Below are 70,204 nucleotides of genomic sequence, written 5' to 3' on the forward strand. Positions count from 1 at the left end.
ATTACCACATGTCTACAACCTGAAAAGGTAAGAATTTTTTTGACCCACTGCCCAAGGTTTAAAAATGAAACGCAATATGATGATTCTTTCAAGAATGTATTTGGCTTGGGAAACAAAATGATACAAATCAAAGCAAACAATTTAAAAAGGATGCATTTTACAGACAGAGCAGGTATTTGCTGGAAACTTTCATTAGCTTCAAAGTCTGCTTTCTCAATGACAGTGTCAAAGAAAATTTTCTGCCAATACCTAAGCAGTGAGGAAATTACTTTTTTTCCAAAAGAACTGTTCATTTTGTGTGAGGTTTTAGCCATTTCTCCATTATTAATTCAACATTAGTTGTAAATACTTATAAATAAACATCAGTTATAAATACTTCAAAGGGGGAAAATAATTTTCACTAAAGAAAAACAATGTTGTTTCTTTTTAAAAAGAAAAAAAAGCTTTATTTGCTTTCTTTGCTACCTGAAGTTAAAAACTATTTCCACCAATATAGCTTTCTTGCAAAAATACATTTGTTTTTAGTCAAACCCAGTTTCAGGTGGAAAAAGCCCTCAACAAAGCAGCCGTGCTCAATACTAACAGTAGTAATTTATGTGTCTAGAATATCTGTTGCCTGGGCTCCTGGAAGCTTTCTACAAATAACAGAATGAATGGCAGAGAGGTAAAAGAATGACTTCTTCCTTATAATGGGGGAAATGCTAATGAAGCAGGGCTTGTTTTTCAGAAGCAAATACAAATATTGCTACTACAGTACAGGATCAGCTGAATAGTCTCTCTAGACCAGTGGCTTTTTGTTTGCCTGCTGAAGGAGACACTATAGTCATGGAAGGTGAGTTTTCTAGGGTGACACCAATCCTTCGCACTCCCATTTCCCAGAAACCTCCCTTGCATAATGTTTTGTAGGAGGAGACCATCTGCACCTTTCCCAGGCTACAGGATCTGCCAAGAGAAGATGCCAGGAGTACTTGTCCAGAGAAAATCTGTGAACAGGTCAAGCATGTATGGTATCATATATCCAAAATATTCTTCCACCATTTGACAAAATGCTGTGAGGCTTGCTATAGGAACTGGTTCCTACTGTAGGAAATGGTATCTAATTGCTTTCCATTTCTAGCCTTTCCACCTAAGGCGATGAGTTCCACAACTCAATTATATATTACGCAACTTCAGTAGTACTTTCTTTGGTTCACTCAGGTCCATTATCTACCAATTCCACTTGAAGCTGTTGTACGATGTGGAAATTATTCCATGTGTATCGGGTTCAACTCCCTTCTCTAGAATTCTTGCTTTACTGAGTCAGTCACCATGTCGTAATTTTTGAAAGTGGTGTTGCTGTTTTCTTTGACTATAACAAAGATGTAATACCAGTACCAGTCTGGTGCCCCTGGAGGAGCAATGAGTAGGTCCATATTGCCCATAGTAGAGGTGATTAAATTCTGTATTGCCTAACATGACATACGAGGAAGCAAGAGCACATTTCACTGGGAGTGTCTTGTTCAGTGTCCTCATTTATTTTTTTCCATCATTAATATGCTGCTTAAAATAACAGAATGGTAAGAGTTAGAAGGAACTTCCAGAGATCACTGAGTCCAAATCTCCTGCCAAAGCAGGATCACTGTTGTGAAGGGGTTTTGTCTGCATTTTGGGGTAAGATATGAGGCCGATTTTGAAAGTTTTTAAATAATTTAATAATATATACAAAGAGAAATTCTCCCAAACTTATATACAGCTAACCCACACAAATTCTTTGTATGTGGTTAGTTCTTCACAGAGAGAGTGATTTCCCATTGGAAAGGGCTGCCCAGGGAGGTGGTGGAGGCACCGTCCCTGGAGGTCTTCAAGAAAAGCCTGGATGAGGCACTTAGTGCCATGGTCTAGTTGACTGGATAGGGCTGGGTGCTAGGTTGGACTGGATGATCTTGGAGGTCTCTTCCAACCTGGTTGGTTCTATGATTCTATGAAATTATTTTACAGAATGTCTATTTACAGCAGGATTAAGGAATTTTGTAGAGGTTTGGAAAGGTTTTGGGTAGAGAGTCTTGTGGCATAAAGTGCCACCGGTAAAGTCACTGAGATTTCTTAGCTGCTCAAATCGACAATGTTCAGTTACTCACTAATTGGAGTCACAGTCTCTGTGGTCCCAAATATGCGTAGTGAAAGCCTCGCTGCTGATCCTCGTGGATCTAAGTAATTCAGTTCGGATATTGGGGCGCGCTGTCTGAGAAGACTCCACGGGCACGATCGGGCGATGTGGTGAGCTGGAGCGGCGACAGGCTGGGAGCGGCAGCCGGCCGGGAGCGCCTTGGTCAATCGCCCACTGGACCGGTGCCAAGTACCGTGGGATCATAGAATCATAGTATCATAGAATCAACCAGGTTGGAAGAGACCTCCAAGATCATCCAGTCCAACCTAGCACCCAGCCCTAGCCAGTCAACTAGACCATGGCACTAAGTGCCTCATCCAGGCTTTTCTTGAAGACCCCCAGGGACGGTGCCTCCGCCACCTCCCTGGGCAGCCCATTCCAATGGGAAATCACTCTCTCTGTGAAGAACTTCTTCCTAATATCCAGCCTATACCTACCCTGGCACAACTTGAGGGATCATATACAGCGGCAGTGGCCCCAGGCGACGAAGAGGCTGCGAGCGGTGGGCAGAGGAGGGTGGCAGGAGCACTGAATTGTCCTGTTTATGAGATGTGGGCCGAGATTGATGGTCCTTTGGCCACAATACTGTCCAATAAGCATCTGGCAGCAGGCCAAAACGTGCCAAATAAGGAAGAGTCCATAGGTCTGGTACCCCCAAATATGGGAAGAGCACAGGTGGGCCACACGCTAAGCGCATGGGCTTGTGCAACCTGTTTACATCCACCTTATATAACCAGGGCAGGCCAGGCTGTAAGGCACCAGGCTTGCTCTGCTCCTTTTGTCCGCTTAATGTGCTTTCTTCTGGTTTAGACAGAAAAACACGTTTCGGCAGGAAAACATGTCCAGGCAAGCATAGGCCTGTGAATAAGCCTATTTGGGCCTATGTGGCCCTCCACCACAATCACATAGGGTAGGTCACACAGGAACATGTCAGACAGGTGTGGAAAGTCTAAAGAATGAAGACTCTGCAACCTATCTGGGCAGCCTGTTCCCAAGCTGTCACCCTTACAGTAAAGTTTTCCCTCATGTTGGGGTGGAACTTGCTGTGTTCCATTTTTTATCCATTGTGCCCCATCACAGGGCACACACAATCACCATCTTCCTGACATCCACCCTTCAGATATTTGTAAACATTAGTAATGTCTTCTCTCAGACATCCTTTCTCCAGAATAAAGAGCCTGAACTCTCTCAGCCTTTCCTCATAGTAGACATCACAAAAACAGAGAATCACAGAGTGTCAGGGCCTCAAGGGACCCTGAAAGATCATCTAGTCCAACCCCTCTGACAGAGTGGGATCACCTATACCAGATCACACAGGAACACATCTAGGCAGATCTTGAATATCTGCAGAGAAGGAGAATCCACAACACCCCTGGACAGCCTGTTCTAGTGTTCTGACACCCTCTCAGTGAAAAAAATTCTTCCTCATGTTTCCATGGAACTTCCTATGCCTCAACTTCCACCCATTGCCCCTTGTCCTGTCATTGGGCATCACCAAGAAGAGCCTGACTCTCCTTTCTTGGAACTCATCCTTTACATATTTGAATGAGGTCACCCCTCAGGCTCATCATCTCCAGGCTCAAGAGCCCCAAATCCCTCAGTCTCTCCTAAGGAAGATGTTCAACTCCATCATCTTTATGGCTCTGTGCTGGACTCTTTCAAGCAGTTCCCTGATGTCCTTCTTGAACTGAGGGGCCCAGAACTAGACACAATATTCCAGCTGTGGCCTCACCAGGGCAGAGTTGAGGGGCAAGAGAACCATTGTTGACTTATTCACCACACTCCTTCTAAAACACCCCAGAGTGGCATTGGCCTTCTTGGCCACCAGAGCACATTGCTAACTCATGGTCAACCTTCCATCCACTAGGACCCTCAGGTCCCTCTTCCCTGCTCTCCAGCAGGTTAGACCTCAACCTGTACTGATCCATGGGGTTGTTCTTTCGCAGATGCAAGACTCTACACTTGCCCTTGTTGAACTTGATTCAGTTTCTTCCTGCCCACCTCTCCAGCCTCTCTGTCACTGCGTCCCACTGGAACAAGTACCAAGGGAAGGCACTCCCTGCAGCTCAACACCTGCACTGCTGTGTTTTTGCACAGGAGCTCAGTCTGAGTTGCCACTCTCCTCCTGGCAGAGTCTTTTGGCCATGTTATACCCATGTCAGGTGCTCTTCTAGGAGTTCTTTCCTCAGCCTTCACTGGTTCTGAGAAAGTACAAGCTGCAGACCACCAGGGCAGACACAAGCCCTGTTTGCTCACTCTGAGGCTTCTTATATCCAGAAGCCATAATCAACCGTGAGTAGTGCTGGTTCTGCCCACACTATCTCAGCAGCCCAGCCCACAAGCTGGCAGGGTTGGCATAGGGATAGTGCTTTTCCTGTCTTCACAAAAGCCCCCCAGAGAGCTTTTTCTTGGCTGTGTTTGCTTCGGATCCCTTCCCCATGCCGTCTTACCTGCCCTGAAGCTGGTCTCCACATCAGTGAGATGTTCAACTCTCCCAGTCATGCCTGCAGCCCTCCTTTTCTCTTTCTTCCAGGGTCTGGGATTCCTGAGCGCTGGTCTTGACGGTAAAGACTGAAGCAAAGAAGGCATTCAGTAACTCTGTCTTCTCTTCATCCTCTGTCACCAGGGCTCCCAGCTCATTCAGCAATGAGCCCACATTTTCCATTTCTTCCTTTTGCCACTGATGTATTTGAAAAAGCTTCTCTTGTTCTTTTTTACTTCCTCTGCCAGATTTAGTTCAAGAGGGATTGGTCTTGTTGTACTTCTGCGTACCTTGACTGTGTTCCTACAATTCTCTAACCTGACCAATCCCTTTTTCCATATATTGTGAACTTCTTTCTTCCATATGACTTTTTTTCAGCAGCTCCTTGCTCATCCATACAGACCTCCTTCATCTTCTACTCAATTTTTCACTCAAAGGAATGTACACATCTTGAGATTGGAGGAAGTGAAGCTTGAATATATAACTAGCTATCTTGGTCCCCCCTCCCTTCTAGCGTTTTGGCCCACAGGATTCCTCCAAGCAGGTAGTCCCATTCTTCTCCACATCATTTCAGCCTCGGTTAAAAAGCCAACCAATCAAACAAAGAAAATAAAATCAGCACTGTTTAAAGATACCAAATGTGCACCTCATTAATAACTTGACATGCCTGACTGTGCTCTTGTAGTTCATGTTACAAACACATCTCAGGGGTTTTACACAACTTCTTAATCAATGCTTTTAATTGAAGCATTGATGCTCTGATTTCATCAACATCCATATAGACCAGCTACAGACTCCTAAGTCAACAACACTAAGGTTGTAACTAGTATTGGGACCATAGTTATAGCTCATTTTTGACAGTCAGCTGTTTTTCCTCCACTTGGCTATGGTAATAGCACACTGTAAAGCATTTTCAGGAGTTACTTAAATTTGTCCTGACTCATTGTGTGCTTACTTCAGCTTGGTCTGAAGATCATTATCCTCGTGCTCCATCCAGTTTGCATCTGAACACATTCATAGAATCATAAAATCAACCAGGTTGGAAGAGACCTCAATGATCATCCAGTCCAACCTATCCCCCAGCCCTATCCAATCAACGAGACCATGGCACCAAGTGCCTCATCCAGTCTTTTCTTGAACACCATCAGGAACAGTGACTCCACCACCTCCCTGGGTAGCCCATTCCAATGACAAATCACTCTCTCTGGGAAGAACTTCCTCCTAACATCCAGCCTATACTTTCCCCTGGCACAACTTGAGACTGTGTCCCCTTGTTCCCTTGCTGGTTGCCTGGGAGAAGAGACCAACCCCCACCTGGCTACAGCCTCCCTTCAGGTAGTTGTAGACAGCAATGAGGTTAGCCCTGAGCCTCCTCTTCTCCAGGCTAAACAACCCCAGCTCCCTCAGCCTCTCCTCATAGGCTTTGTGTTCCAGGCCTCTCACCAGCCTTGTTGCCCTTCTCTGTACATGTTCCAGCACCTCAACATCTCTCTTGAATTGAGCAGCCCAGAACTGGACACAGGACTCAAGGTGTGGCCTGACCAGTGCTGAGTACAGGGGAAGAATAACCTCCCTTGTCCTACTGGCCACACTGTTCCTGATGCAGGCCAGGATGCCATTGGCTGTATTGGCCACCTGGGCACACTGCTGGCTCATCTTCAGCCTACTACCCGCCAGTATCCCTAGGTCCCTTTCTTCCAGGCTGCTCTCCAGCCACTCTATCCCCTGCCCATCCCTTTTCTATTACAAAGTTCAGGATCAGGTTGGATTGTTTTAAATCCATCTATCCATCCCAAGTGCAATCCAGATCTCTTATAGTTGTCTTTGGTTTGGAACCATTTGTGAAAAGAACAGTTCCTTAGAAAACAAATGTGTTGATGATGTTTAAGTGCTTCTCTCTTTACCCATAATCTCCTGCTTCTTTCAGACTGAAGCTGAGTAAGTTTGCCAGGAACTGGATCATAACACTGAGTTTAGAAGAAGCTGAAACACAAAGGCTGTATTGAAATAAGGGAGAAAAAATCCCAAACAACTTTCAGTGCTAATGGCTATTAAGTGAGAAGATACAGAGGCCAAATACTAAGGAGTCTACCAAAACCCATTAAAAATTAGTGCTAAAAAGGCTGTACTTAAGCAGAGATGTTTCAGAAAACAAACCCATGCATTGCTACTGAGAGAAGCTGCTCTAGGCAGATACAGAAAGCAAGTGTCCAAATGGCGCATTGCTGTGTATGTTGTATGTGATGATCTGGATGAGGAGATTGAGTCCTGCATCAGTAAGTTTGCAGATGACACCAAGCTAGGAGCAGGTGTTGATCTGTTGGAAGGTAGGAGAGCCCTGCAGAGGGACCTACACAGGCTGGATGGGTGGGCAGAGGCCAATGGGATGAGATTTAACAAGGCCAAGTGCAGGGTTCTGCACTTTGGCCACAACAACCTCAAGCAATGCTACAGGCTGGGGACAGAGTGGCTGGAGAGCAGCCAGGAGGAAAGGGACCTCGGGATACTGGCGGGTAGTAGGCTGAAGATGAGCCAGCAGTGTGCCCAGGTGGCCAATACAGCCAATGGTATCCTGGCCTGCATCAGGAACAGTGTGGCCAGTAGGACAAGGGAGGTTATTCTGCCCCTGTATTCAGCACTGGTCAGGCCACACCTTGAGTCCTGTGTCCAGTTCTGGGCTGCTCAATTCAAGAGAGATGTTGAGGTGCTGGAACATGTACAGAGAAGGGCAACAAGGCTGGTGAAGGGCCTGGAACACAAACCCTATGAGGAGAGGCTGAGGGAGCTGGGGTTGTTTAGCCTGGAGAAGAGGAGGCTCAGGGCTGACCTCATTGCTGTCTACAGCTACCTGCTATTGGAATGGGCTGCCCAGGGAGGTGGTGGAGTCACTGTTCCTGAAGGTGTTCAAGAAAAGCCTGGATGAGGCACGTAGTGCCATGGTCTAGTTGACTGGACAGGGCTGGGGGATAGGTTGGACTGGATGATCTTGGAAGTCTCTTCCAACCTGGTTGATTCTATTAAGAAAAAAGCATATGTGTACTAGTTACAGGAGAGGATACATGAATTATTGCAATATGAATATTCAGAATCATGGAACTTTTCTTCTAAACTCAGATTCAAGTTTAGTGATAAGGTCACCAGAAATCCTTTGCATATTATCAGATTCTGAATTCTAAATTGACTTTTAAATAATCACAAATCCTACAGAAGAGACTATTGTTAAAAGGGTAATTCACTGGTGAGCCCTCCTTCTGACACGCTGGTTCTCAGCATCGCTAGTAGGGTATCTTATAAGCTAAGTACTTCACATGAGCTACCTCTTCTTGTTTTCAGCTGCTATACTGAATTGAAGTGGCCTAAAAATATATTGGATAATTGGATTAAGGCCAAAGAACATGCCTCAAATACCACAGCTGCTCAGAAAGATGGGTCTCTTGCACTTGCTCCATTCTCTCCCTTGGCTCAGTTTGAAAGTATGAAGTAAAGCACTAAGCTTCTCTCCTGCTGTTTTAAGCCTTCATGAGCTAGAAAGCAAACATCAAAGGAAAATCACCCCATTTGCAGGACAACAGCTCACTTTGGGGGAATTAGAACCAAGCTTTGGTGCATAAAGGGGGACTGGTAAGTAAAGACAGAAGTTTTTTTGAAAACAACATTTGAACCACAGAAGTCACTCCTGTGAGAGAAGAATTCTCATGAAACTGTACTCTTTTCAGTACAAAACTCATTTCTTCACCTTGGATTTTTTAGGCATTTTGCTGTGACAATAAAGGAACCATGTAATCCACATCTTCAACTTGCTCAGCATAGTCATCTTGGTAAGTGCCTTAAAGGCATACTCAAATCCCACTAACAGACACACCAAAGTATTTCCATATAATTCCATAAACATCCCAGGATCATAAATGGATGTAACTTTTAGAAAACAAAGTGTTCCAAAGAGCTTTGGATCAAAAACTCTCTCAGTGATTTTGTTCCAGATTTGGCCTAAAAAAGCTCAAATAGGAAGTAAAAATTCCAAAATTATGTAATTCACCCTTGATACTCAGTTGTTTGAGTATCAGTCTTCTTTAAGGGAATGGAAAAATCTGGTCAGACTAATGGTGGTTCTGATTGATATGACTACCATGAGGAACAGTTAATATATCATTTATCATGGAAAAATATGCCAGAAAGCTTGATAGACTTTCACCAAAAGACAACGAATCATAGAATAATAGAATCAACCAGGTTGGAAAGGACCTCCAAGATCATCCTGTCCAACCTATCACCTAGCCCTGTCCAATCAGCTAGTCTATGGCACTAAGTGCCTCATCCAGTCTTTTCTTCAACACCTCCAGGGCAGCCTATTCCAATGGCACATCACTCTGTCTCTGAAGAACTTCCTCTTAACATCAAGCGTAAACCTTCCCTGACACAACTTGAGACTGTCCCCCCTTGTTCTGTTGGTGGTTGCCTGGGAGAATCAGATGCATGTTTCTTGTTTTGCCCTCTTTTCCTAAGAATTAGATTGCTACCACCACCATCGGCTTCCAGGGTTGGTAAAGCTGTTTGTCATTTTCACAGAATCACAGAAACATTCCGGTTGGGAAAGAATCCCAAGATCATCAAGTCCAACCGTTATCCTTACTCTACAAAGTTAGCCCTTAAACTACATCCTCAAGCACCACATCTAAACACATCCAGGGCTGGTGACTCAGCCACCTCCCTGGGCAGCCCATTCCCATGTCTGACCACTTTTTCTGTGACAAAAGTTTTTTTTCCAAATGTCCAGTCTAAACCCACCCAGTTGCAGCTTGCAGCCATTCCCTCTTTTTCTATCACTATTTACCTGTGAGAAGAGACGAACAGCAACTTCTCCACAAGGTCCACTCAGGTAGCTGTAGACAGCGATAAGTTCTCCCCTCAGCCTTCTCTTTTCCAAACTAAACAGCCCCAGCTTCCTCAGCCACTCTTCATAAGATTTATTTTCCAGGTCCTTCCCCAGCTTCTTTGCTCTCCTCTGCACTCACTGCAGCACCTCCACATCCTTCTTATATTGAGGTGCCCAAAAATGAGCACTATACTCAAAGTGTGGCCTCACCAGAGCTGAGTACAAGGAAACAATCACTTCCCTGCTCCTGCTGGACACAGCGTTTTCTAATAGAAGCCAGGATGCCATTGGCTTTCTATGCTACATGGGCATGCTGCTTGTTCATATTGAGGTGTTTATCTATTACAACCCCCATATGCCTTTCTGCCAGACAGCTTTCCAGTCACACTTCCCCAAGCCTGTAGCGTTGCTTGGGGCTACTGTGGCCCAAGTGCAGGACCTGGCACTTGGCCTTACTGAAGCTCATGCCATTGATGTTGGCCCATCTATCCATCTATTTTGGAAGCATGCTTCAAGGACTTTGAAGAAAGTTTTTTTCATAGACTCTAGGAGGCAAGGAATGTTTTAGGTTGGAAAAGACCTCAAAGATTATGAGGTCCAGCCCCTCTGCAATGAGCAGGGACATCTTCAACTAGATAAAACTGCTCAGAGCCCTGCCCAACCTGACCTTGAATACTTCCATAGATGAGGCAAATTCTGCCTCTCTGGGGCAAACTGTTCCTATGTTTCACCACCATCATTGTAAAAAAATTTTCTTCTTGTATCAAGTAAAAATGTACTCTCTTTTAGGTTAAAACCATTACTCTTTGTCATGTCACAACAGGCCTTGCTAAAATGACTTGTCCCCATCTTTTCTGTAGGCACCCTTTAAGTACTGAAAAGCTGCAATAAAGTCTTCTTGAAGCCTTCTTTTCTCCAGGTTGAACAACCCCAGCTCCCTTAGCCTTTCTTCCCAGGAGAGATATTACATCTTTTTGATCACTTTTGTGGCCCTCCTCTGGACCTGCTCCAACAGGTTTATGTCTTTACTGTGGTGAGGACCCCAGAGCTGAACACTGTACTTCAGGTGGTGCAGAGTACAGCAACAGTCACCTCCCCTGGCCTGCCAGCCATGATTCTTTTGATGCAGCCCAGGATACAGTTTCCTTGCTGGGCTGCTAGTGCACGTTGTCAGCTCATGTCCAACTTTTCATCCACCAATACCTCAAGTCCTTCTCCACAGGGCTGCTCTCAATCCCTCTATAATACTAGTGATTGCCCCAACTCAGTTGGTAAACCTTGCACTTGTTGAGCCTCACGAGATTCACAGAGGCCAAACTTGTTTAGCCTGTCCAGGTCCCTCTGGATGGAATCTGATCCCTCAGGCATGTCAACCACACCACTCAGCTTCATATTGTCCGCAAATGTAGGATCTTCATCAGCAAACTGTGTTGTTGATGAAGATTCTAAACAGCACTGGTCTCAATATCCAGTATGGATCTTTGATGGACACCATTTGTCACTGACCTCCATCTGGACAACCTATTCTGCTCCTCTTCTATTAGCAAACTATTACTTTAAAACAGCCTTTCATAAAAGTTGTTTGGACATATGGATACAGTGGTTGATCAGACCTGGTCACAGCAGGGAGTATTTTTGTATGGTACTGTGATCATATCTTCCTTCTAGACTGTTGTGCTAGTTTGAAGCAAGCTAGAATGTTTTGGTACAAGAACTAGATAACAGGCAGTGAAATGAAAACAATTGATGTCAACTTCTCTCACAGTCTTGCTGAGAGCTCTGGGAAGAAGAAGTAAACATTCTCCATATTGGTTCTTCACTCTTGCTTTTGCCTTAGACCGAGACACATCTCATTAACCCTGCTCCTACTAACCTTGCTCCCTAACCTCTTGGCTGCACCTCTCTTCTTCCTGAGAACTGGGGTAAGGTTGAGAGGGGCCGGGGGAGGTGGTGGGGTGGTTTGAAAGCCCCTCCTGGGGACTCAGGTTTCTGGGAGGGGAGTTGTGCTTCTGTATTGTTTATCCTTTGTATATTTCTGTATATAATTGTATATAACTGTATATATTGTAAATAGCTGCTTGTAAATTCTGCTAGCTGTAAATAAATTGCTTCACCTATATTCCCAGGGCCCGTCTGAGTTAGCTGAGGCAAATTCAAAAGTGTGGGGGGGCGGGTAAGAGCCCAAACCATCACAACTGTAGATAAAACATACTTGCAGATCAGTGTGCAACAGGCTGTTCTTGCCTAGGAATACTGATGTACTATTCCATCAGTGTTCATACTGCTATCTGTTCCTCAGTGGACAGACAGTTTCACACAATTTCACAAAGGACATTTGACTGCTAAGCAGGGAAGTTTTATCAAAACAAATATGAATTGCTATTTACAACATAATTTTTATTGGTATCTTAGTGTCAAATGCTACTTCTATGTTGCTACTTTTTGTAAGACTTCATTTAGACCTTAGAAATGAAGATTCACCTTAACAAATTGAGAGTATCCATTCTGTGTAAAGTTTACATTCAGTGTCTAGCTTGGTGAGCAGATTTCAGATTCCTACAGAAGACAGTTGTTTGGAGTTATGTCTTGCATAACAATACACTGAAGAATCAAGCTGGAAATTAAGGTGCTGTCTGTATATCCTTCCATCTTCACTTCTTTCCAATACAATGAAAGGGAGAAAATACAGAAGAGGAAAGCAAAACTGATTTATCATTTACAGTGGCTGGTTCTCTTGATGAATCACATCTTAAAGTACTTCTGCTTACAGAAACTGGGCATAATTAATAGAAATTAAGACCCAGAACAGCAACTAAAGAGGTCCTTCTTACCCTAGAACTGAGCTGATAAAACAATTCCTTCAAGCCTTAGTTTGTATTAGCACAAGAGCTACTTCTAATTTTATCAGGGTAGTGACCAAATTAGGTAGAGTGCCCCAGTTTATGGATGCGGTTCTGAAGAGTCTGACATGCTTTACCACAATAGCACAGTTGTAAGGAACTTTTACCAACCTCAGACAGCCAAGTTAAACAGAAATACAGAACTACCAGCATGAAAGCTAGGAAATAATTGTTTATTTAAGGCATCACAGACTTTTTTTATTAAAAAAAATAGTTCTCAGAAAACTTTCAGGTAACTACTCAGTATGGCTTTCTTCTGAATACCCATCCTTCAGAAGCCTGTGAAATCTTGAAGCGTGGTTTGTTTTCATGGGGGTTAGAGCAGGATTTTTCAGCATAACTTACGTTCTGTTTCAAAACAACATCCATTAGTGTGACATGTGTTTCTCTTGAGGTATTCAGTCAAAATCTACTTTTTTCTATTACTGTCATCTTTAAGTACAAAATTAATACACACCTAAGTTTGTAACTTTCCTTCAAATTGTAAACCTTTTAAAGAACCAGTATATGTGTACCTTCACGTTTATTCGGGCTACGAGTAGTTAGTTATCAGCCAGTATTTCACAGTTGTGCAATGAAGTTCTTACCACAATCCAGTTCTGTATGGTCCTTGTGACCTGCTATACATAATTACACCTCTTTAAAAAGCATTCAGAATTAGAAACTGTGGACATACAACTTTTGATGGTGTTGCTGGATAACTAGTTCATCGTTGTCCTGGGTTTGGCTGGGAAACCAGTCAGGGCAGCCTGTTGAATCAGCTGACAAATATTTGATACCATGCTGATATCATGCCTGATGATGAATATCATGATCATCATTAGGGGACTGGAGGGCATGTCTTATGAGGAGAGGCTGAGAGGCTTGGGACTTTTTTGTATGGAAAAGAGAAGACTTAAAGAGAATTTGATAAATGTTTACAAATATCTGAGGGCTGGTCAGGAGTGGGGAGACAGGATCTTCTAACTTGCTCCCTGTGACAGGACAAGGAGCAATAGGTGTACGTTGCAGCAAAAGAGGTTCTGCCTCAACACAAGGGGGAACTTTTTTACTGTAGGGGTCACAGAGCACTGGAACAGGCTCCCCAGAGCAGTTATAGGATCTCCTTTTATGGAGACTTTCAAGGCTTGTCTGAATGTTTTCCTCTGTGATCTGTGTCAGATAGTATTGTCCTGCTTTGGCAGGGGGGTTGAACTCGATGATCTCCTTGGGTCTCTTCCAGTCCCTAACATCCTGTGATCCTGTGATCATACCTGATGATGCCATGCCAGCCAAAGTCAAAGGATGATGGGGCTTGCCGTTTGAATTGTAACACAGGATGCTTCCTGTCCTTGGGGTCTTCTTCCAGCTTCTGGCTTAGAGCATTGGTCTCTCCCACTTTGCTGGTTTATGGCTTGGATGCTGCCCATTTCCACTTGCTGGTTTGTTTGCTGATTGCTTTTGCTGCATTGGCTTGGTTGCTCATTCACACTTAATTGGACATTGTATTAGTCCATTCAACTCTCCTTATATCAACCCACAGGCCTTTTTTCGTTACTTTTACTCCCAGTCTGTGTATGGGAGGCTTGCTTGTGTGGGCAGAATTCTTTTGGAACTCAGCCAGTAGCTGAGGCTTTAACCACTATCATTAAAGTAGTTAGTTGACAGCTTCAAGTTTATTCATACATCCATAACACCAAGCTACAAAACACAGGCACTCTGCAAGTGAATATTCACATCATTTAACACTGCATGCCAAATTTCAGTGTAAAATTTCAGTCATATGTTTGCTATTTTGTCCCAAGAGTTGGAGGTAGGTTTGTTCTTTTTTTTTTCTCTTTTCATTTTCTTTCTTTTTTTCCTTTCTTTTCTTTCTTTCTTTCTTTCTTTCTTTCTCTCTTTCTCTCTCTTTAATATTATTCTCTACTGAAGAAAGTAGTCATTTCAGTTTTCAAGGGACAGCACGTTTATTATAAAATTGGATTCCAAACTGAGAAGTTCAGTGGCTTTGGTCACTAACATAGGAATATGACTAGACAGGCACAAGGAATTTATTAGGTTCTTTTTTCCCTTTCTTTAAGCACAACACTGGTGATAGTTTTCTTGACTTTGTGTATGTAGTTGGAACTAGAACTCTGTCTTTTCAAATGAGACCTTCCTCCACATTCTCCTTGGCATCCCTCCACAAAGATGAACCTGATGAACCTACCTCTTCTTGCTGAAGAATACTCTTCAAAGCAGTAACCTCTGATAATCTAATTCTGTAAAAATAGTTTAGTTTATTCTAAAAATTGGCACATTGATGAAAGATTCCTCTGAAAAGATTCTGTTCTTATGAAATGTAACATCTCTAAAACATCAAACATCTCAGTTCTGAAGCATATGCAAAACAGATGCAGTGAGCAGGAAGCATCAAATTTCTGCAAACAGGTTCAACACTTCTGATACTACAAAATCACAGAATCATTCAGGTTGGAAAAGACCTTGAAGATCATTTAATCCAACCACATAGTTAGCACTATCAAGTTCACATGTCCCTAAGCACCATATCTACACATCTTATGAGTATCTCCAGGGATGGTGATTCAATGCTTGACAATGCTTTTTCCCAATACCCAACGTGAATCTCCCCTGGCACAACTTGAGGTTATTTCCTTTTATCCCCTTACTTGGTGCTTGGGAGAACTGGCCAGTCAGACAGTTTTTTACACAGCAGAGTGCACTTGCCCAAATCATGACGGACCAGTTTCTCCAGGAGGATGCTGCAGGGAACAGTATCAAAGCGTTTACTGATGTCTAGTTAGACAACATCTATAGCCATTCCCTCATCCACCAAGCAGGTCACCTTACTATAGACAGAGATCAGGTTTGTCAAGCAGGACTTGATTTTCATAAAAACCATGCTGACTGGGCCTGATCTTCTGGTTGCCTTGCACATGCTGCACAATGGCACTCAGGATGATCTGCTCAATAACCTTCTCTGGGACCAAGGTCACACTGACAAGCTTGTACTTCCCCAGACTGTCCTTCTGGCCACTCTTGTAGATAGATGGGTGTCACATACCAGTCAACAGGGACCTATGTGGTTAGCCAGGAATGCTGGGGAATGATGGAAAATGGCTCATTCAAGTACCTATCCTGTATCGAGTGGATCCTATATCAAATACCTGTATGAAGCAGATCCTACTCCTGGGAGGAGTATAGAGCAGTTGTCAGAGGATGCAGGGAGGCAACTAGGAAGGCCAAGGACAACAGAAAAGGCTTCTTCCAATACACTGCAGGAAAAACTAACACAAGAGGCAATGTAGGCCCACTGGTGAATGAGGTGGGTGCATTGGTGACAGAGGATACAAAAAAGGCAGAGTTACTGAATGCCTTGTCTCCTCCTATACTGCTGGAGACTGTCCTCAGGAGCAACCAACTCCTGAGGCCTCGGTGAAAGACATAACAAAGGAGTTTTCCTTGGTTGACAAGGACTGGGTTAGAGAACAGCTAAGTAATCTGGACATCCATAACTCCATGGGTCTTGATGTCATGCACCCATAGATGCTGAGGGAGCTGGTGGAGGTCATTGCCAGATCACTTTCCACCCTCTTTGGTAAGTCATGGCAAACAGGAGAGGTGCCTGGGGACTGGAGGAAGGCAAAGGTCACTCCAGTCATCAAAAAAGGTTAAGAAGGAGGGCCCAGGTAACTACAGACCAGTCAGTCTCACATCCATCTCGGGAAAGGTGATGGAGCAACTTATCCTTGGTGCTGTCCTTAGGCATATCAAGGACAAGAGGGTCACTAGGAGCAGCCAACATAGTTTTACCAAGGGGAAGTCATGTTTGACCAACCTGATAGCCTTTTATGAGGGCATAATCAGGTAGATGACAGCAGAGCAGTAGATGTGGTTTATCTCCATTTCAGTAAAGCATATGACATTGTCTCCCACTGCATCCTTCTGCCTAAACTGTGACAGTGTGGTCTGGATGACCAGGTAGTGAGGTGGACTGGGGAACTGGCTGAAGGGAAGAAGTTGGAGAATTGTGCTCAATAGGACAGAGTCTAGTTGTAGGCCTGTAGCTAGTGGAGTCTCTCGGGGGACAGTACTGGGACAAGTACTGTCCACTCTATTCATCAATGACCCAGACAAGGGCAGAGTGCACTGTCAGCAAGTTTACGCTGCCATTCATGAGACTTAAACAGGGTGGAGAGCTGGGCAGGGAGAAACTGAATGAAGTTCAACAAGGGCCTTGCACCTGGGAAAGAAGAACCCCAGGTATCAGTATAGGCTGAGGACTGATCCATTGGAGAGCAGGGAAGGGGAGAGGGACTTCAGGGTCCTGTTATATGGAAGGTTGACCACAAGCCTGCAATGTGCTCTGGTGGCCAAGAAGGCCAGTGCTATCCTGGGGTGTATTAGAATGGCTGTGTTAGTAGGTCAAGGGAAATTCTCCTCTACTCTGCCCTGGTGAGGCCACATCTGGAATATTGTGTCCAGTTCTGAGCCCCTCAAGAAAGACCTCAGAGAAACTCTTGAGTCCAGCACAGAGCCACGGAAATGATGGAGTGGAACATCTCTCTTAAGAGGAGAGACTGAGGGAGCTGGGGCTTTTGAGCTTGGAGAAGAGACTGAGGGGTGACCTCACTCATATTTATATGTAATGGGCACGTGCCAAGAGGATGGAGTCAGGCTCTTGGTGATGCCCAATGGCAGGACAAGGGGCAATGGGTGGAAGTTGAGGCATAATAAGTTCCATGGAAACATGAGAGTTATTTCACTGTGAGGGTGATGGAACACTGAAACAAGCTAACCAGGGAGGCTGTGAAGTCTCCTTCTCTGAAGATATTCAAGACCCATCTGGTTGCATGATCTGCATGATCTAGTGATGTGTTCCTGTATGATCCTTCAGGGTCCCTTCAAGCCCCTAACCTTCTGTGATTCTATCCAGCCTCACAGACTCTGTGTGTGTCAAGTGGTGTAGCAAGACATGAACCAGTTCCCATTGGATTATGGAGGGTTTGTTCTGCTCCCTGCCTCTGTCTTCCACCTCTGGGGGCTGAGTACCTAGAGAACAACTGGTCTTAGCATTGAAGACTGAGGCAAAGGAGCCATTAATACCTGAGTCTTATCCTTTGTCACTATGTTTCCCCTCACATCCAACACAGGATGATTAAGATTCTCCTTAGTTTTCCTTTTCCTGATAGTGAATTTCTAGAAACACCTTTTACAGAAGTTGCCCGATTAAGTTCCAGTTGGGCTTCAGCTGTTTAAATTTTCTCCATGCATAAACTCATGACATTCTTACAGTCCTCCTGAGTGGCCTGCTTCATCCAAAGGTCATAAATTCTCTTTTTTTCCCCTTGAGTTCTAGCAAAAATGCTTCATTCAGCCAGGCTGACCTTTTTTCTGCCAGCTCATCTTACAGCACGCCAGGATAGCCCATTTCTGTGACTAAAAAGACTTCCTCCTTGAACAATATCCAGTCTCCCAGGACTCCTTTGCTCTTCAGGACTACTTCCCAAGAGACTCTGTCAACCAGTCTCCTAAACGTGCAGAATTCTGCCCTCTGAAAATTCAAGGTAGCAATTCTACTAATACCTCTCCTTACTTCTCAAAAAATCCAAAAGTAATTTCATGATCGCTGTGCCCAAGATGGGCTCCAACCACCACAACACCTACAAGTCCTTTCTCTCTGTTCCCAAACAATAATCCAGCAGGGTGCCTTCCCTAGCTGGCTCACTCACCAGTTGTGTCAGGAAGTTATCTTCCTCACACTGCAAAAACCTCCCAGACTGTTTCCTCTCTGCTGTATTCTATTTCCAGCTGATACCTGGCAAGTTGAAGTCCTCCACAAGTACAAAAGCTAACAGTAAACTCTACCAGATGCTTACAGCATCTTTCATTTGTCACTTTATCCTGGTTGGGTGGTCTGTAACAGACTCCCACCGTGGTATCTGCCTTATTAGTCTTCCCCTGGATTCTTTCCCAAAAATAATCCTATCACCACTGCTGTCAAGCTCTTCACACTCCCCAACATATAGGGCTACCTCATCACCTCTGCTCCTTGCCTGTCCTTTCTGAAGTGCTTATAACCATCCACTGCAGCACTTCAGTTGTGCAAGTCATCCCACCATATATCTGTGACTGCAACTGTATCACACTTTTCCCAATGCACAATGGCTTCGAGCTCCTCCTGTTTGCTGCCCATGTTGCACGCATTGCTGTAGATGCACTTCAGTTGGTATACTGATCCTGCCATCTTTTGAGGGAGAAGTCCTAATTACTACATAGCCATTCTCAGGCACTTATAAGGCTTTTAACACATCAATAGCCCTCGGGTCTTTGCTGATGCACGGACATCCATGCCCTACCTCCACGGAGACAGCAGACCAAAGTACCCTGCTGGACATCATCCCTCAAACACTAGCATGTCACCCCCAGTCTTATCTCTACTAAGCCTAATTTTATCCCTTTCCCTCTTCAAATCTAGTTTAAAAATATTTAATTGAGGCCTGCCAGCTCCAGTGTAAAAATCCTTCTCCCCCTTCAAGAGAGGTGTACCCTATTTGTCAACAGCAGAACAGGTATCCTGTAAATCAATCCATGATGAAAAAAGCCAAAATTCTGCCAGGGACACCAGGCTTCTTCCCCAGTATCACAAGAAGTAATTGCTACAAATGAGTGCAGGCACAACAGCACTGAGCTCAAGAGAAACAAGGTAAATATGCTGTCCAGTGCTCTTTTTGAAATTGGCCTTTGGCTCTGGAAAGGATAAAACACAAACAACTGGATAAAAGTGCAGGTAGGCATCAACCACAAGCCACACATAAATCCCCTCTGTAATGAAAAACGATAGCTACATATCAAATGCTTGCAAATGAAGTGCCAAAAGTAAGCCAACAGTGAAAATACTGAAATGTCTCTACTTGCTAACTGTAAAGATTTTTTTTGTTAAGTACCAAATAATTCACTCTTATTAAAAAAAAAATTAGAAAAATACACTAAAAATATTTAGTTAGATAAGCAAAGGAAATCTAGACCAGTGTAATGTGAATTACAGAAGTAATTCAGTTATTTTTCTAGCTCAAGGCATTAGTTTGGTACATTTTCTTGGTTTTACAGTGCAGTGTGATTAAGCTTTGCTCAGATGATGACTTCCTTATTTGCACCATGCTCCTGTGAATGCTTGGCAGTGCAAATCCGTGCTATCCAAATGACATGTAAGAAGAAGGGGGGAAGAACTGAAACAAATGATGTGTCAAACTAACACAGACGATTGCCACATTTTGAAACTATCTTAAAGAATTTTAAAAGTGATCACAAATGCAAAAAATTGTTAGCTTATAACCACTACAAAAATAGATAGTTTTAAACTTATAAATCCAATGTGTGCATTTAGACATCCAAACAGCAGTTTATGACACACACTCTGAAGGCAAACAACAACACAGTCGTATACAGCCCTGTTTTCTCCTCACAGTCTTTAAACACATTTCTCAGCCAGCCCAATCTGAAATACAAACATCTTCAAAGCACTTAAAGCCTCTTATTCTGTTTTCTTTGCCTGTCTTTTCTTAGCACTGTCACGGTGCTGTTCAGAGGAGGAGCGGTCACAGATTGAAGAGCCATTGGAAGATGCAGCACCTTCACCCTTCACTTTGGATGGTGTCTTTGGCAAGCCAAAGAACACAGAGCCTAAAGCAGCCTCAAAGGGAGGAAACGGAGAGGTTGCAGATCCTGTCAACATCATTGTTACCTATGAAGAACAAGGATCAAGTTACAATAAAAGTTTTAGTGACTTCACAGCAACTGAAAACAAGTTCAAAGCTGAATCGATGTATGGCATCTTGACGTCTGCACAAGCATGAGGCCATGCCACCAAGAATTGAAAAAAAAATGTTCATTTTAGCTTGAATTGATCAAAAAACACTTTTCCTTCTGACCTACACACTTCACAGAGCTGTACACAACAATGTGCACAAAAAATAATCTATTTAAGTTTACTGAAATCATCCTAAGAGTAAACTGCATTTTAGGTCATACAACTAAGGTCAAGAGGAACTTTCATGATTAAGGTTTGTGCCTCGGTCAAACTGAAAAAATGCAAACAGAATGGCTACTTCCATTTAAATTGGAAGAATGTAATGTGTAAGTATCTGAATGTATATGAACAACAAGACTTTAGTTACAACTCCAGACAGTTCTACTCATCTCAAATTTAAGCAGAAATTCTTCAGAATACATAGCTTGGAATCAGGCTAGGGGAAAAAAAAAAAGCTTTGCAGACCCAGCTACTGGAAGAGTTCATATTGCAACACTTCCTGCAGTTTTCAGAGACATTCAGTGTTTCTAGAACAAGACACTACTGCACTATCCACAACTGTCACTTTATTAGTTAGGTGGATGCTCCAGGTCCTCATCGGCAGTATGGCAATCAGTTTAAGAACGTATTCACTTAAGTGCAGCCTGACAGCTAGCTTCTGAGAACAGCTGTAATTTCTCACTTTCAGAATAACTTTGTTTTTCCTTCTCAATTCCCAGCATCTTGAGTTCAACAATGCCCTTATTAGTTTAGGTGAAGTATCAGGAACATCAGCCTGAAGGCTTGGTTCTCTAAAGCAGCTTCTCTAGAATTAGACTTGTCAACTACTTCACAGAAAGGAGACTGGAAACAGCCACTTTAAGGCAGTCTGTTCAGCAGCAGCTCTGAAGCTCTTAAAAATGCCAGACTACTGCTAACACAGGGACTACACTTTCTTATTAGCTAATAATCCTGAAAACAAGCATCATCCTGGAAATGTACAAGACTAGAGGGATTAAAGTTAGTATTATGTATTTTACAGTAAAAGTAGTTACAGATGCATCAAAGTAGTTTGATGCACTTTTTCTTTCCAACTGAACACTTATGTTGTGAACACTTCCAACTAGGTGAGAACTTATTTGGCTTGTTCTGCAAATGCACAGATGAGTGCACAGGTACAACAAAGGCATTAAGTAGCTAGCAAAAGGGAGAGAACAAGAGAGTTTCTTTATACAAGCATAAGCTTTGTTTGACACTATGGACCTATAAACCTGGTATATCAACTGATGGGTGCCAAAATTCTTGATTTTTTTCTTTGCTCATCTACACATTGAGAAGTATCAGTAACAGAACAGGTCTTCTGTTCTGCACGTGTATAGAAGACTAAGCACAGGTTTAAGGCTTCAGTAGGAGCTAATTGATCCATCCAGAAGCACAAAACCTAACTTGTTGAAAGTTTGAAGGCATTTTTATTGCTCTGAAATAAAGAAATAAAATATTTTCTGTTATTCATTTTTTTGCAACACTCTCACTTCTTACCTTGGAGACAACAAGAAAGACGGTGTATAAAAACATGAGGTTGTATCTTGCTATTGGCAAATACTGGCTGTGCTGCAGGCTGAAAAGAACTGCTCCTATCAATGTTACCTTCACAGGGCTGGAAATCAAACAAACATATGTCAATTTCTCTTCCCAACTTCACAATAAAAGTTGCCATAGCCTGGAAAACAATAAATGATCTTAGTGTGCAAAAGAATTATTTCTGAATAATTCCTTATTCAGTTTCATCAGTACTAAATGAAAACTTGCGGTAACAGTGACAAGGTCCAAAACCTAGTTAGAACTAAACTAAGACTTTAACTTTATATACTATTACTATGCTACCTGTCCACCATATATGGGCAAGCATTAAGCTTGGCTCTACTTTACATATCAGCAAAATCATATTTGAAAAAATCTTCCCCAAATCAGTGCTCCTTTTCAGACTCCACAATCAGCTGGTTCCCCTTCTCCCTCTCCTAGACGGAAAAGCAGCTTAGACTTAAAACTGTATTCCTACCCTCTGTTCTTAGTTACTCCAAAGCTACACTTAAGGTGTTGAAGAACAACATAGTCCAAGTTCCAGTCCCCTATGACATTCCCACAGTTCTATGGGTTTAGTCAGCTTATATTTGACTTGAAACAGGTCTATGTTATTGGCTTTCGCCAACACAGCTCTGCTGACTCCAGACATGCAAAGATTCTTCTAGCTGTATTCACTGTGGTGGTAAATCTCTTGCTAGGTATGCAATCAGAAAACAAGAGAACTCTGGTCAGTTATCTAAAGACATCTGAAGAGAAAGCAACAAAATACTAGCAGAAGAATTCCATGCATTTCTTGATCAGCATCTACACATGACATATACAGGTGTAGGCTCCTATTATCACGGAGCATCTAGCACTGACACATTCTTCACTGTCTCTTCAGCAACTTGGGAGATTTACTGCATCAACTTCCCACTCAGTAAATCCAGAAAGCAACTCTGTATAGAGATATTTCTTCTATTTGCAGAATGTTTTATCCACTTCACTTTGTAACTTAACTTATTTAGCTTTATATATTAAACATAATTTTAAAAGTCCTTTTACAGTTACTTTGAGACACATCTACCACGAAGAAGAAGCATATGTGCAAGGGCTGACACAGTCAGCAAGCACTGGTTTACTGTTACACCTGTAAGTATAGTGTTATTTGGATTTAAAGTGCTATTACCAACAAGTGACCTCTTATTTTCACAAGTCTACTTTCATGGCCAACTATGCACTGACAAAGGGAGATAAATTCTAAATACCTGGACTTTTAGAAAAAAAACAACTAACATAAGGCATAAGAAATTGAAATACTGCCAAAGGAAAAGCAGTACTTCTCTTCTGTATTCTGTTGCTAAAAGTAGTTACAGTAAAGGCTAACAACTTAAAAAAAAGTAGGTATTTTTGAGAACTGAAAGTAACATGCAAAAGATCAAATTAATTTTAAGCAATCACTGCAGTGAGCTCATCTTGACTTGTGGCTTTCTAGCCTGTCTCAATTGGTAATTTAGCTGTACAGACTAAATTGGGAGTCACGTGGCATTTCCAGACTTTGTTTCTGGAAGAGAAGTAACATTTCCTATCTTATAGTACATTTTTGCTACATTGAATAAGGATTTTAACCTCCAGTAATTGATAATCTATGGAGGAAAACGGCATTGGCAGATAAAGTAAGAGTAACAAACCTCAAAGGAAGCCACCGTAGTGATGCTCAGCACATGCACCAAAAATGCAGTTAGCAGAAGAACAGTGAACATGTGCAGTCCTTTTAAAAACTTACTAGGACATCTTCAGTAGTTCATTGGTTTCAGGTTTCCACACTCCTCTCACCAGCTGCTCAAAGTTGGAAATTAGGCCACCACCAGCTCCTGAAATTGCAGAGATTTGCCATGAGCCTCCACTGATTGCTACCACTACCGCACAAACTATTCTTTCTCCCAGGAAAACTTGTTACAACAAGTGCCAAATGTGGCACCTAAAGCTTAGACTCAAAGAGAATAATCCAATCTCTTACACATCCATTACTTGAGCAACTGACACGAAACTTCACAGGTTCAGCTACTTAGCAAGAACCTAAGATTTACCCTTATTTGATAGCATCTGAACTGATGCACACAATCACTACAGGTGAATACTGCAACCACCTAAGTAAATCCCCATTTTGGTGTCATTATACAAGTAAAGAGAGTGTTTCTGTATGAGGACACTCGTGGAGAAAAGTAGCTATGTATCTTTACATGAAGAGAACAGAAGACATAAGGAGCTGCTAGACAGCTTGTTAGATCTGCATTTTAAACTGGGAAGAGTACTTAAGATCATCACATTGACAGGTATTTGCCAAAGCAGAACAGAACCAAAAGCTGCACACCTACTTCCTAAAGTGGTTCTGACCTCGTGACTTACAAATACAGTTGCTAGGAAGGTAGCTTCCAGAGTCATACTTCAAACAGCAGGCAGGAAAGAAAGTTCATTCCTATATTTAAACTCAGCTAATGGTTACAAACAAAAAAGAAAAATGAGTTCCCTTCTCCAGCCATATGCAAGGAAAATCCTTCTGAAGAAACACTGAATAGTTTAGTAATACACTGAACCTACATGGGAGAAATACTTCTTCATTGCAATCAACTGCCCATTCTACAAGTCCTCATATGACTTTCTGAAGGGATAAAATGAACTTCGCTCAAAGTCATTCAATGTCACCCTTGACAATCCAGGCAGAAAAACTGCTGCACAGGCTTTTCCCTTGAGGGGATAACAGACTGTATTAGGACTATCATACCCAGTACAGCAATGAATGGTGCTGCGGTGACACTGAAGGGCTTGCAGTTTAAATACCAAACCAAAACATCACAATCCATCAGAACAAGATGTTAGGCATGCTACCTCTGGCCCAGCCCACAGCCACCATGACAAGCCAGGCATCTTTGAAGTGACTGTTTGCATGTGCAACGCCAGCTGTTATCTTCCACGTTCTAGTCACTTCTTTCATTCCTGCAACCAAAAGCCGAAGAGGCAGAAAGGCAAAACACTGACAGAATATGTCTTGTGGGCAGTAAAACACAAGGTACCTGAAAATCAGGAAAACATCCATTAGCAGGATTCAAAATGTTTTGCTGAGGAATTAACTAATAACCTCTAAAGACAGTTTTAAATATGACTAGCAATGTATGATTTATACTACTGATATCTCACTGATTTGAATGGTAGACATAAGAAATTTGAAGTGCTTTTGAGCATGCTTGAGCTCTTGCATCAAACATCATTTTAAATTGTCCTTACTGCCTCATTGTCCCAGAGAAGAATTTATTCCAGTATATGAGAAGCAGCTTTAAATTTTGCCAACTGCTATATAGCTTACATAACATGTTTTTACAATTCAAATTATAAAATCAGTATCTGACTGACTTTTTGTGGGTTGTTTACTGTTTGGATTTTCGGGCAGTTGTTGTTGTTTGGGGGCTTTGTGGAGCTTTGGGTTTTTTTCTGTTTGGTTGGGGGTTTTTTGGTTGGCTGTTTAGTTTGTTTTGTTTTTTAATAGGATTACAGCATGGTGATAAATTGCATGCTGACACCATGCTTTCATACCAGTAGGTACACGGACTTACAGAACGTCATTAAGAATGCCTTCACTAATTAGTGCCATGTCAGATAAAATGTACAGCTACTTTCACATTTTACATCTTGGTATCCACTAGCTCCAGCTTTTCCATCTTGCCAATTACAAGAAAATTTCTTTTTTCAAAGCACTGAATGCACAGTTCTCAAACTACAACATATTTTAAAACAAAGTTAAAGACAGCTAATGATGAAATTCTAAAGTGACAGTAAATCTCAAAAGATTAGATTATGTAAGTCTTCAATCATGAACAAAATTCAGTTTTTGCAGAGACATTCAAGGTCTCAAAAAACTAATCCAGATTAGGTACCTAGATTATTTCAGAAGAGGGGTAAAAGAATAATGAGTAAGTAAAAGCAGTTAAAGGCTCTACAAGATAGTAAACTACTTTTTTCATTTCCCAAAAACAAAACAAAGCAAACAAACAAACAAAAAAACCCAACTTGCTTGTTGGTTTAGGCTGCTGAGCTCAGTCCTCCTGTCTGTCAAGAATTTCTGAAGCTATATTCTTCAACCGTTTACCCAGGCTACAATTCAAAGACCTATCTTTCCTGTGTTACTATATTAGACCTACTAGCAGAATACCACAACTAGAACTCAGGACAGAATTCAGAGTTTGCTGTTGTGTGGGGGGTTTTGTTTGTTTTTAAATTAAAAAAAAATACCCTTTACAGCAGAAGGCCAGGAATTTTCACCCCTAATCCTTTCTCTACTAGTGTAAAGTCAATTGCCCTTTTATGCAATGAAATTTCAGTTGATATGAAGCCAAACACATATAAAGAGCTTGTATTTCATTGGTTACTGAAAACAGACATTTAAGCCATATATTGAACAGACAACACTAACCAGAATTAAATTACAGTGGCAGAATGTGACTTCAGGACCTTGACGCACAGGGCTGAACCTGGCTTTAGAGTCCCAGGCATTTTATCCCACGGTCTCTTTCCTGCTAGCAGCACTTGCTAACAGTAGATGTCGCTGTCCTACAGAACACTCATTTCTTAAACGTAGAACAACCCTTTTTATCTTCCAGTTTTATGTAAAGCCTGGGATTTTGTTTCACATGATTTGGGGCCGGGAATTACAGTCATTATATTCATGAAGAGAACTTTGTGAAACTAGAAGCTTAAAAGGTTTCATAACATTCATAGCTCCTCATTAAAGCCTTGTTTTGTTTGTGCACAGAAAACCACATTTGACTAGGTTCAACAGCAATCATGTCCTGTTTAACTGTACTCTGAACTCATGTCATTTGCTGAAACAGTTATGTTGCTCACATCAGACTAATATTAACTGTAAGGAGATTCTACAAGCTATGTTAATGCTGCATTTTTTATTGCACATTATTCATTTCACCAATTTGCCTAAAATTAAATTACAGAATCACAGAACTTCAGGGGAAGGGACCTTCAGAAATCATCGAGTCCAACCTCCCTGCCAAGGGAGGTAGTTTGCACAGGAATGCATCCAGGCAGGTTTTGAAAGTCTCCAGAGAAGGAGACTCCACAATCTCTCTAGGCAGCCTGTTCAAGTGCTCTGTCACCCTCACAGTAAAAAAGTTTTATACTCCAGGTGAAACCTTTTGTGTTCCAATTTGTAGCTGTTGCTCCCTGTCCTATGACTGCTGACCAGAGAAGAGATTGGCCCCATCCACTTGACACCCACTCATCAGATATTTGTACACATGGGTAAGATCTCCTCTCAGTCTTCTCTTCTGCAGATTAAACAGTCCCAGTCACCTTCCATTGCAGTATCAAGACCAGAAGGCTAATACATAGCAATACACCTTCCTTTTAATCAATTTGCAACTGCAAAACCTAAAGGGCTAAAAGGAAGGGATACCATGGGATTTCAAACAGATAAAACTCTTCTAAGACAGGAGTTTAAATTCAAAACCCTATGCTGCTCACAGATTTCATTAAGTTTGAGGGTTTCTTCAAAGATCACTTTCTGAAACAAATGAACTTCACTGGAAGGCCACATTTACATGAAAACAACTCAAGTGTTTTCTTAGTTTTGTTTTCAATCACAAACCAGGCCAAATTCCTTCCTCATTCTTATACCTGGCTTCCTATTCAGTTCTTTAATGTTATCCACCTACAATGCCCATCCATTTGATAAAGGACAAAATATAAAGAAAAAATATTCAAATAATGTCAGAAAGAGAAAAGGGAAGGAAGAAAACCCAGTCCCCGTTACAGGAAAGTTCAGGAGTTTTACACCAGCCAGGTTCTGGCCTTCAAGAGCTACTGCTGATAAAATTAAGACTGTACGTATTGTAGAATCATAGAATGTTTTGACTGGAAAAGACTACTAAGATCATTAAGTCCAACCAGCAACTACCACCACCATGGCCATTAAACCACAACCTAAAGTACCATGTTCACACATTTTTTTAATACCTCCAGGGACAGTGACTCCACCACCAACTTGGGCAACCTATCCCAAAGCCTGACTGCTTCTTCAGTAAATAAATTTTTCTTAATATCCTATCTAAACCTCCCCAGGCACAATTTCAGGCCATTTCCTCTTGTCCTATCACCTGATACTAGATAAAAGAGACTGACCTCCACTTCACTACCACCTCCTTTCACACAGTTGTACAATGCAGTGAGGTGTCCCCTCATCTTCCTTTTCTCCAGGCTAAACAATCCCAGTTCCCTCAGCTGTTCCTCATGAGGCCTTTTCTCCAAACCCCTCACCAGCTTTGTTGCCCTTGTTTGGACATGCTCCAGCAGCTCAGCAGAACTGAATACAGTATTCAAGGTGTTCCTCACCAGTGCTAAGTACAGAGGAATGATCACTTCCCTACTCCTGACAGCTACACTATTCCCGATACAGGCCAGGAGGCTGTTGGTTGTCTTGGCCACCTAAGCACACTGATAGCTTATGTTCTGATGGCTAATAATGAACACACCCAGGTCCTTTTCCAACAGGTAGTTCTCCAGATGCTCTGCTCCAAGCGTGAAGCACTGCCTGGGATGCAGGCTTTGTTAAACCTCATACAACTGACCTTAGCCCATCAATCCAGCCTGTCCATGTCTCTTTGCAGAGCCTTCCTATCCTCAAGCAGGTCAACACTTCACCCACTTTAGTGATAACTGCAAATATACTGAGGGTGCACTCAATCCCCATCCACGGTTAACAAAGATATTAAATAGAACTGCCCCCAATACTGAGCCCTAGGAAACAGCACCTGTCACCTGCCGCCAACTGGATTTAACACTCTTTGAACTCAGCCATTCAGACCACTCTTAACCCAGTGGAATTATCCACCCATCATAGCCATAAGCAGCCGGTTCCTCCACGAGGATGCTACAGGAACCAGTGTCAAAGGCTCTGCTGAAGTCAGATAAGCATGATCTGCAGCTGCTAGGTATCCACTAAGCAGTTCACCTTCTCACAGAAGGACTGACTTATATCCGTAACAGTTGTAACTGAAGTCTACTTTATTCCAAAACAATGCTTTCAGGAATTTGACCAGGAATATTATAAATTTCTACAGCAAATCTAGTCAAGTGGCTGAGCACTTCATTAAACAACCACCCACAACAGCTGCTCTCTCACAAGCATTTTATTCCTGTAAAATGGGATCGTAACAACTATTTTGCAGCAGTGATTTTCTGGATGAGGAAACATCATGCAAATTTGTAACATTTTTAAGTTAATCTTTTGATTTACATGGAAGCTTGATGATACCCTATTGGTTCAAAAAGTACGTCTTCCTTGACTGTACACTATTGGTTCACAAAGTGTATCTTCCTTAGTATCAGTACTACTAATCTAACCAAATTGTGGCTCCTCACCAGACTGAAGATGCCAGTAGAATATTTGTGCCATTTGCCAGAAATGCTACTGGAGGTTCTGCAAGCATCAGCGAAGACAAAACTGACCCACCAAAGCAATAAAGCATAGCACTAAACCAGCAGGCAACTGGACTTCGGACTGACACTTCCACAGCTCCTGAAACAAAAGGAAAAGATGAATAAACAGAAAAACATGTCATCATCTTTACAAGTATGTTTATAATCATTCAGTCCAAGATTGCTCCTTTAGGTAATGCAAAATCTTGCAGAAATATGTAGGTTTTCACAAGAAAAGTCTTCAGAAATACAAGCTTGAGAGTACACTGAGTTAAGCATATGCTATCTAAATAAAAGTGAAAGACTGTGTGTTCTCCAAACATCTGTAGTGTAACTATTTGGCTAGAAGGCAAGAAGAAGCTTTCAGAACACAGCTGAGAGATCTCATAGTCAATAATCTGTTGCTTTCAAATTTCTGTTAAAATTACACAAATGGCTTTGCTGACTGAGGCAGGACTGGTGTTCACAACTTTTTCCCCTTGTCACCTTACTAACTGTGTTTGGCTGACCAAAATAAAAGCGGTATGCACAACAATTACTAAATTGTTTCACCTGAACAGAGGTGAAAAAGGTTACTTGAAGTCATAATAATAAATATGTTTCCCTTGTTATTAAAAGGTTTGTGGTTTATTTTGTTATCTTTAAAATGAGTTATTCCTTTTTCATTGCAACTGAACTATACCAAAACTACATTTAATATTAAAAGGTTGTACTGGAGGCAATGGCAAGCCTGTAATCAGTCTCAGGGGAAAACCACAGTTTAAAAGTCATAAATATTCACAAATCCTTGTTTTGACTATTTCCTTCAACTGCAAAAGTCCAGTGTTGCCAAAGCTTCCCTGTTACACAGCTGCAGAGATCTTGTTTGCCTGAACTAGTTTAATTTTCCACTGTACAAAGGGTAAAGTTCTCAAAAGCAGAAAAGAAAAGTAATGTCTGTCCCAAAAAGAAACTTGACACGTGTTTTCAATTCAGAGGAGAAGCTTTTGGTTTTTCAGGCATTTCTGGGGGGGAGGGGGGAGAAACTTACTCAAGACAAGCTTACACATATAAAACAAAATACAGCATTCTCCACACAATTCATAAAAGAGTACTTAAAAATTGTTCCAGTTTCACTGCTGGCACAGTTATCACATATTCACCACCATATCAATTTATAAAAATGAACATTTCTAAGTATTACACAATATCTGAATATAACAGAACATCTCAGGGGGGTTAACCATTGTGTAATTTATTTGCCATATTGTGCTACCTAGTGCTTGAGTTGGTAACGCTCAGCTTTGTTACTGCATATTACCCCTTCTCCAAAGAAGCTATCAATTATGTTCATGTGCATAAAATTAACAGGAGAAAATTATAAAGTTGCTTAACAGCAAAAGTAAAAATGTAAATTGGGCCATTACATCCATATGTCATGTAAATTAATGTGGACCTATTTTCACCAACATCTTTGAAAAGGGTGAAAATTACTGTCTTATGCTTACTACATTGAGGTTGCCTCAATTAAAACAAACAAAAAAACCCCACACACACAAAAAAAAACCCACCTAAAATGCTGGTAGCTATTGTATTCAGAAAACAACCACAAAATTGTATTAAGTGGATACTCACTGGTCCAAAAGAACTACAGCAACTTCCTTCTCACATGTAATTATTCTCAACTTATGCTAGAGACACATTATAATTACTATTATGTACCCACTTTCATGTTAAATGACCAAATTCCTTTTCTTGCAACAAGAGAATATCCAACCCTCACATTCAACTGTAGTCAGTCTTTAATTAACTCTACTAAAGGCTGCTGTGGCATTAGAGCACAAATGTACCACAAAGAGAAGAAACATCCCATTTTTCACAGGACAGTGCGAAAACCTAGCTAACAAAGCATCATAGTTTTAACCATGATGCAGCCAAGCCCCATGCCTGACTCACTCCTTGCCCCAACTCCCTCCAGTAGGATGGGAAGGAGAAATTTGGAGTAAACCCAAACCCCCATGGGTTGAGATAAGGAGAGTTTTAAGAACAAAGGAACATGAATAACAACAGAAGTACAGAAATCAATATATAGCAAAGAGTACTACATACAGAAGGCAATAATGCTTGCTAGATGCCCTACTGCCAAAAACCCATGTCACCCTACTATAGTGGGGGCATGGTGCTGATGGTGCCCACTGGACATTTCAGCTGGTCCCTCCCAACTGCTTAAGAAGAAAATTAAGCCTGTCCTAGGCAAACCCAGGAGACAGGGACAGACACTGTAAATCACAAAACAGAAGGGAACAGGTGCTGGAACTGGGAAGCATTGGTAACAGATCAGCTGTTGCACTATGCACAAGCTTTAACTACAGTACAGATAGAACACAGGCTGTACTCTGCACAGTAATCTGGCCTTGGAGTGAGACTGGTAACCAGACCAGGACAGGAGATTCCACATCCAAGAATATTCAACATCTAGACCAGGTTTTAAATAAAAATACATTTCAGATACCTACTGTCAGATGGATGTGCACCAACATCTCTTTCATTACCATGAAGCTTTTCACTTTACACTAGTAGAAAAATAACCATTTTAACATCCTAGTGAAGACTTTCATGAAGAGTATCAAATCATCTCCTCCCTCAAAAAATGCAGTATGACTTGAGAGATAGCTAAGTGAAACTCACTTGCTTCTTCATTTCACCAGATTACTGACTTAATGAAAGGAAATAATTCCAGGTACTGTGTCTTCAAATTTAACACACTGCATTTTATTTTTCACACAAAGAGGCACTGACTGCAGTTAACAAAACACAGCAGGTAACACCCTGTTTTAAGGAAAATATTCTAAATTCTCATCTATCAGATTTGAAAAGGTTTAAATTGATGTCTGTTGTACATTTGACACCGTTTCTACTCCATCTTGCCTTCTCTCCTGTGAAAATATTTTCAAGATTTTTCACTTCCTGTACCAAAAGCCAGATTAAAAAAATTAAAAATCAGTTAAATGTGGGAGTCATATTAGAATAGTTAGCTATCCGTGCTCTTTTCAAATACATTCCTCTGACTTTCAGAACCTTCTCCACTCTTCCTCTTCCCTGTGACTAGCAGCAAGTTGTTTCCAGTTTTGAGGTCACATACAGTAACTACTGCTATTACTACCAGATTTCCCTCTATGTGCAAGCTCCCCAACAAAGCATGTACCATTCTTCATTAAACTATTATGTGCAAAAAAAGAAAAACAATGTAAACTCTGATGGATGTCAAGATTTTTCTTTTGGTCAACATTAGCATGTTCTTGGCTTGAGCACCAGTATTTAACCTGCTTTCTAAAATGAAATACACCCAACATATGAGCCAGTGAAGTAAAAATGGTGACATTAATTTGAGCTCATCTTTGTGATGCTACCTAAGTTATAAGTGGGGTGTAGCCTTCCAGAAAAGTGGGTCACATGTTTTTACACAAGTGGTTGATTATATTTATCCTCTGATGCACCCTGCAAAACTAATGAGGCATCAGACAACCATGCAAAACATGATCTGCCAAAAGGCCACTGGTCCCGCAAATGGTGTACATTAATAAGGTTTCAAAACACAAGAACTATTGTTGAATACAGTTTCAAATGTTGTTTCTAGACAAGAGTAATTAAAACAAAACAAAAAAAGCCCCAAAACACAAAGTCCATCTTGCCAGCAACGTATTTCTGTCAGTAGGATAAAGTCTAATTTAACATTTCCAGTATGTTGCAAATAGGCAGTAAGCAATACCTACTACATACACATTTTAAGAGCAAACCAGAAGAATTTGCAGAAGCTTCTTCTAGCACCCATACTCAATTATACATAATATTAAAGATTTATAGTCAGATTTAATGTAGCAAAACCACACACACATCCTCCAAAAAAATCATCTTCAAATCACCAGAATCATGTGATAGAACACTTCTGAGAACAAAATCATCAGACTCCTTCCAACTATCCCTCCACCCACAAACCCTAAAACTGGATTTACAAATGAGAAACTTGTAAGCAATCCAAAACGTGCTATCCAAGAACTGCTAGTTGAAAACATGTGGAAGGCAGCATGTTGGTTGTCACAGGCTGCCAGCAATCACAAATTAGCAAGAAAATCTAGTTAGAATGACTGGAAAAGTCCTAGTTAGTGCATGCTATCCATGATACAAACACAAATAGAAGTGTGGCCAGAAGGCGAAGGAGGTGCCAAGGAGTACTCCAGGTCACCTGGAGGACTGCATCTAGTTCTGGAGCCCCTTATACAAAAGTGTTGTGGACGTGCCAGAGAGTGTCCAGAGAAGGGCCAAAAGGATGATCAGAGGGATGAAGCATCTCTCCTATAAGGACATACTGAAAGAGTTGGGGCTGTTCAGTCTGGAGGAGGCTCTGAGGTGACTTTCTTGTGGCCTTCCAGTATCTGAAGGGGGAGCTACATAAAAAGCTGGGGAGGGACTTTTTAGGCTATCAGGTAGTGACAGGACTAGGGGGAATGGAGCAAAGCTGGAGGTGGGGAGGTTCAGAATGGATGTGAGGAGTAAGTTCTTCACCCTGAGAGTGGCGAGAGCCTGGAATGGGTTGCCCAGGGAGGTGGTTGAGGCCTTATCTCTGGAAGTGTTTAAGGCCAGCCTTTTCGAGGGTGGGGTGTCCCTGCCCATGGCAGGGAGGCTGGAACTACATGATCCTTGTGGTGCCTTCCAGCCCTGACTGATTCTATGCTTCTATACAGTGAATCAGATTTTAAGCTCTATGGGGAGGTTGGTATTTTAATGAGGCAGTAATCTGGGATAAAACAAATGTGTCTTGGACTTGACGATATACTTCTTGTATTACCAGCCACTTAAGGTCACTTAGTTAATTCCCTATGAAACACAGCTACTGTTTTAAGTTTCCACAAAGAATATACAGCAACGCTTACAGGATGTATACTACACACTATATCCATCCTGAGTATTTCATAACGACTGCTATTTCAGTTATGAATATTCAGTTCAAACTACTGTCAACTGAGTTTACAGACCAGCAGTCACTTGAACTACGAGTATTAATTCAAAGTACTGAAAGAACTTTCCATTTGTTAAGCTGAAAAGAAAAAAAAATTGGCAACACCAATCTGTCCAGACCTCTGACAGCAGTTCACTGTCCCAGAGTGCTGTCTCACTAAAGCTCTGCTGATGTTAACAATGCAGAGACTCGTCTCACCCCAGTTCTCAGGTGTGTCTATCGCAGAGGAACGTTTAAAGGCAATGCATGATTACGTCAAATACCTCGAGAGACATGTCTTTTTGAACAGAACGGTCTGCTAAGTGCACTTGCTCAGCAAGAAGCAAAAGATCAACCCTAAGACCATCATGGCCTCTAAACCACATCCTGAACCGCCATGCCCACGTTTATTGAACGCTTCCAAGGACAGAGACTGAACTCTTTATTCTAAGGATTTCCTCAGTTTTGCCCTCCTGCCTCCATGTGCACTGGGCTGGCAGTACCTTCACTAAGTGTCCTAGTGGAAAGCAGATGATGCAGAAGGCATCTGTGATCCTCAGAGTGAAAACTCAAGGATGAAACGACTCTTGCTGGTCGGGGTTTAACTTTATTATCTTATTAGGGCAACTCAGACCAGAAGTCTTATCCAACCCAAACAAATCTGTGATTCGCTTTGATATATTTAGGGAGGGACCAAAGCACAAACTTTGGCTGAACAACACAGAGCTCTAGAATTCTGAAGCAAGTAGGAGCTCCCAAATCTGTACTACAATCCTGAAAACAGCTCAGTTTATTACAGTAACTGCATCTCTGCTGGTAACTATAACTATTCAGAACAACAAGGCTAGTCCCTGCTTTTGTGACAAGTAAACATTAGGCTTGGGTCTAACAACCACAGTGGAAAAGTGGTCGTAGAAAAATGCATGTAGAAATTTAAGTGTCATTATATGCACTCACAGAAAATACAGAATCCTGCTACTGGGAGTGAAAAAGTTTCCTAGTTTAAGTCTACAATCTATAGGTACAACATGGGAAGTCACTGGCACACAACTTGCCCGTTAGATTCCCAAGCTGTGTTTCCCAGATGACAAAACTGCCTTAACAGGGTCCTGCACATCCAGGGCCTGCAAACACACCCATGAATCAAGCAGTCTCCCACCTTTCAGATGGAATACCTGACAGTAGATCGTTTGCCTACGGTCTGCACTGCTTCTCTGCAAAGCTAAATCTAACTTCAGGGAATCCATCCCTTCTATTCTTGGGACTCATCTTACATTGCAAAAAAGTTTTCCACAGAACTCCTGGCGGATTCCACCAGCGCTTTAATTCGGAGAGTGTAAGGAATCAGGCTGACTGCTTCTTAGGTGGTTTCACAGTCAGACATTATTTACTGACAGAAGGGCTAATGAAGACTTCAGACAATCTCCTCTGCACGCTTACAGACTAACGGAGAACACAGAGATTTTCATGCAGGAGCACTCGGCAAGGGCAGGGAGTAGAAGCAGCCGCGCAGCGTACGAGCTGAAACTTGCGCTCACAGGGTTCCGGCTTGAGGCCACTACGAGTGCTGACAAGCCTCTCTCTACATCAAACATAACGCAAGCCACATGGGAGTTCGTGGGAGCAGGCACAGAAACTGAAATTCAGACACTCAGCGTCATCTAAACAACGCATGAAATCCAGAACTTGGGGGGGGGGGGGGGGGGAGGGGGGAGTAGGGGCCGGGGGTTAAGGGGAGGAGAGAGACGTCTCTCACGTTTTGGAGGCTGGAGGGACCTCTAAGTAAACTACCCCGGAGTTAACTCTAACAATTCGAACCCAGCCGAGGCACCTGCAACTCCCGCTGAGATCCAGCGACAAAGCCCAGGTGACCCAGTTGGCACTGGGCACCGCCTAGCATCCCACGGCCCAGGCCCACTCCGCCCCACTCCTGGCACCCCAGCTTCCCCCAGACACCCGCCCTGCCCCCCCGCCATCTTGTGCGGCTGCCCTCTCTCCTCAGCGGGACTGCTGCGGCCGACTACCGAGTGCTCCCCACTCCTCGCCTCTGTTCTCGTCTGTTCCAGTCAAGGAACGTACGGTGGAACACAGCAGGAGACACTAGGGGGTGGCAGGGGAACACAGAGAAGAAGATGCGTTCCACCCCGCCCCGAGAACAGCCCCGCTCACCCCGCTGCTCCTTCAGCGCCATGACGGAGGCCACATAATGCGCCAGGTCGAAGAAGGGGAACATGGGCAGGCGCGAGAAGAGCAGCGGTATCTGCCACAGCTCCATGGCTGGACGGTAGCAGGACGGAGGACCTGGGAACGACTGCCGAGCACGGCAGCAGAAGCCCCAGAGAAATTGGTCGCTGCCGGCCGCCGTCAGAGGCGGGGCGGGGAAGCCGCTGGACGATAAAGGCGGGCGGCACCACGCTGAGCTGTCTTCAGGCAGTGCCGGCCAACAGGCAGGCGCTCTTTCTGGCAGCTCTGGCTCGCAGGACTCGGTGTGCTTCTGCTTGTACGCTACCCGCTAGTTCAGCGGAGTTCTGAGAGGTGTGCGTGCCGTACTGCCCACTTGAGGATAGATCTAGGTGACCCAGGCAAAGATCGGGGAGGTCTTGAGAAAGCATCGTCTTTGTCCAAAACGCCATGGGCTGCAGCCCTTCTGTTCCCGGTGGGTCAGAGTAGTCTGGACCTGCGGACCCATGGCATCGCCAGCCGACCGCCAGCCCTGGTCCGGAGCAGGCTGTTCGTAGGCGTTCCGTCTGAACACTTTTGGCTGCACTTCGTCTTGGCAATCTTGAGCATGGTAGACGGCCAGTTGTTTTTTTGCCTTTGTAGCCGTACATTGCCTATATGAGCACTTAACATGTTTAATGAGTCTATTAGTTGCCTGTGAAAAAAATAATCCTGATAGTTTTGGTTCTCGGCCACCTTGAAATGGGTTGTGACACCACAGTCTTTCCTGCATTTGTACTTCCCTGTCGTGCATCGCTGCATCTGCCCATTCTGGAGGTCACTACACTTAACAGGTGTAAATGACGCCTTTATCTCTTTTCAATTCCAAGCACACATTCTTTTGGTTTTGCTTTTTATTTTTATTTAGAGTATTTCTTCAGCAAGAGTATTTAAGGTTACCAATGTGCTGTCTTTTCCAGCTTCTTCCAATCTGTGTATCACTTAAGTTATGAATCCATGAGGGTATACCAGGTTCGGGTCAGACCTCAGCAGGAACTCTTAACACATTTTTTTATCTATTTTCATAGCAAAGACCGTTGTTAGCTGTTCCGTCTTCTAAAAGTAGGATCTCTAACCATTTCTGCATCAGTTCTGCAGTATTTTTAGCAAAACCCACTTTACTCAACTCCAAGATAAGTCACATCTGTGCTTTCTTTGTCTGCCACAGCGGCCAGCAGAAGGAAATGAACATTGATGGGAAATCTTGGTGGAGTCAAAAATTCTTGGTCTCATTATTTCAGCCTTTTTTTCCCCCACCTACCCCGGGAAATGGAAGATAAGTTTATTTTTTGTGTGAGACAGTGGCTGTTTTGCCTGCTGAAGAAGAGCACCATTTTTGCCTTTTTTAAGCTGGTGGAAAGAACTGTTAATGGTTCTAAGATTTGTGTGGTGATAGTGAACTAAGCAGTCTGAAAACACACAGCTTCCAAAGATGCTTTTAAACTTTCTCTTTGCCTACCAGGAACTAATACCAGGAAATATCAGGAATAACTGTAGGATCATTTCTGGGAAAGGATCTATGCAGGAAAAGATAGCAAACACCTGAACAAAATGCAACGAAAATCTGTTTAATAATTTTGCCTTACCATGAACAGATATTTGTTTCATTGATTTTTGAGTGCCATATTCACAGAATAGTTCTTAATGCCTTTTCCTCTCTGTTTCTCCAGTGACACGTTTTCTCACTAATGCTTGTGCCATGTACATAAGGTCTCTTTTCTGGGCATTTTCATCCTGCATTTCCTCTACATTAACAGCTCAGGATTTAGCCAGAGTAATCTCTTACTAGTCTTATTATTAACATTTCTAATTCTTATTTTCTCCTGTGGTTAAGAAGCATAGATGTGGAAGATACAGTTTTTGCTTTAGAGTGGAAAGTTGCTTTGCCACTGTTAATAGACAGTAATGTATGATAGATTAGTAAGCTGCGTCCTCTGGCAGGAATCAGTACAGTAACATTTTTTCCCGCTGAACAGTGATATATGTCTATACAGCTGCAACAACAGAGTTACTTAGGGTTTTGTAAGACTGACGTAGGGATCCTCTCTACCCTTAGGTTGCAGGAGTGCTAGTTTCTACTCCTTGCTGTACTGTCTCATTCCCACTGGGTGGCATCAGCCTGCCTGCTAGAAAGTGGAAACTATTCAGACAAAGCCTAGGTATATTCCTAAGAGGAGACACGCAATGACTACAAGGAATCCGTAATGACACAAAAGAAAATCACAATTTGGGCAATCAGCGTGTTGTGCCTGATGACAGTGTCGCCACTGCAGTTACCACGATGCCTACAAGAAGCCTGGACTTCAGAAGAGCAGAGTTTAACCTCTTCAGGGACCATCATGGCAGGGTGCCATGGAAAAAAAACCCTGGAAGGAAGGGAGACCCCAGAAATCTGGACAGTGTTCAAGAACCACCTCTCCAGGCCTAGGAGCAATGCATCCCAAGAAAGAGGAATGCAGGAGACCTGCATGGATGAATATAGAGCTCCTGGACGCACTTAGATGCAAGAAGAAGGCCTACGGAGAGTGGAAGCAAAGACAGGTAACTTGGGACTAATACAAAGAACTTGTTCATGCAACCAGAGCTCAGGTTAGGAAAGCTAAAGGACAGCTGGAATTGAATATGGCTAGGGACATTAAGTGGAATAAGAAGAACTTCTTCAGGTATATTAGTGAGAAAAGGAGGACTAGGAGAATGTGGGACCCTTCCAGAAGGGAAGTGTCCTATTGACGAAGGATATGGATAAAGCTGAGGTGCTCAATGACTTCTTTGCCTCAGTCTTAAATGGCAAAGGCTCCAATCACAATGTCCATGTCCCAGAGGGCAAAAGTAAGGACTGGGAGAAGGAAGATCTGCCCACTATAATTGAAGACCATGTTCTTGAGCACCTGAAGAATCTGAACCGGCACAAGTGCATAGAGCCTGATGAGATCCACCCACAAGTGCTGAAGATACTGACAGTTCCTAAAGCACTGTACATCATATTTGAAAGGTCATGACAGACTGCTGAAGTTCCTGCTGACTGGAAAAGGGCAAACATAACACTCATCTTCAAGAAGGGAAAAAAAGAACGACTCCGGGAGCTACAGACCAGTCAGTCTCACTTCTGTGCCTGGCAAGATCATCAAGCAGATCCTCCTGAAGGCTCTGCTAAGGCAAATGGAAAACAAAGTAGATGTGACTGGTGGTAACCAACCATGGCTTCACTAAAGGCTAATCATGCCTGACAAATTTAGTGGCTTTTTATGATGAAGTCACAGCAACAGTGGACAAGGGAAGGGCAGCTTATGTCATCTACCTAGACATAAGTAAGGCATTTGACTTTGTCCCACATGACATCCTGGTCACCAAACTGGAAAAACATGGAGCTGATGGGTGGAGCACTGCTGGATAAGGAATTGGCTGAATGGTCGCATGCAAAGAGTGGTGATCAATGGCACCATGTCCACCTGGAGACCAGTGGCAAGTGGCATCCCTCAGGAGTCAGTGCTGGGACCAATGCTGTTTGACATCTTTGTCAGTGATATGGACAGAGGAATCGAGTGCACTCTCAGCAAGTTTGCAGATGACACCAAGCTGTGTGGCACAGTCGGCTTGCTGGAGGGCAGGGATGCCATCCAGAAGGACCTGGACAGGCAGGAGAGGTGGGCCCAGGCCAACCTCATGAAATTCAGTGAGGCCAAGTGTAAGGTCCTGCACCTGGGTCGGTGCAATCCCAAGCACAGCTCCAGGCTGGGTGGTAAATGGCTGGGGAGCAGCCCTGAGGAAAAGGACCAGGGGATCTTGGCTAATGAAAAGCTCAACATGAGCCAGCAGTATGCATGTGCAGCCCAGACAGCAACTGTGTGCTGAGCTGCATCAAGAGAAATGTGGCCTGCAGGGCAAGGCAGGGGATTCTCCCCCTTTACTCTGCTTTCTTGAGACCCCACCTGGAGTACTGTGTACAGTTCTGGAGCCCCCAACACAAGAAGGACATTAAACTGTTGGAGCGAGTCTAGAAGAGGGCCAAGAAGATGATCAGAGGGCCGGAGCACCTCTGCTATGAGGATAGGCTACAAGAGTTGGTGCTCTTCAGCCTGGAAAAGAGAAGGCTTCGAGGAGACCTTATAGTGGCCTTCTAGTATCTGAAGGGGGCCTACAGGAAGGCTGGAGAGGGACTATTGACAAGGTCTTGTAATGACAGGAAAAGGGGTAAGAGGTTTAAACTGGCAGAGGGGATATTCAAACTAGATGTTAGGAAGAAATTCTTTACAGTGAGGGTGGTGAGACACTGGAATAGGCTGCCCAGGGATCTTGTGGCTGCTCCCTCCCTGGAGGTGTTCAAGACCAGGTTGGATGAGGCCTTGAGCAACCCATTCTAGTGGAAAGTGTCCCTGCCTATGTTGGGGGACTGGAACTAGATGATCTTTGATGTCCCTTCCAATCTAAACCATTCTAAAATGCTTACAATTACACTGCTCCCAGTGCTGTCATGTAGCAGATTGGCAGTAGCTACCAAAATCTTTGTTCAGGTCCTCAATGTCATGGATTGAGATGGACTTGCTGCTGTTACTCCTACCATGTTGCAGTCATGCCAGCTTCAAAAAATGAAAGTACTGACTGGAGCAAAGTATGAAGTCTGAAGTTCAGATTCCAAAATGGGAAACTTTCTAGGTTCCAGGTTCTTTGGGTGTTGAGCTTTTCTGCTGGGGTGGTAGCAGAGGGAGTAGTTTTCTGACTTGGGCTTTTGACTTGCTTGCTTCTGCTTGCTGCTGCTTTGGAACTTTTTCTGCAAATAGGCTAAGGTAATTATGCATTTTGTAGTCTGGTTTTCTGATTTCAATCAGTAAACTTTATTCTTATCTCATACCCTGAGTTTTTGTGTGTTAATTTTCCCTTGCTTCTGTGTTGGGAAAATAGACAAGTTGACCTGCTGGTTTGGTTTGACCCAGTTAGTTCTGATTTTAACCATTGCAAACGCATACAGCATCCTCTTCCAGGAGCTCTTCACTGTGTCTGACACATTGTTTTCCAAAGCAGAGCTAAATACCGTGAAGGTGAATCCCCATGATTCACTTTTGCAGCAGTTAGGGGGAAACTGCATGTTAACTGATAGAGATTAGAAAGCAGTCTGATGCTCTGGTGAGCTTTCTGCTTCCAGCTTCATCAGGAATTAAGAATTGCAGTTTCCTGATAACCAAGAAGAGATTCCTGAGACTTCTGTACATTCAGGGTAGTTTCTTAGCAGAGTATAAGACAGGGCAACCCACCAAAATGAAAGCAGATCAAAGAACATGCTCTCTAATAAAAGTAGAGTAACATAAAAAGAGTTAAAGCTGTGATTAATTTTCCATCTCTCTCAGATATTTCAGGGATTTACACATGTCAGAAGATAAGCACATCTGAAATAGTCTGTTCATCCTTGAACCAACTATGTTGTTGCTGAGAGAACTGTGTCAGTGTGAGAGGATGGTGTTAGTGTGCAAACCAGTACACTTTGGGTGCAGGAAGAGTGATACAGTTTGTGTTTTGCTTATTTCATACTGGAGGACAGGTATGCCTTTGTTAATTTCTTGGAGGTAGGCTAATAAAAAGAGCTAAGTGTACTATGATATGTTCCAGTGAGTTCTTGGGGCCAGGGAACACTCTCACACTCTGGGTATAGTTTCTATACTTTGTTATAGCTTAAACACTAAAAACATAATGAGAAAGGATACTGGAAACCACACTAGCTATGGCCCACATGCTACAGCCATAGGGAGAAACTACAATGCTGAATAAGATGTGACAAACAATCACAAGTAGTGCTATTGGTCGAAGTGCAGGCTATACTCACCCTATCCCACTGGCCAGCGCAGCTCCTGAGATGCATCGATAGCAGAGCTGGTCAGCTGTCATGTCGAAAGGCAGGCGTCCTCGCTGTGAACTGCACCATCACGTTGGTTAAGACTGGTGCTGCTCCAGCTCACCTGCCTATGCTCTTGGTGTATATGTGTTCAGAATTTTGTGACGTGTCCAGTACATCACAGAGAGCTGAACAAGCTCCTCCCTTATTTCACAATTTGTTACATAATTTTCCCTACAGCCCATGCACAATGTTGACTACAGTGGTTGCGTGGCCCCCCAGCAAGGGGAGCCTTCGTCATTCTTCAGCTCCCTCTGCAGCTTGTTGCCCTCTGTGGAGCCTTTCAAGGTCATTGCTGGCTCCACATACTGTTCGGCCAACACCGTATTCCAGCCTCTGATTACAGGGATGGTAACTGCAGGCTCTGTTTATCACTTGATTGCTCAAAGACCCTGTAGTTCTCAGGTCTTATCTTCTGGTAACCTGGCAACTATTTGTGCTGTTGTCTACTTCTGATCAAAACACATACAAATTCTTTCTTTTTACAGCACCTAAGAACTTTAAAGATGGACTGATTAGTAATATTCTGCTCCATTGTATGAGCATAAAGCTGAACATGAAAACAAAATGCAAGTCTGAAATGATTGCCTTGCCCAAGGATCATTAGCATGACCTTAAGAAAACAACACTGTAGACACCTGCTGATAAACCACCCGACTTCCACATGTGCCAGACAACAGAATTGGTTTTCTTTTCCAAGAGGACTTTGATAAATTAATATAAATGTTTTCTGAATTTGCTTCAGAGAGCATTCCAGCTGTTCATGAAATTGCCACATTTTTAGTTCTAGAACAACTGTAAAAGTCTGGGTTATTACATGGTTATCAGCAGTTCCTGATGGCTGCCTAGACGCATAACTGATCTTGACGAGACAGTTTTATTTTGTCCGTTCTGGGGAAAGCTGAAACCATCACATAACACCTGACAGTAACAAAGATAAAAGCAACAGAGAGTTGGTTTCAAAGTGAGTCCTTGCCCACATCTTTCATCTCTGTAGAGCACAACATCAGTAACTCATTACTCCCTAGATCTTACAGAAACTGTGGATAAAGTGAACTAGAGCTGTCACACCTGATTAATTTGTGTCTACTTCATAGGCCACTTACACTAATTTAGTGTTTGAAAAGAAGGTCTGTGTACCTAACATAGAAGCATTAGTCACTGCTCCATATGGGATATATTTATTTAGTATTTTATAATGTCAAGGGATCCTACAAACATTAACCTCCAATTCAACAGTGGTGCCTAAGGAAAAAAATAGGAGGGCTTGTTTAGTCAGCAGTCTGTCTCAAAACTCATGCATCTGTACTCCCAGAATCAGGAAATGACAAATATTCCTATTTGATTGACTATTAGGTTAAATTTATTTACCTTTCTTAGAAGAGTTCTTAAATTCAAGTCCATGCATCTGAATCAGGTCAGACAAAAATAGTAGTCTTTGCCACATAAAAAAATGCTCTTGACCTGACGTATTTGTGATTTGCAGTCACCTATCATTTTACAATCCAGTTCACACTCTCCTTTGTTGCTTGCTTTCTTGTTTGTATTTCCATCTTTTCCAGCACTCTCTTACCACCCTCAAACAGCTTACTTTGACCTTCTAGCATATATATATTGCTAGAAAAAGAGGAAAGACAAGATACTCACCAACCTCCCCTATTTCTTTCACTGTCATCTCTCACAATTACTACAACACTCTCAGTTTCTCTAATTTTCTTGTTTTCTGTTCTGGGGTACTCCAAATTCCTTTCTTCTCCCTGGGCACTGCGGGTTTGAATGGGGAGAAGAAAGCACGAAAACTGCTTTCCTCTCCCGACCTTGCAGGCTTGAAGGGGGAACAGCAAAAGGTGCCTTTCTGCACATGTGCTGACCCACGTGGAAGCCCACGCTGGAATAGGGCTGGTGGCTGGCTGGGTTTTCACACCCAGTATAAAATGGCAAATGGACACTTTGTCTGGAAAAGTATAAATAGAGCAAGGGAGAAGGCGAAAAGGTTCCCACCTTGAAGGAGCTCCCACCTTGACAGAGTGCCTGACAGGACAAGTGACAGAATTCCTGTTTTGGATCATCTCCGCTTTGGGACAGCTCCTACCTTTTGCACAGTTCTTGGTTTTACACTGTCCCTGCTTTGAATGGTTCTCCCCACTTTTGCACCCGTCTGTGCAAACTTGCAAGCTTGGCAAGCTCTGAGGTCTTTTGAGAGCGAGAGTTGTGGGTGGCACCCAGCCCAGCTACTCTCGGACCTTATGAGCTGCCAGCTTCCTGGCTGCCTTCCGGACTGGGGAGACCCTAGCAGTTTAGATCTCCCCAGATGTTGCAGAGATATCACTGCTTCCATGAATCCCTGTTTTGTGGCAGCTGTGTCTCAAGACATTTCTGAGGTTGGCAGCTTTGGCACTCACCTTGGGCTTCTGCTGCATGGATCTGAATTATTGCATATTGCTTGCAGTGCCAGGAGGCAGCTGAGAGCAGAGAAATCCAGCAAGGGATCACTGTCAATACCTATCTCACCTCCATGAGTAAAGCCTGCTCTTCCCTTTATTCTCTGCTCAGCCTGATTGATAGTGGGGTAAAGCTGTGTTTATAGCTTAGCCTTTTCCATTTCCTGACTTCCTAAATCTCTTAATTTGTCCTTAACATCCTTTTGAAGAAATTCCTGATCAAACTAGAATCTGTAAATAAAGCAAAACTAGTTTTGTGTGTAGATTGGGGGTGGGGTTTCAGGAAAATAAAACAATTCTATTTTTATAATTCTTGGCCACATTAATTCCCTGCCTCCACGGCAGACACTTTCTTTATGACATCCTCAGCATTTAGTTATGGCAAAGTACAGGAGAATTTGCCTGTTCGTCCTGTATCACCTTACTCATGCATGCATGCTTTCAGTGAATACTCATATATTCAGGCCTTAACCTTTTCCTCTGCATACTTTCCAACTTCGTGTTCCATTACTGTTACCTTCCTTCTTTTCTACAGTCTCACTCCAGCAAGTCTCCCTCTCCTGTCTCATTTTTTTCTATGGGCTTGTTTGCTGAAGTGCAACAGAGCAAGACCTTCTTCTCTAGGTTATGCTGCTTACTCAATGTCCTTTGTGAAATCCTCACCAGCCTGATCTCACTGAAGACTTGCCATAGAAAGAAAAGGATACAGTAAGACCTCTTGTAATACAAATCACTGTGCTTCAAGCATCCCCTGTGCAGTAAGTTCTACCGTGTGCACTGATAGTTCCCTGTTAGATGGCAAAAACCCTGTTTATTAAAGTTCATTGGGTACCAGTGGGTTTTAGGTGTTCCAGTACCTTCAAGAATCTGTCTTTCAGGGAGCATAGCATCTAAGGTTACTCATTGCCTCAGCTTTCAAGTTATTTGTTTAATCAGAAGTATTTATGTGTAGTAACAGTTGAGATAAATATTGTTTGGTTCAGTTCACATCTGATGGAGCTTCCCAGGGAAAAGAAGAAAAGCAAGGAACATTTCCATGTGTATTATGAATGTAGAGGCCTCAGCTGGCAATTTCAAAAAGCATATTTTTTTATGTTTGAGTTTCACCCATTAATCTTCCATTTCTATATTTTTTCACCTCCTCACAGTGTTGCTTAGAGCTTGTTTTGTTAAACACTGATACATTACACATTCAGCCAGGGAGATCTCAGATATACTAAAGCAATGCTGCCAAGATACTGCATATTTGCTACCCTATCAAATAATCAACATGTAATCCCCTTTCTGAAATGTAATGCAAATGCAGCTAAACCCAAGGACCTGAAACAACAGCTTTAGGACAGCTATTTTTCCTCCTCCATTTGCTTTCACAGTATGTTGCTCAAGGCTGCAGAACTGAACAAAAGGGAAGCTGTCCTATTTAAGGTGGAGTGCAGAACAAATGTCTTCCTTCCATTTTCCCTTTTTTTCTCTCAATAACAAATGATTTATCTCCACTAGGGGCAGAAATTGTCTCTCAAAAACTAAATTTCTGCCCAAAGGGAGCACTGAACAAAACCAGATATTAAGGGCACTTAATATTCCCCTATATGTCTTTGGACACTAGCATTCACCGAGGTTTTAGGGACTTGAATGAGTTCAGACTACTTGCTTTCTGAAAGTGTTGTAATGTCTCCCACCCCAAGAGTTAAAGGATGTGTCTCTTTTGCAAGATCTCTCTCAATATTAATTTCTCTAGGCACACTTCCTAACTGCTTGGCTTCTCTACCCTCTTAAGTCCAACTCATCTGCCTAAACCATCAACTCCATTATGCTATAACTGCTCACCTTCATGATAACTGTAATATTTATGTGTTATCTCAAAACTCACTTAGAGATTAAACAGTTGCTTCCAATTCCTTCAGCTGTGAAAGAAGAGAGCAGAACCTGCTCTTTTTTTTTAATTTGGTTTACAGGGGCAATTGGTGCTGGCAGTGGTTGAGTCCCTGTGTCAGCCACATTGCCCATCACAGGGAGCTAAGTAGCTACAGTGCTTTATGTGTGGACTGGGATAGCATCACAGGTTGCAGGGGCTGTGACAGGTACACCATGTACACCTCTATGACAGTATTTTACACTAATTGACTTGAAAGGCATTGAAAAAGCCTAACAATATGATGAAGGTGGTGGAAGAATCCCAGGGTACACCTACAAACTCTTCAGAAGGGATAGTCAAGGAAGGAGAGATGGTGGAGTAGTCCTGTATGTCAGGGAGTGTTTTGATTGCCTTGAGCTTAATGTTAGTGGCAGAAGGGTGGAAAGTCTATGGGGAAGAATCAGAGAGAAAGCCAACAAGACTGATCCCATGGTGGGAGTCTGTTATAGACTACTGCAGCAAGATGAGGGAGAAGTCTCAAGATTGCTAGTCCTAGTTCTCCTTGGGTCTTTAACTTGCCTGACATCTGCTGTAAATACAGCAGCGAGGGAACAGTTCCGGAGGTTTCTGGAGTGTGTGAAGAACTTCCTAACACAGATAGTGCTGGAGCAAACTAGGGAAAGCACCTTGTTGGACCTACTGTTTGCAAACAGAGAAGCACTTGTGAGTAGTGATTTCATCTTCTTGAGCAGAAGATTAATGAAATAATATAGTTCTCACATGGAGAATCAAAGACCCCAAATAAACTTTGCTTGTATTTAGCTCATATCTGGGGCTAAACTCTAGCAGTTGCCCTATCACTTGATAATCTCCTCTCCAGCAGAGAAGAAGAATCAAAGGAGAGGAGGTTTGAAAGGAAAACAGTTTTAAATTAAATAGCTGAACTCACACTAGTACAAGTGCTAATATAAAGTATATACAGTTAGCCCAGTAAATGTACGCTGATCACAGTAAATGGGAAAGCCTTTGGGAGCAGCAGGAGGAAGATGGTCAGGAAAAGCCCAAACAGGTGGCCTCACATCCTCAGAAAGCTTCTTGCTTTATAATGACTATGATATTTAGGGTATGAGATCCACCTGTCAGCCAGCTCAGGCCCAGCTGTCAGGGCCGACTCCAGACTGCTAATTGCCTACAGACTGTGGCTGGCCTGTGATTCTGACCTAGAGAAACCAAGACAGAGGGAATGATGTAAAAAGGAGCCAGACTCCTCAGTGTTACCTACTGACCAGACAAGAGGCAATGGACTCACATGAAAAAATAAATAAATAAAAATTCCATCTGAACTGAAGAAGAAGCTTCTTTGTTGTTGTTGGTTTGGTTTTAGGTTGTTGGGTTTTTGTTTGTTTGTTTGTTTGTTTTAATATGAAGGTGGAAAAACACAGGAATAGATTTTTTTCAGAGAGGTTGTGGACTTTCTGTCTGTAGAGATAATAAGAATTTGAGTGTGCACAATTGTGGGCAGCCGGTTGTAGCTGACATGACTATAGAAGGGTGACTGAACCATATTATCTCAAGAGGTCACTACCAATGTAAACAAATCTGTGATGACCAGAACTCACTCACAGGGTGACTTTAATCTTAATAACATTTTTCTTCCCCCATACCCATTATAAGTCTCCTTTCATGAGTGTTTCCTGACTAATTCCAGCTGTGGCAAAGGTAATGTTGGTAAAACAAAGTTGGCAACACCATTAGGTGCTGCAGATGGGAGGTCCATATTTGTAATTGTAAGCTTGTGTCTTACAGGCTTACAATAATGAGCAGCCCACTGCTCATTATTCAGTAAATTTCAAGTGCAGCATCAGCCTAATTGGACAGAGGAGGTTGGTTGAGCTCTGAAGCTGTCTAGTGCCATAGCTACCATCTGATGAACAATTTGTGGACCATACTTCAACTACTAGATTCTGGAAAGGATTACTTAAGGAGAAAGAAAAGCAATGTTCAACAGGAAGCAGACTTCTCATTGTGCCCCTTAATTGTATATTCTCCATGCTCCATTTTCTGCTCAGTAGCACAGGCCAGTTTGGGACACTCTAAATTGTCAAGAGCAGCAAGAGGTTACCCAGAGTGTGCTTTGTTTGGCAATACAGACAGCTTTTTTTGTTAACTGACTTGAACCCATTGTCTAGACCCCCCTTCTCCCATACCCTCTATCCTGTCCTCACCACTCTCATCCCCAGCCCAGCTCACACTCCGAAGATCCCCTTACAGTCTTTGGGTTCATGAAGTACAAATTAGCATAATCAGATTAACTGCATGGGGTTGCTCAGCATGGAGCTGAAAAGGAAGAAAAAGAAAAAGTAGTTCACAAAGAGAAGCCCTGAGAAGGGCAGAAGGGGGTGGTATTGCTGTTGTGCTGTGGTGCTGAAAACTTGCACCTGCACAGTAAGCAGATCCTCTTCTCACTAAGGACTCTTAGATGGTATTAAAGCATAGGAATTAATTGGGGGGAGGGTAAGGAGACAGAAAGGATGACAGGAGAGCTGGGATGGAGAGGAGATATTCTATTAATTGAATTATCTGAACTGGGAATGTATGGTTTGCTGGCAGTGGAAAACATTGTTTGATTCCTATTCATCATGGAGAGGAGATCATTTTGCTAATCTGGCCTATCAAGATAAGAGTTTTAGAGTCTGCAGGACTCTGATAAGAAACATAGTAAGAAAAAAGTAAACTGGCTGGGAGCAGGGAGGGTTGGTTGTTTTGTTCATTTTGGTTTTGTTGGGGTTTTTTGGGGGTTATTTTTTGGTGTTATTTGTTTGGTTTTTGAAGGGAAGGTTGGGAGGGGCTTTATTAGGGTTTTATTGGTTTTGTTGTGATTTTTTTCTTCAGGGCATTTTCTGTGGTGGGCTTGCATTGCTAAGAGTGGAAAATAATCTGCTTGATTGCTTTAGTGCCTGCCCTAATTTTATCCTTTCTGTCCTTGGTGGAAGAAGAGACCTCTCAGATGACTCAAGACTCAAGTCCATAGCCATAGGTCTTAAAGGGGGTTCATATGGTTGTGTATTCAGGAACATAACATCAAACAACTTGAAGGTGCTTGGGTTTTTTGGGGGGTGTTTTTTGTTTTGTTTTCTTTTAAACACCTTCTGATACCTTCCAAGGCTGCTTCTACACTGCCAGATCTGCCAGCTGAAATCTCTGACCAGTCACCTTCATCTTAAAAGCACTCATGGACAGAGATTATAAGAAAAGCATCCTGAAAAGCAATCATGAGAAACCTAAAATGCTTTGAGTTGAGCCCTTATGATCAAGACTCTTGCTGACAGCCTTAGCCCTAGACTTTTTTTTTTTTTCAGTACTTCACAGTGTCAGAATAAAAGCAAACATAAATGCCAGGATAAGTCAAGCTTTGAGATAGTATTTATGACAAGCCCTTACCTAACTTGAATCTGTAGTTTTCAAGAAGAGATACTGTCTTTAGTTTGATTTACCTTAACAGCACATGGCAGAGAACTGCTGGAAGTATTTAGCTGAAGGAATTGTGATAAAGAGGAAATGAACTTTTAAAATAGTTATTATTATTATTATTATTATTGTTATTATTATTAACAGAATTTTAATTCCTTTGACTTTAGAAGCAAGCCATCCAATTAGAAATATAATGTTAAGTGAAATTCAGAACATATTTAGGTAATCAAAAACATCTAATCAAAATTTGCTTGTACTGGTTCAGCCTACACTCTTGGGAATTGTTTGAAATTAATTGAAGCCACTGCATCAGGGCTTTCAGAATTAACTAACTGGCAATTTGACTTACTTATTAACCTAAGAGAAACAGGATGGTCTGTAGATGATCTATAGAGAAGTAATATAGAAGTCAGCCATACCAACAAGTCATCCAACAAGAGTAGTATCCATCCAGGTTTATCAGACATGAAAGAACCATCATGCACTCCTTCACTTTCACTGGCAATTTATATTCTTTTTTTAATAGTATTTTTTCTTATTCCATGGGCTGATTTTTTTTTTTTGTAATGATAAAATGTGGGGTTTTTGCATGTGATTTTATGTGGACTTCAACATGGATTTGAAGGAGATAATAAGGGCAAGACATACATACATACATACACACACACATATATATATATATATGTTTCCTAATCTGCTCAGATATTTGGATCAAAAGCAACAGATTAAATTATGCTACTCACTTAGGTCACTTGCCATAAATTTTTCCTCTTGCATCCATATCTGAGAGTTGGGGAACAGCCATTTGTAATCCACATCTTTATGCAGAAATAAGACCTTTACAATTGAGCCAAATCATAGTGCACCAAACATAGTGGCTGGGCATGTTCAACAAACAGCAGCTGTCTGCTCTTAGATGCATGAAAATGTAGGAAAAGCATTTGCAGCATAACTCTAGAGGCAGAGCCAGAGTGGGCGATTCCTTTCAGCACTCACTCTGTTATTTCAGTCCCATTCAAGTCTTGGGAAAGTTTCCCACCAAAGCAGTCTGTGCCAGTACCAATCACTTTTGGCGTATTCAGCCAGCTGGGCTCACTCCCTCCATCAGGAACACTCAATTGGCAGCCAACATTTTGCCATTCAGTCCCATAGAGATCACTGCAGAGCCTATTGGCAGAACCGCAGATAGTTAGTTCTGAAATACATTTTAAACTACAGAAAACAGAACACTTAAGGTCACTGTCAGGTGGCCTGTGGTTAGCTGGTCTAGTAGCCTCCATTCAAGGTACTTTTAGACAACATTGTTTCTTCTTCGGAGTATTCAGTTCTTTCCAGTAAGTATAAAGCTTTTAAAACCTTGAACTTAATACTGGAGTTGGAGGAATCTATGTTTTGGTTGTACACCTGTGTATCAGAATACAGGGAGAAATAATATTGGCTACTTTCTCAGCTCCAGGACTGAGCACTGCTCTCTACCAGAGTTTGCCAAATACAGTCTCAAAGAGAAAATCAATGATAGATACTGTCTACACCCAGGACTTGAGACAGAACATCTCTTTAGACAATTGCTGACTGTAAGTCATCATCCTTTAGCTTTCCTGAGGGTGTTTGGCTACCTAAGAAAGGGTTTGTCTTTCAAGGTGCAGGAAGAAAGGCGTCTTCCCCAGGTCTGAGATATTCTGTGTTGTTTACTGTGCCCCAAGCCAGCTGTGATGGGACAGAAAGGTGGGTGCATGGGAAACCTTACCTGCCTTGTCCTTGTGAATGCCTCTCTGCATCACTTGCCAGCATCAAAGTCAGAGTCTTCCTCTAAGGCTCCTTGCAAGCCATGGTCAGATCCACAGAAATCGCACTGGTATCTTTGTGTCCTTCATCCTGAGCCACTTCTGTGCTGTTGTTTTGTGGCATTGACACTCAGTAGGGGAGGTTTACCCATAGAACATTAGTTGCTCTTTGCCTGTCTTTTTAGTTTTCAATGCTGGGGTGGGGTCACTATTCTAAAAGATGCTCCCAAAAGAGACTTACAGCAGGGCCTTCACTTCTGTGCAGTTTGGTTTACACTTCATAGCAGCAAGAAAAAATGTGGAGGCATGTGATGTGCATTCATTCACACATATGGGAAGGGAGTAAGATGACAATACAATGCAATGAGACTAGCAGTTTTTTGTTGTAGAGAAGAGCTGGAGCAACTCAGAATACAAAGAAAATGCTACCCATTGCTTGCAGACAGGACAACAATGAATCAATACAACCAGATACATGTATTGACTAGATATAGGGCAGACTCTGCCTTCTAAACTCAAGTAATTTTCTGAGCTGCTTCATCCACCCATCTTCTTCTCTCTGATTCTCTCAGCACCTGCTGTATTAAAAATGCAATTACACTCCTGAAAAGTGATGGATTTAGTCTCTGTCACTTTGTTGATGACCTTTAGATTTAAGACTGGATCCCAAGTGACCTCTGCCCCACAGGTCAGTAGTTAAGTCGCCCATTCTCTTCACTTCCTTTTATCGTCTAGCCTTCAAAGAACAAAAGTCAAATCTGCCTTGCTCGCACTACTTTAGCCATGATCACTGCATATCACAAATTCACAGAATGGTAGGGGTTGGAAGTGATGTCCAGAGATCATTTAATCCAACCCCCCTGCTAAAGAAGATCAGGCTGCACAGGAGTACAGTCGTTCCCTACCAGCAAAGAAATTTGTGGGAGCCACTGAGATGCTAGAAGTTCAATTACTGAACAATTCACAAATCATATGCCTCTGGAAAACATCAGTCCTGTAGCTGCTTCTTGCTCAGAACAAGATGCTAGGATGGATCTTAATGTCCTAAACCAACTCCATTTTGCCAATTAATTTGCCTGGCTCAAGAATCTCATGAGTCTTCCTCTGCTGTGGTCATTGTACCTTCCTCCTCTCTTATTTAGACTTAGGAAAACTAACAAGGCTGCCGAGTACATATTTCACCACAAAGTATACCTCAGCCTAGGCAACACTCCAGATAAAAGAAGGTGCACTGCAGAATTCAGTTTTAGCTGCTCAATGTCTAGTTCTAGCCATAGCATATTTGCATCAGCCAGGATCTGAATCCTCCAAATCTCAGGCCAAAACCTTGACTGCAGACCTGCCTTTCATCCAACCACAGGCTGGTTATCACAAAGATTAATACAAATGGCTGCAGCATCATTGCAAGTCATAGTTGCAATGTATTTCTTTCCCTACTCAACCCACATGTCCAACTTCAGTTACAGCCTACAGCCACAGAGGAGATATTGAGAAAGTGGACACAATGAACAGCAGCCTGCACAGCAGACTTGTTTGGGTTACTTTTAAAAACAGTGTACATGGTATCTCTCCTGGCATCAATTCTCTTAGGTTCTGTGATATCTAAAGAGTCACACTTGTCTCCTAGCACCCAGTCTCTGAATAAGATACTCCTCTTTTAACCAGAAATGTGGAGCTCTGCTCTTCCTTTGGAAGATCCTGTTGGAAATTCTGTGTAAATGAATGACTCACTGGGATTTCTGCATCACAAAAGCATGGGAGGACACTTCATACCCTCTGTGCAGTCCAGGAGTCCTGTGGGTTGGAGTGATCTGTAACTTTGAAGTTTGCATCATGCCTTTTTGTTTCAGGGGACATCAAAGATGCTTCTAGAAGATACCACCTCAGCTATCTTTCCTTGCAATATTGGCAGCCATATCATCACACACACAAAAGAAAATCATAAAAGGGGGGGAAAGTGCTATCCACATGACTGTAGTACTGCAAAGGACAACTAGGAGACTCAATAGGGGCCACTGCTGCAACACATGCAAGACATTTTCAGCCAGCTCCAAATGACTTGGTATATCCCAGTGTCACAGGCTCCGTTATGCTACAGCAAAGCACCACATTAACATGGCTATACCATGGTGCACTATCAAAGGAAGTATTGCCACATGACTCTGAGCATACTGGTTTGACATTACCTGCTATAAGCAGAGGGTCCTCTCTGGGTGGCATTGCCTTGAGACAATACTTTTTTCCAGCACATGTTGTGCAGAAATCCCTCCCTGGTATTTCATAGAATAGCGTCAGGGTAGTGAGACATTCAGCTAAGCATGGAACTGAAACCAGCCTTGTGTCTCAGTGATTTCCCATCTTTTCTTCATTACTTCTGCATCTGTCATCCTAGTGCTTCTTCTCCCTCATATTCACTTGGGGATTAAATTGTTCCCACCATGTGTTAGCCAGAAAGAGCAATTTTACATCCTAAGTTTCTGCTGGCTTAGGAGAACTTTTTGTATCTGAACCTAAACTCCAGTCCAAATCTGTAGGTTGTGCCTATCTGATCATCTTCAGATAACAGTAGTCTCACATCAATTCTTTAGGGCTCTTTCTGCTTTTTAAAATGGGGTTAGTTAAAATATTCTGAAGTGCGAATAGCTTGCAGGGGAAAAAAAAAACAGTGCTGCACAATGAAATTTTATCTGTCTTTTTCAAAACCTAGTCAAAATCTTCTTAGCATGTGGATTGAAATAAAATTCGACCAGAAAGTGTAGGAGATTGTAATGAAGAATTCCTGTCATTCTTCATCATCTGATGTTGTTTCTAATATCAAACCGAGCGTAAGTGCTGAAGAGCAGAATAATTCTCTGGTAGAAGTTACATTGTAATGTGGTTGGTTTTTTTTTAGTGATATTCAGTTGTAAAATTAAATTTTAGAGATGTTTAAAAAGACAAAGACTAGTTTCTTAAATAATTTATTTGGAATATATTAGGTGTTAAATAACATCATATGGCAAAATATGTGATCAGTTACACTGTACTTGTTCCTGATCGTACAGATAAGAAATCCCCAAAACACGATGAAGAAACTTGATAAAGAAAAATCTTTGGTAGTAGATCTAATGAAATACATGCCAAATGTAAGAGTAGGGAACTCCTAAATGGAAAGAACAAAGAAAGTGCTGTTATGAACCCAAGCAACAACAAGAAAGGAAGCTTTTTAGGACAGAAAATATAAGAAACATGTTGTGTTACAAAAGTGCTAGGTTTTCTTTCTTTGACGCTAACTGCTCACAAGATGTTTTGGCTTGCTTTGATGATGTGTGTTTCCTAGGATAGCAAGTGTCTGGCAGACCAAGGATCACCACAGCTCACCAGTAAGTGCTCTGATTTGTTTGGGCTGCTTTGTGTAAAAGGCTGTGACTCCATTCAGTAACATTAAAGTGGTAGAAAGCAGTACTGATTTCATGAACGGTGCAAAAGATTGTTAGTGCATTTCGACTCAGCTGCTCCCCAGTGCAGTCCTCAGCCTTGACAGCTTAGAAATGCAGGGAAAGGAAAGCTGAAGTTCAGGAATAAAATAAAATCACTATGAACCTTTTCAACTTTTTATTTTATTTTGGTCAAAATGTGTCCACTGGCACACCTGCACCTTGCAGCACCAGCTCTGGATGCAGTGAGCTATGTTCCTGTCAGACCTTGGTGTTCATTAATGCACAGGGCAGTCCTTCACAAGCTTAATAGGAGCTAGCCTTGGCTTCTTTGGTGCACCTTGTGGTTGATGGGGCTTTAAATGGTAGCTCAGCTTTGGGTGCCAAATCTGTTCATGCAGAAGGGCTGCTTCCTGGAAGCATCTCATTGTCTCATGAACAAACAGAAATAGACCAGAAGCGTGCTCTGGCACATTGGAGCTCCATTTCTTCACTGGTGGTGAACACCTGTCTTTTCTAAGCACTGGCATTTACCATCTTCCACATGGAAATCAAAAGGACCTGTGCCAATGGGAGCAGGATTTTACCAGAAAGAAGTTTTACGTAAACCTGGTGTGATTTTTTTTTTTCCTGTTGCCGTAGGCAGCTATATAGTTTGACTAAGCAGTCCAAAGGTTTGCTATCACAGGCTACATAAGTCAGTCAGGAAGTTAAACTGACTTATGCACTCTCTTTTCATCCTGTTTATCATCTAAACATCTACAGCATGATGGTTGGTGTTCAGTGGGTCAGCAAACTGACTTTTCCACCAGTTTCTTTGTCCTTACTCCGTCAGCCTGTTTGGGATTGTCTCAAAATGAAGAAGCTTCAACTGCAGACACATGGCACACAGCCTTGTGTCAAAGGCACACCACAGTGGTGCATGTCCAATACTTTATGTCAAGTCCAGACATGTTCCAGCTGCCTCAGCAGCCCAGCACAGGAAAGGGGATGCTGACTGTCGTTTCCATGAAGATTTTCACAGTGCATCAAGGCCTTTATCCTAAGACCGCTCTCCCAAAAGAAGACATCCACCATTGGTACAGCTGTTGAAGAACAGCCAGCAACCTGATTGATGGGCTTTTAAGGTAGCTGGAGCACAGCTGATCAATTTCCTTCACACAAACACTGTTACTGCTACAAGAAGTTTGCTCTACCTACTGAACCCACAGGAGCACATCTATGGCTATGTCTTCTTTTGACATTTTTGCCTTAACCTCATGTTTCCATCTTTTCCCAAAGTGTTTTGCTATGATGTTAGAGATTTTGCCAGTCTGATGGAGAAAGATGTTCCTGTTCAGAAGCTAGGACTTGTGTTTTCAAAAAGAAGAATCAAGCTAGAAATAAAACTCACAGACTCAAGGATGTGGCAGTTAGTGCCTGGAACCACTGATGGATGACTGTGGCAAATACTACATCTCTTAAAACCTGTCATTACTTGGACAAATTTTGCTTTGCAGTCATCGTTCTTGAGCTCTGTAGTGTTTCCTTGAAATAGCATGAGAGAATAATCTCTTTCCCTGCTAGAAACACTGGATTTATTTGCATAGCCTGATTTATGGAGATCAGGGCAGAAGGCCATTTTGGCTTTGATTCTGCTGTGAAAGTAGTGAGTTATCCCCAGTTCTCAGGGCCTGCAACTGCTGGTCTTCCAGGTTGTTGGTTGACCAAAGATTTTCCCTCCTATTAAATAAAAACATATACCAAATAAAATAATAATAAATATAAATAAATAATCACAAAATAGAGGAGCAACCCACAGATTCTGAAAGAGAGGGTGACTACGGGACTAACAGCAAGCCTGTATGTCTCATTGCAGGCTAGGGAGATCATGTCTCTGATCAACACTCTCCTATATTGCCACCCATGCCAGGAGAGGAGACATCACAGGTTTTGATCAACGTCAGCTCTTCCATACTTTGCAAGCAGGGGGCTTGCTGGAAGAACCCCAGAATGCTGCCCCGTGCTGCCACTGTGGTCTGTTGCAGGCCTGGCTCTCTCAGGACCTCGACAAGGAAGTTGATGTATCTCATAGCTAACCGGAGTGTCTCGTTCTTGCTGAGCTTTTTGTCCGGCGGGTGGGTGGGAATGAGTTTCCTCAGCTTGGCAAATGCACTGTTGACATTTTGCTGCCTCCATCGCTCCCTTGTGTTGGTGAGGATCTTCCTTGTCATTCTCAAGGTGCTGCAAAGCAAAGGAGTTGGTGAGTACCTCTGGCTTTCACACAGGCTGCTGCTCTGGAGCAATCTGAGCATGCTAGGTAGTGCTAGGCATTTATAACTTTTACCCTTTACAGCTGACACCGTTGTCCTCTATGTCCTGTGCGGATTCACTCAGACCCTGTGCAGATTCACTCAAACCCTTAAAGTTGCAGCCATCACCAGAAACATTGCAACTGCAACTAGATGCCATAGTCTCATAAGGACTTCACAAAGGAGTAAATGGAATTTAATTTCCTTGTACAACCTCTCAGTGCTGCTGTGAGCTTAGCTTCTGCAGGCTCCTGAGAGTTCCCCCACAGAAGACTTTCCAATAACCAATGCATTAGTCACACTGGGCTGAAAGAGGGAAGCCCAGACCCTTTTTATGGGGGAAGGCAGGCAGGCAGGCCTGGGGCAGAACATATGCTTTCCCAGTTCATGCCTTCTTCAGGGTTGCTACCAGCTGGCCCAAGCTTGGTGACTCTGGCTGGAGCTAAGCCAGATGAACTTTTATCATGACATTTCAGTGAGCAGCAAGCACTACAGACATACTGATGTCAGAGACTTTTCAGTTTGATCCATTTGGGCTTCTGTTTAGCCTACAAGAGCCCTAACCATGCTCCCACCTCCAGTGGCAATAATGCTTCTGTGTCAATGTCTTAAACTCTGACTTTCAGTGCTCCTCAGCAATGTGATGTGTTTTCTCCTTATGAGAAAGCTTTTTTGCTTTTACAGTTCTATTCTTCCAAGCAGCTGCTTGGATCCACGTGAAATTCAGAGTCCCTCCTGCTTCTCTCTCTTTCTCTCTTCTGCTTTTATTGTTTGTTTGCTTGGGTTTTTTTAAGACAAATGTATCCATGTACAAAATTTTTTTTTTAGAACATTAGGGAAATTATTTGGGCTTCCTTATTTCTTCTATTATATTGGGTAGGTTGTGTTTTGCCAGAAATTTCAGTCTTTGAACTGTAATTCTGGTATGTAGATCTGGGTTTGTTAGATGCTTGCTAACATCTCAGCTGCAAATACCAACAGAGGATCTGTTCCTTCTCTTTCTGCTGCTTTCATACAGTCTCCAGAACAGCACTGCAGAAAGGCAGCTCTGGTGCTGTGGTCATGTCATCTTCTGCTTTGACAGTTGTTGTTGGTGGAAAAATAACCCCAGCTCACTCCTTCACTCCACACTTTCTTTGTCTCTCCTCTCTTGCCTTCGGAAAGGACAATACTACATTTGTGGTCACAGGCTTTGTCAGCAAAGAAATGCCTTTGTGAGATCAGTTCCTGTTCTACACTTCAAAAATGTACATTTCTGTTTCTGGCATTTATTCAAGACCTTGCACTATTATCTCTTTTAAAAGGAGCTTCATTGAAAGTGTAATTCACCTCTGTGCATCTCTTCACTTTAAATTTTTGGGTTTGCCCTTACTGATGAGGGTTTCCTATTGTTGTGGTCAGAGTTTCAGCAAGAAAAACAAAACAAAAATAATCCATGTTCAACCCTGCACTAATATTAACGTTTTAGCACAGCTTCTTTTCTCGTATTATCTCCTGTACAACCCTCAAGTCCTCTGTAACCACAACACCTTCCAGTTAAAATCCAGCCAGTTTAATGCCAAGGGAACTGATTTCCATTCCTTTTGTCTTGCCTCCTTCCTTTTCTTCCCTCCTCTCCAACCTTCCCTACCAAGCTTGTTTTTTAATATGATATTACAGCTTCAGGTTCAATATGGTATTACTTGCAGCTTCAGGCCTTTGCAAATGTTGCACATGCTAGCAATGTATTCTTTAGTTTCCTCTGTGCACTGTACAAAATACTTACTGTTTAGTAGATATGTGCAGCATGGGTCCTTTTAAATCTGTGTGGAAATCACCCATTTGTATATCACGGACAGATAAATTGCATTAACCTGCAAACCTGGACCCTCTGATTTCTGGACACCTTCCCTAACCACGAGTTGACTAACAGCACCGCATTTACCTGACAATAAAGAAACCCAGGAAGACAGTAGCTTAAGTTCAGGAGGATTAATTATACTCTCGGGAACGAAAATCTGGAAGGTTACTCCATTTTTTTTATTTTTTTTTTTACTGGATGAAGGGCAAATTGGTGCCAATGAGGACATGATTTAACTCAGACCAAGAAGACATATCCAGAAGTAGCAGGTACATGAAGTATCACGGGCTAAGATCCGTATTTGCAGCATGTAAATAGGATTGTGTGCAGAAGTAACCTCCGGCCACAAGTGAATCTGCTTCAACAGTCGGAAAGACAAAAAACAAAACACTACCGCCCATCAAACAGATAACTGAAGGTCTTTCCAACCCTCTGCCTGCTCCTTTGAAAAATATAAAAATAAGGCAGGAAAAAAAAAAAAAAAAAAAAACCAAACACCTACTGCCTGTGGTTAATGCAGCAACAAATGTCGGCAGGCAAAAGATTAAACGATAGAAAAGCTGAAGATCGCTCCCTGGGTAGCAGCAGTTCTCACAGCCTCTGTATGCAAATACCATTCAGTCAATTCAGGCAGCAGCAGAGCAGTTTAGGCACAAAGCACCACCTCTGCCAGGACATTCCCTGGCAAATAGCCCCTAAGCTAGAGCGGTTAACGTCAGAGGGCTGGCAGGGGACTTTCCAGGAGCCCAGCACTCAGTCACAATTAGCAGGCTGCTACTTAATAATTAAGATCTCGGATGAGAAGGTTCCTCCCTCAATTTATACCTTTGACCTCAATGAAGTTAAATCCATATTGAAACTGGTCACTGGAGACCTATTCCTGCAAGTCTTAATCAGCCAGCAAATGCCTTCTGCACTGGAGTGCTTCTAGTAAACCTGCAGTGCCACCCTGTTACTCCATGGGGGAAATCCAGCGCTTGCTAAAACTGGTTATTTAACACATCGCATCGGATTTTGCGAAGTCCCTTCAGCCCTTAAGTAAATGGCAACACAAGAGCAGATGGTGCCTGTTTCCTATACGGGGCAGGTGTTTGTGAGCCTGGTCTACCGCAGGGGGCAAAGGGTCCCTAGCTACTGCTCCTTGTGGCTGTGCTTTGTTCACTTTCCATCAATGCGGTCTGGAGAAGAGGAGAAGCTCATTGTTTCTCATTTCGGTTTCATGCAGGCCTCAGAGCATGAAACTCAGCTCCACACAGAGAGGAAGATTGAGCATGGATGTCACAAGCCATTACACTGTCTATTCATAAAATGTGACATTTCCTCCCCTCCCCCCCCCCTCCCCTACACGACGAATAAACGCAAATTCTTGGCAGCTGATCCGTGCTGTGTTTACTGCACAGTTGCTTGAACTGCGAGGACTTCCTTTGGGTTTGGAGGCAAAGGACACGGAGAGGGGCATTAATAGGTGCTGTGTTTGTGTAAGGAAGGAGCAGAGACCCTCCCAGCTCTTGCAGGGCGATTCCTAACACTAGCAGTGAAATTTATTTTGTTCCAACTAAGAAGTGGGAAGAGAAACTGCTTCGGGAGTAAACAAGGGCTCCTCTCCACTGCCTCACACCTCTACTGGGAGGTTTGTCTGACAATCATATTGTGGTACAAAGCACAGCAGAGCAGCAGAAGCGCTATGAAACCCGCAGTGCTGACAGAGCGATTTACCTTTTTTAGAGGCTGTAAAACTGGGGCAAAACGCACACACAGCAGCGGAATCTCTGCTTCTGAGTGCTGTCTTGTCTAAGGGCAGCTCTTACAGAACCTCACAGCTAGACTGTGCTCCTCCTGAACCTTTAGAAAAAGGCAGTTGCTGGAGTTCTCAAAAGCCATTGTGTGAAAGATCTCAAGCTTAAGTCAACCTTCACGTTTGGGGATGCGGGTCTATATGTGATCACAGTTTCCAAAGGGCAAGTCTTTTGCTTGACCCAGTGTTGACCAGGATTGATTCTTTATAATCTAGTTGCCCTCCTAGAGGCTGCAGAACTTCAGCAGGGCAGAGAGCTCGCTGCTTTCTAAGAAATCAGCCTATCCTGCAGACTTCGTAACTAGACACCCTGGCGTTGTGTCCTCCACGGCTGCGGCAGGACTGGTAGGTCTGTAAAGCAATGGGCAGCCACACAGCAGACGCTTTGAAGAGCAAGAAAACCGTAGTTAAATACTTACCGAGAGTGATGAAGATGTTTACTCAAAGAAGGTTTACTCTACATATGGGAATACTTTTGTTGTGTATTTTGATTGTGGGCTTTTGGTTTTGGTTTTGTGTTTGTTTGGTTGTTGGTTTATTTGTTGTTTTTTTTTTCCACTGTGCCTCCCCTCTTGTCAATGCTTCTGTTTCTTTGCAGTAAAAAGTCAAATTATACCACAGCTCTGCACAAAACAAAGAACCCATTCATGGGCTGCAACAGCTTTTGCTAAATGGAGATCTAGTGTGTTGGCATGGACATGACAGCTTGAAAAGCTGAGAAAGGAACACCCTGCCAGGAGGTTTAGCCTTTATTTGCTAAAATTGCACTTATGTTGTTTTCTATTCAAGGAGATAAGAGAGTCTTTCTTGGGAAAGTGCTTCTCTGTCTTTTTGGTCCCTTCTCCAGTAAGGGCCTCTTCTGTCCAAGTCTGAATTGCAGTTCCAGTGGGTTTCCTTCAAAAACAGTCTCTGTCAAATTAACTTCCCAAATACAACATAAAGACACTACCCCTGTGCTTCAAGCATTAACACAGAAAAGAAAAATAGCCTGTTAGCCTTATGGGAGTCCTTCGGGGATTTGTTTTTAGCAGACCCGGTGTGCAAAAACCCTGTTTCACAATAGTTATTTGCTCCTATATCCTTAAAGCATGCACTCCTGGTGCATCTCTCTGCACCTGCCGCTGTGAGGCAGCAAGGTAGTTGTTAACAGCAGAAACGCGCCCGTTTGCTCTGCTTCCCTGCTCTGTCTGTATACGTAGGGAAGTCCATACCCTCCTTTACCGAAAGTCAGTTACGTAAAGAATGAGGGCGCATTAGATGCTGCATGTCTCACAATTTGGCAAAGACTGGTCTAAAACAGCTCACGCTGTTACAGGAGTTGCTAGGAGCGGAGACAGGAAAGTCCAGTGCTGTAAGGGACATTTCCATCACGGGGAAGGTAGATCTTGTACTATGGTTGTACTTGACCCCCAAGGAATATTGCCTTTTGCATTATATCCAAGTCTGCCCTGAGGCTGGTAGCAAATCTCCATAACTTCAGCAAACGCAAGACTGAAAGTTTGACAGCATCCTAATAGAGGTATGCGGTGTCCTGTCTTCCTACCAAACACAAGTTAAAACCAGTCTAGTGATCACACCAGGAATGAAATTTGTCTGCTGTGTAGAAGAATAGAGGTCACTGTAAGCATGGAGAAATTTAACCACCATGGCAAATCATAACTTCTACAAGTGTTACACAAACCACTGCAAAACAAGGACCACAACCTTGTTTTCCTCTAAATGTCATGCCGATAACCTCTGTGGGGATGCACCTGATAGAAAGATCAGCATGAAGACCATTCTTGCCTCAATTACATGCTCATGGGCACCTGCATTTTGTCTTCAAGCTTTCTACCTGGCATGCTGACTCTGTGATCACTTAATTTCTTGGATCAGCTACTCCTACCACAACTACTTTAACAATCTAATGTAAACAGATAGTAAAACCAAGTTGCAATTGTTGCATTTTGTGTGTCTCTGTGTGTAGTAACACGAGGTGGGAATAGGTTCTAAAAATCAAATACTGTCCTCTGCAATGTGGAAATAGAGAAGGATAGAGAAAACTACTTCAGAAAAATGCTGATTTTATTGTTTATTAGCTTTCTGAGGCAAACACAGCTTTATGCAGAAGGCTACCTCTGGAAATACAAGTGTATTCTAGACTGGCACTTCCAACTTGTGTTCCTTTTTACAAATTTGAGTTATTAGTATTTACCAACAGAAAATAAAGTTTCTAAGATTTTCCTCCTGAGTGAACCATTGAGCTGAGCAAAATTCAAATGCCTGTGTATTTTACATGCACATTACCTTCAAGACAGGCAACCAACAAAGTAGTGGGGATATTTTTAAATATGTGAGGACTGAAATTTGAAACTATTTCTTTAGATCTTTGCCTCCTGACACTGTCACAGGATTTCCACACAGCTTAGTGCATAAGCATACAATAAAGGCTAACGAATGGATACTTCTCTGTGTTTTGGCAATTTGTTTCGAGTATCAAGCACCACTGGAGAACTCTGTTAAGTTTTAAGTTCAAAACTCAGAGACTCTGTGACACTGTGTGTAACAATTTTGCACTCAGAGCACCTCGTAGTGGTATAAATTAGTGTCAATTACACAGTTGTGAAGTAAGAAATTCTAGGAATAGTAGGAACAGCAATTTTAAAATCACATTAGTTAATTTCACATTCAAGCATGAATATTTCCTCCAAACGTAGTATATCTGATAGATAATTTCTCCTGGTATCAGGCCTGGTTCAGTGAGCTGCTGTGAATACTAAGAATTTGAAAAGTCCAGGCACAAAAGTAGAGCAGTATTGGTTACATTGCTTGATTAAGTGCAGCCACCTGAAAATGCTGTTTCTGTAACCATTCTGTCAAATCAGATGCCTTCCTCCTAACTTCTTAATTACAAGATTCAGAGGTGCCATGGTAAGAAGTGAAAATCCACCGGACAGTAAAATGCTGTTTCAGAATTTCCTTCCATTAAGGCTCTTCCCCTGCTTTGAGAGGAAACTGTCATTCCTAAGAAAGTCACAAGATAGCCCAAGGAAGGAAAGCAACACTGCAAAGAGAAGGGTGTTGTCACTTACTTTTCTGGTCACAGGCGCTTGCAGCTCTTGAAACCTGGTCAGTGGGCAAATGGAAAGCAAAATCAAATGCTTCTTATTTTTCTTTCCCAACTGCTCTTGCAGTGCCTGACTGAAAATCTTGCTCTTGCTGGAGTCAGAGTAGCACTGGTCCTGGCTGCCTCATTTATAGAGTAGCAGGTCCTTTGTCTGGCGCGTGTCACCACTAGTCCCAGCAATCCAGTGAGCTTATTTTGCATCTCCCAGGAGATTCTCTCTATCCTGCCTTCTCTCTTCTCACCAAACGCCCTCTGCCCTTGTCTGGGGATGGTATGAGACAGTAGCTGAGACTTACCAGCCTCAGAGCAACTCCAGCTAAGTCAGGGGCATTTTGTGCTAAAGGATGGAAGCTTTCTTCTCAAGAGGAATCTATTTAGTTAGCAGCTAGTTAGTTGCCAGAGACAGAGTTGCAGTTCTCATTCCAAAGCCAGCTGTAACATGACTCAGTACTGAAGAACAGGCCACTAAACTTACTGTGTTCCTAAGCAGGAGATTCCATCTCTGCTCTAACTGTAAGTGTAGTGAGTTACTGAAGGCGACTGTGCAGGCAAATCAACCCTGTACTACCTTTACTGGTGAAAGGTTCCTTTCACTTAGAGACACAGCCAGCCTGCAGCCTGGAGGACAGCTACAGTGGCTGCAGTCTCAGCACTGCCTCAAGCCCTACGCTGGCCCTCTGCCAGAGTCAGTGCTAAAAAGGGAGGCTGCAGGTGGAAGTTCACACAGCTACCAGCTTGCCCCTTAGGGCCCATGCAAAGCACTAAAGGTAGGTTTAATTCACGCTTTTACAGCAAAGATTACCCAGCTCCATCAGCCTGTGGCTGGGACACAGGGTGCGTGAAACAAAGACTTGTTTATCCACTGCTGAGGTGCCCCCAGAACCTACCCTGAGCTTAGGGCAACGGGTAAGCAAGTTGACATCTGACTACAAAACCCAGAAACTGCAGACTAACACCATCTCCATCACAGGAGCACAGATGTGTGTGTACATGATGAACCAACCTACCTGGCCTCTCACTAGGTAACGACTCTCTTTGTAGATGAAACGCAGGCAGTTATGAATGCCATGTCCCTGCAAACGTTCAAAGTCAGGTTGGACTGGGCTCTCAGAGATCTGATTGAGCTGAGGATGACCCCGCTTATTGCAGGGGAGTTGGACTAGATGATCTTTGGAGGTCCCTTCCAATTCATTCTGTTCTACAGCTTTCTAAAATACATCACAAAATTGTTCCAGCAAAGTCAACAAGAGTACAGCCTTGTTACAAAGATGCAAAGCCTTTGGGACTCAGCTCTGCCTGCTTCTCCATTAGGTGCTGGGTTTGTGATTTGGGTGAAGATAAAAGCAAAGAGGGAGGACAGGAGCAAGACATCTACTTATGCACTGGGAACAACTGGATACTAAAGAGGAACAAGGGATGGAGAAGGAGATGCCTCAGCTAATCACTGTGCTACAGTCACAGGGCATGAAGATGCCTGCATGCAGATCAAGGCAGCTTTAAGCCCATTCCACCACCTTGCCAAGCCCCAGGAAAGCTCAGCTGTTGTACAGATCACCTCACCCAAAACAGCAAGCTGGTTAGGTAAGGCTCACCTACCAGGTATTTATTTGTATGTTGCTGTTAACAGGATTGCTCCCATGAATGAGAACAACCCAGCAGTGGAATGATGTGGTTGCTCTCCAGAGACAAGGAGCCCCAGGTGCACTCCACCAGTGCAAGTTTTTCCCTGCAGAGCTCAGCTGAAGCTTCAGCCCTTTCACACGGTAAATTAACAGCGGCATTACAGCCTGAAAGCTGTGTCAACCGCTTCATTTAGCACAAGTGTGTGTTAACTAAAGGCCCTACTCCGGAGGGGCCTTGGGCCTCACAGGAGCCTAATTTCCATGTAATTTACATTGGAAAGTTGCAGAGTGCCCCTCTTCTCCGACCCACCCTGTACGAATTATCTGTCCCAAGATGCTCCAGCTATTGTGCAGTGGTAGGAAACAGGATATTGTCAGTCCACAAAGGGGAGAGAGCTCAAACTCTCTATCCCAAAATGCTTGGATACCTTAATTGCCGAGAGCCTTCAGAACCTGGGCAGATGAAGCACCATAGAATACACATCCCAGAAAGTGTCTGTCTTTGCAGGGAGAGAGGCTGGATGGGCTGCTGCTTTTCCTCGTTCATGTATCCATGCAAGAGTTCTGGGTCCCGCTCCTCCTGTTGTCAGATATGTTCCCTTTCCACAGGTTGGGTCGTGGCAAGAAACCTGCCTCACTGGGTAAATGTAAGAAAAATAAACTTTCTCTCCCCTTCTCATGTGTATCAGGAAAGTCACCACTGTATCTGTTCAGTCCTCCAGCCATATCCCAAGGCCTCCTCATCTTTCTGCTCCCAAATGCCTCTGTGTCAGCCCAGATGAGGCTGTGCAACCTGCAGCACCTGGGAGGTCTTCACCTTCCCCTCACTTCTCTGCTCCTCAGTGTCCTCTAGCAATCTGCAGCCACCAGTTTTTCCTTCTCTGAGAGGCCATCACCACAGAGCTCTGCAATTGCTGCAGATGTAACGGCACTTTCTCCACCACTGCTGGAATACTCAGAGACACACTGTCATGTCCCAGGCAGGAGATCCCAAGTGCCAAGCTGGTGTTGGTGTCAAATCATTAGAAATGCTGATGAGATGATGTGGGGATGCTGACTTTTACACCAACTTTAAGGACCTTTCCCAACCTGTTGCACATGAGGGACTGTTTCACTGTCCCTTCATTAAGCTTTCTGTTGAACTATGGTTACTCGTCACTGAAGAACCACATCAGTCTCTTTCACCTTCCTCTCAATACTTGGCAGTGACCTGGTAGCAGTGGGAATACATTGTTAATAGAACCCCACAGACCTCGGATAAAGTTTTCCTCCAAGAATCCACAGTTGCCAGGATAGGATACCTCAGCCAGGAGTAGAGAAAGCGGGGGGGGGGGGGGGAGTGAGGGAGGGGTGGGGGGAACAGTGAAAGCAGTGTTGCGGCCCATATGCACTTCCTCACAAAAATTTCTGCTGGAATCCAACTTGACAGTTTCCTTGGAGTCTGGGACAGTGGTTTAACTTGCAGAAGGCTTTAGGGTTTAGTAGCCACCTATTATCACTCAATTAAAAGTCAAGGGGAAAACAGAATATATTTAATGAATTGCACTCTGGCTCCGTACTGCGGTTGTAATGGCCACATTCTCCCTCCTCAGGTAGTTTTGTCAGGGAGTCCCAGTGCTCTCACAGCACTGATGAGGAGGGGAGGGTGAGAAGCCATGCTTCTGCAAATTGAGTAAGTAGGAACACACAGCTGTTACATCTGCAGATGCAGAAACTGCTTTTATTGCAACAGTGATGGTGGGCCATCTTGCTGCAATGCAGACCCACTCCATCAAGCAGGTGCCCATTCCTCAGCAACTCTGATGAAAAGAAAGGTGAGAGGGAAATGAAAATGCCATGAGCAAGAACTGAGGTTGAAGAGAGAAACACCACCTGCAGAGGACATTCTTCATTTTTTTTGCTTTCATGCCTAGGAGATCCTCCCACCAGAGGTGTTGCTGAACTCACATTTGGTGCACTCACTTTCTGAAAAGCCATACTTCAGTCAGCTCATCAGCTTGCCTCAGCACCATAAATACTGGTGAGAGGCCTGAATGCAGCAACAGTCTGCCTGCATTGCCAGTCATTTAGGCAACAGCATTTACGTGTAGTTCTACAAAGCAGGAGACGTGAGAGTTGATTGCTTTGAAGAAGTCAAGAACGTGTGGGTGGTTGCAAAGCATGAACATCCTCAAGACTCAGTTTATCCTGCCCCTTTTTGAAATTCAGCACACCAATGTTTAAATTCCAGCTCCTGAAACATCCTAGAGGAGCAACCCTAGTTATTTGTCTTCCTTTTATTGGTGTATGTGACTGTGTTGTATGCAAGCAGGAGCTAAAAGCTTTATCCTGCTGCTGCACAGCTTCCAGCATCAACAGAGGAGAGTATGAAAAGTCAGAATAAACAATCAAACACACAAACAATTAAAACTAACACTGGGCCAGACCTCAAACCCATCTTTCTCCAGCAAAGTTCTTACTTCAGCTGAGTGGGAAATCAAAGAGAATCCTACCTAAACATGGTTAAAGATTTCAGAAGATGGGCCTAGGTTCAAATTATCTTTCCTCAATTTTTAGGTGACCTCTTTCATTCTGATGAAAGGAATGCACAGAAAGTGATGGACATAAAAAAGGACACCACACAGCCACATTATCGTTGTGAATTCAGAGCCTTGCTCTACAGATAGGAACAATAAGAGGCAATTATGCACATCTGGGCTCCTGCCCTTTAAAATAAAAATTGAGATCATTAGATTTTTAATATAGTGGGATGGAGGAGGCTACTTGAGGCTCAGAACAGCAGCTGCATGCAAAGTGATGAAATATTGAACTTCCATCATTTGAAGGGTTTTGTAACATTTTGATTCTCTTATTGGGTGTTAACAAAACACTGACATCATGGAGTGCTTTAAATTCTGGTCATACTTCTCAGCTGAACTCCAGAAGCAAAAAATTCTCTTTTTATTGCTGAAACTTGCTGTTAGCCTTGAAGGAAATGTGTAGTCACAGAAGAAATAGCTCTTTTGGTGTAAGCTCTTGCAAGGAACAAAGAAATTTGCTCTGATTGTCCCTAACATCTTGTCTTAGTGAAGGTTGCTGCTTGGGAATGGCTGAAGTTGGCACCCTTGAGTGTGAGGTCCTGTATTTGGTGCTTGAGGTTGCTCCTCTGGCAGGACCAGGAGTGCATGTGTGTGCAAAGGGAAACACTGAGGCACTTGGCATCTCAGGAGCTGGTTGTGATTACACAGTCCATTTTGTGTAGCAAAACCAGACCTACTCACTATTCTGTCTCTAAAAGGTACCTTTCTTCTTTTGCTTTTAAGGTTTTCCTGCCCTATTTTTCCCGGGCTACAAATGTGTGCTTTTTTTGCTGCCCCTTGATGATGGAGCGATGGCACAAATAATTTCAAATGTTGTTTCCATTTGCTTTGATTCCACTGTTTTTAAATACATCTCCATATTTCAGATGCTCAGCTGGCATAAACTGATGTCCTTCATCGGTTACTACAGAACTGTGCTGATCTGCAACATGCAGAAACCTCTCCAGTACTCTTTCAATTTGCCTAAATTCCATCTTACACCTACTACGTACATATCTTTGCTTTCCACTGACTCAGAGAAAGCCAATAGCAGCCAGAGGAAGTCAGATACATTTTTGGCAAAATCCCCTTGGGCAAGAACTGTGCAATCTGTGTAGCTGATCACCTGCATTTTCACAACGATTTTGGGATGTCAGCAGAACTGTTTGGACCAGGACATCCATTCTCCACCTGACCATGAGTTCCACTCCGGCAGAGCTGACATCACAGCACAGGGAAGCTGCTCTATTAACGCCAAAATAGTCTGTGTTACCTGATCCCGTGAAACCAAAACAAGCAGGCTGTGCCCTGCGAGGAGACTGACCTATCAAACCAGCAGGGTCTGAAATCAATATGTGCAAGATTTTTTTTTTAACACCCCACAAGTAGCCCTTCAGCTATCTTTGCCTACCCTCTGTGAGCGAGATATAAGTATCAGGATTTGTGTTCAATACGTTGGAGAAGTACTGGGGAACAAATTCTCTCGATCTCCTGTGAATTCCAAAAGCCCAGTTTGAAAACTCTGTTTGTGGTGGAAAACGTTGTCTCTGATGTGTTGCATGTGTCATGAGAGTGGCAGCCTCATCTTTGTCACAAACAAAGGGAGTTACTTACAGACAGGAGTATTATACAGCAAATGTAGGTCAGCTCTGCTTTCTGTGCGGCTTTCAGTGGCCACACAAAGAACAAATAAGCTTTCAGCTCCTCTCTTTCAGTTGTAACTGACCTC

At 42.9% G+C, this 70,204-nt stretch overlaps 2 protein-coding genes across 2 annotated transcripts; both read right to left on the bottom strand.

The window, feature by feature from the left end:
* Positions 1 to 12,553: 12,553 nt before the first annotated feature.
* TMEM38B (transmembrane protein 38B) lies at positions 12,554 to 36,542 on the bottom strand. Its single transcript, XM_064176859.1, has 6 exons — positions 36,362 to 36,542; positions 29,161 to 29,317; positions 24,622 to 24,806; positions 23,519 to 23,606; positions 21,709 to 21,826; positions 12,554 to 20,124 (listed from the first exon to the last, which is right to left on the bottom strand). Exons 1-6 carry the CDS (start codon positions 36,465 to 36,467, stop codon positions 19,915 to 19,917), a joined length of 864 nt encoding a protein of 287 aa, XP_064032929.1. The 5' UTR covers positions 36,468 to 36,542; the 3' UTR covers positions 12,554 to 19,914.
* Positions 36,543 to 57,143: 20,601 nt separating this feature from the next.
* TAL2 (TAL bHLH transcription factor 2) lies at positions 57,144 to 57,476 on the bottom strand. The gene has a single exon (XM_064140551.1). It carries the CDS (start codon positions 57,474 to 57,476, stop codon positions 57,144 to 57,146), a length of 333 nt encoding a protein of 110 aa, XP_063996621.1.
* Positions 57,477 to 70,204: the final 12,728 nt, after the last annotated feature.

The sequence above is a fragment of the Pogoniulus pusillus genome, chromosome Z, assembly GCF_015220805.1.
Source record: "Pogoniulus pusillus isolate bPogPus1 chromosome Z, bPogPus1.pri, whole genome shotgun sequence".
In the NCBI taxonomy this organism is placed as follows: Eukaryota; Metazoa; Chordata; class Aves; order Piciformes; family Lybiidae; genus Pogoniulus; species Pogoniulus pusillus.

Coding starts and splice junctions, on each gene's coding strand:
- TAL2 (XM_064140551.1), bottom strand. CDS start 57,476: ATGACAAGGAAGATCCTCACCAACACAAGGGAGCGATGGAGGCAGCAA.
- TMEM38B (XM_064176859.1), bottom strand. CDS start 36,467: ATGGAGCTGTGGCAGATACCGCTGCTCTTCTCGCGCCTGCCCATGTTC. Junction 23,607..24,621: donor GGCTGTGGGCTGGGCCAGAG/GTAGCATGCCTA, acceptor CTGCAATTTCAG/GAGCTGGTGGTGGCCTAATT. Junction 20,125..21,708: donor TCTTTCTTGTTGTCTCCAAG/GTAAGAAGTGAG, acceptor TGTTCTTCATAG/GTAACAATGATGTTGACAGG.